Source organism: Scyliorhinus torazame, chromosome 29 (assembly GCF_047496885.1).
Source record: "Scyliorhinus torazame isolate Kashiwa2021f chromosome 29, sScyTor2.1, whole genome shotgun sequence".
Lineage (NCBI taxonomy): Eukaryota > Metazoa > Chordata > Chondrichthyes > Carcharhiniformes > Scyliorhinidae > Scyliorhinus > Scyliorhinus torazame.
The window spans coordinates 26,970,931-27,042,151 of record NC_092735.1 but is presented as its reverse complement, the minus strand read 5'-3'; the positions used below and the strand labels follow the sequence as shown (position 1 = coordinate 27,042,151).

Below are 71,221 nucleotides of genomic sequence, written 5' to 3'. Positions count from 1 at the left end.
TGCCATCTAATCTATTTACCTGGAGCTTAGCATTCTCCTCCACAACATTATCTTTTTCCTGAGTGAATACTGACGAAAAATATTCATTTAGTATCTCGCCTATCTCTTCAGGCTCTACACACAACTTCCCATCCCTGTCTTTGACTGGTACTACTCTGTCCCTAGTCATTCGCTTATTCCTGACATACCTATAGAAAGCTTTTGGGTTTTCCTTGATCCTTCCTGCCAAATACTTCTCATGTCCCCTCCCTGCTCATCTTAGCTCTCTCTTTAGATCCTTCCTCGCTACCTTGTAACTATCCATCGCCCCAACTGAAACTTCACACCTCATCTTCACATAGGCCTCCTTCTTCCTCTTAACAAGAGATTCTACTTCTTTGGTAAACCACGGTTCCCTCGCTCGGCACCTTCCTCCCTGCCTGACTGGTACATACTTATCAAGAACACGCAGTAGCTGATCCTTGAACAAGCTCCACTTATCCAGTGTGTCCAAAACTTGCAGCCTACTTCTCCACCTTATCCCCCCCAAGTCACGTCTAATGGCATCATAATTTCCCTTCCCCCAGCTATAACTCTTGCCCTGCGGTGTATACTTATCCCTTTCCATCCTTAACGTAAACGTCACCGAATTGTGGTCACTGTCCCCAAAGTGCTCACCTACCTCCAAATCCAACACCTGGCCTGGTTCATTACCCAAAACCAAATCCAATGTGGCCTCGCCTCTTGTTGGCCTGTCAACAAACTGTGTCAGGAAACCCTCCTGCACACACTGAACAAAAAACGACCCATCTAATGTACTCGAACTATATCTTTACCAGTCAATATTTGGAAAGTTAAAGTCTCCCATAATAACTACCCTATTACTTTCGCTCTTATCCAGGATCATCCTCGCCATCCTTTCCTCTACATCCCGAGAACTATTTGGAGGCCTATAGAAAACTCCCAACAGGGTGACCTCTCCTTTCCTGTTTCTAACCTCAGCCCATACTACCTCGGAAGATGAGTCCCCATCTAGCATCCTCTCCGCCACCGTAATACTGCTCTTGACTAGCAGCGCCACACCTCCCCCTCTTTTGCCTCCTTCTCTGAGCTTACTAAAACACCTAAACCCCGGAACCTGCAACATCCATTCCTGTCCCTGCTCTATCCACGTCTCCGAAATGGCCACAACATCGAAGTCCCAGGTACCAACCCATGCTGCCAGTTCCCCTACCTTATTTCGTATACTCCTGGCATTGAAGTAGACACACTTCAAACCACCTACCTGAACACTGGCCCCCTCCTGCGACGTCAAATCGGAGCTCCTGACCTCTATACTCTCATTCTCCCTTACCCTAAAACTACAATCCAGGTTCCCATGCCCCTGCTGCATTAGTTTAAACCCCCCCAAAGAGCACTAACAAATCTCCCCCCCCAGGATATTTGTGCCCCGCAGGTTCAGATGTAGACCATCCTGTCTGTAGAGGTCCCACCTTCCCCAGAAAGAGCCCCAGTTATCCAGAAATCTGAATCCCTCCCGCCTGCACCATCCCTGTAGCCACGTGTTTAATTGCTCTCTCTCCCTATTCCTCATCTCACTATCACGTGGCACGGGCAACAACCCAGAGATAACAACTCTGTTTGTTCTAGTTCTGAGCTTCCATCCTAGCTCCCTGAAAGCCTGCCTGACATCCTTATCCTCTTTCCTACCTATGTCGTTAGTGCCAATGTGGACCACGACTTGGGGCTGCTCCCCCTCCCCCTTAAGGACCCGGAAAACACGATCCGAGACATCACGTACCCTTGCACCTGGGAGGCAACATACCAAACGTGAGTCTCTCACGCTCCCACAAAATCTCCTATCTGTGCCCCTGACTATAGAGTCCCCAATTACTAATGCTCTGCTCTTCTCCCCCCTTCCCTTCTGAGCAACAGGGACAGACTCTGTGCCAGAGGTCTGTACCCCATGGCTTACCCCTGGTAAGTCCCCCCCCCCACAAGTATCCAAAGCGGTATACTTGTTTCTCAGGGGAACGACCGCAGGGGATCCCTGCACTGACTGTTTTTTCCCCGTCCCTCTTACAGTTACCCATCTATCTCCAATCTTTGGTGTAACTAATTCCCTGAAGCTGCTATCTATGACCCCCTCTGCCTCCTGAATGATCCGAAGTTCTTCCAACTCCAGCTCCAGTTCCCTAACTCGGTCTTGGAGGAGCTGGAGATGGCAGCACTTCCTGCAGGTAAAATCAGCAGGGACACTAACGGCATCCCTCACCTCAAACATCCTGCAGGAGGAACATTGCACTCCCTTCCCTGCCATTCCTCTAACTTTCTACCAAGATCTGGCTAACAACTAAATTAAATTTTTTTATATATAAAAAAAAATAAAAAAATTATTAATAACAATAATAAAATATGGTACTTACCTCACACCAAAGGGTTTTATTATTAGGTTAGAGGAGGAGGGCGGGTGGGAGACACTACACGTGTAGTGTCTCGGGTTTCCTCTCCACCAGAATTTATTGGTGAGGGTCTTCCCAGAAGTCCGCGGGTCGACTTCCTGTTCCCACCTTAAACACTAGAATTTTTAAAAAAAAATTATTTGAAGGGGAAACTTACCTCCCAGAAATCACTTCCGCACTGCCCCCGCTGAAATGGAATAGCCTGCTCCGCTCCTGCTGAAATCGACTTGGCCTGCAAGGTAAGCAAGTTGTTAATCTGCGCTTTTTCAAAATTCCCGCGCTGATTCTAAGGTCCCAGCTCTCACTCCCGAACTCAATAGCTGACCTGCAAGGTAAGCAAGTTAATCTGTACTCACCTCACCACAGACAGCGACCTTTTAAATGGTCCCCTCTGCCTCGCAGCCCCTGCGCTTTTTCAAAATTCCCGCGCTGATTCTAAGGTCCCAGCTCTCACCCCCGAACTCAACAGCTGACCTGCAAGGTAAGCAAGTTAATCTGTCAAATTGCACACTACGAGATAGGCGCTCCAAACTTGTGGCTTTTCTGTTCCCAATTAGGTTCTAATTCAAATTTTGGGTTCTCCCGGAGTGGTTAAGCCACTTCTAAGTCGGGTCCCATCAGGATGTCGCCAGTAATATGTTGCTAACTTTGGTTGGTTCAATTTTCGTAATTTGCTCTGTTTCTATAACCTTTGCTCTAGAGTCGCCAGGTATCTTTATGTTACCACCACGAGGTTCAAGTTCAAGTACTGATCAATAACTCAACACACCAATTAGTAAGATTCAAATCAAAACACATTTATTATGCACAGTAAATCGCTACTCATGCATAAACTCTACTTTCTAGACTATTCTCTATCACTAAAAGGCCTAAACTTAGCTTCGGAATTGGCCCACCAGGTCAGGGGAACAAATGGCCTTTCATTCAATTCTGAGTCTGCAGGAGTCAAAAGCTGGTATGGACTCGTAGCGTGCATTGACTGGAGACTTACTTGGTTGGTGCGGCAGTTTGGGCAGTTCACTCTCAAGGGTTGATTCGCTGCTGAGTGACCCTGCTAAGAAGACTGATTTGAACTTGGGGGCTTTACTTTATAGTCCCCAGGGGTTTCCCGCCCTTTGGGGCGGACCCTGTACCTGGTTCAAATGATTGGACTGCGTTCCGATCACTTGGATCGATTTCCCCAATACTGGAGTTGTTCCCTGATCGCTGGGCGGTCCCTAAATGTCCGTTGGCCTTCCTTTGTCTTGGCTCCTGCTGGCGCTGAGGAGTCTGGCTTGGCCTTATTCACCTGAAGTGTATCAATTGTGCCTGGGAATCGCTCATTACTATGCAGATGGCTGCTGGTTTCAGTGCTGTCTGGTTTTTGCAAGTTCTAATACACAGGATTTCTGCACTTGCTGGTTTTTGCCTGTGTTGGCTGAATTTCCCTGTAGTCTTTGCGGTTCTCCATTTTAAGTCGGGAAGTGGCCAATCCAGGTGGCTACAGTTCTGTACATAAAAGGCAGGACAAATCCATCCCAACCAATTAACCTATCGGTCCACTCTAATCTTAGAATCACCACACTGCAGAAGCAGACCATTTCACTCATTCCTAAGGGGCAATTTAGCACGGCCAGCTAAACTTACACATATTTGGTCTGCAGGAGGAAACCAGAGCACCCGGAGGAAATCCACACAGACACAGGGAGAACTTGCAAACTCCACACAATCACTCAAGGCTGGAATTGAACCTGGGTCCCAGGCACTGTGAAAGAGAAAACCGTGCCACCCCACTAAAGTGATGGAAGGGGTCATCAACAGTGTTATCAAGCGGCACTTACTCAGCAATAACCTGCTCACAGTTTGGGTTCCGCCAGGGTCACTCAGCTCCTGACCTCATTTACAGCCTTGGTTCAAACATGCACACAAGAGCTGAACTCCAGAGGTGAGGTGAGAGTGACTGCCCTTGACATCAAGGCAGCATCAGGAGCCCCAGCACAATTGGAGCCATTGGGAATAAACAGGGAACCTCTCCGCTGGTTGGAGTCATACTTGGCACAAAGGATGGTGGTTGTGGTGGTTGGAGGACAGTTTTCTCAGGCGCTGGGACATCACTGCAGGAGTTCCTCAGGTTGCGGCCTAGGCCCGACCATCTTCAGCTGCTTCATCAGTGACATTGCTACCATCATAGGGTCAGAACTGGGAACTTTGCTGCTTATTGCACAATGTTCATCATAATGGTGTCAGCATGTACAGGGGATCCCCGGGGACTGTGTCAGTATTTACAGGGGGTCCCCGGGGACTGTGTCAGTATTTACAGGGAGTCCCCGGGGAGTGTGTCAGTATTTACAGGTGTCCCCGGGTAGAGTGTCAGTATTTACAGGGTGACTCGGGGAGAGTGTCAGTATTTACAGGGGGTCCCCGGGGACTGTGTCAGTATTTACAGGGGGTCCCCGGGGACTGTGTCAGTATTTACAGGGAGCCCCGGGGAGTGTGTCAGTATTTACAGGGGGTCCCCGGGGACTGTGTCAGTATTTACAGGGGGTCCCCGGGGATTGTGTCAGTATTTACAGGGAGCCCCGGGGAGTGTGTCAGTATTTACAGGGAGTGCTCGGGGACTGTGTCAGTATTTACAGGGGGTCCCCGGGGACTGTGTCAGTATTTACAGGGAGTGCTCGGGGAGTGTGTCAGCATTTACAGTGGGTCCCCGGGGACTGTGTCAGTATTTACAGGGAGTCCTCGGGGAGTGTGTCAGCATTTACAGTGGGTCCCCGGGGACTGTGTCAGTATTTACAGGGAGTCCTCGGGGAGTGTGTCAGTATTTACAGGGGGTGCTCGGGGACTGTGTCAGTATTTACAAAGGGTCCCAGGGGTGTGCATCAGTATTTACAGGGGGTCCTCGGAGAATGTGTCAGTATTTACAGAGGGTCCCAGGGGACTGTGTCAGTATTTACAGGGAGTCCCCGGGGAGTGTGTCAGTATTTACAGAGGGTCCCAGGTGTGTGCATCAGTATTTACAGGGGGTCCTTGGGGAGTGTGTCAATATTTACAGAGGGTCCCAGGGGACTTGTCAGTATTTACAGGGAGTCCCCGGGGAGTGTGTCAGTATTTACAGGGAGTCCCTGGGGAGTGTGTCAGTATTTACAGGGGGTCCCCGGGGAGTGTGCCAGTATTTACAGGTGTCCCCGGGGAATGTGTCAGTATTTACAGGGGGGCCCCGGGGAGTGTGTCAGTATTTACAGGGGGGCCCCGGGGAGTGTGTCAGTATTTACAGGTGTCCCCGGAGAATGTGTCAGTATTTACAGGGGGCCCCGGTGAGTGTGTCATGATTTACAGGGAGTGCCCGGTGAGTCTGTCAGTATTTACAGGGGTCCCCGGGGAGTATGTCAACATTTACAGGGGGTCCCCCAGAAGTGTGTCAGTATGTACAGGGAGTCCCCGGGGAGTGTGTCAGTATTTACAGGGGGTGCCCGGGGAGTGTATCAGCATTTACAGACGGTCCCCGGGGACTGTGTCAGTATTTACAGGGGGTCCCCGGGGACTGTGTCAGTATTTACAGGGAGTCCTCGGGGAGTGTGTCAGCATTTACAGGGGGTGCTCGGGGACTGTGTCAGTATTTACAAAGGGTCCCAGGGGTGTGCATCAGTATTTACAGGGGGTCCTCGGAGAATGTGTCAGTATTTACAGAGGGTCCCAGGGGACTGTGTCAGTATTTACAGGGAGTCCCCGGGGAGTGTGTCAGTATTTACAGAGGGTCCCAGGTGTGTGCATCAGTATTTACAGGGGGTCCTCGGGGAGTGTGTCAATATTTACAGAGGGTCCCAGGGGACTTGTCAGTATTTACAGGGAGTCCCCGGGGAGTGTGTCAGTATTTACAGGGAGTCCCTGGGGAGTGTGTCAGTATTTACAGGGGGTCCCCGGGGAGTGTGCCAGTATTTACACGTGTCCCCGGGGAATGTGTCAGTATTTACAGGGGGGCCCCGGGGAGTGTGTCAGTATTTACAGGGGGGCCCCGGGGAGTGTGTCAGTATTTACAGGTGTCCCCGGAGAATGTGTCAGTATTTACAGGGGGCCCCGGTGAGTGTGTCATGATTTACAGGGAGTGCCCGGTGAGTCTGTCAGTATTTACAGGGGTCCCCGGGGAGTATGTCAACATTTACAGGGGGTCCCCCAGAAGTGTGTCAGTATGTACAGGCAGTCCCCGGGGAGTGTGTCAGTATTTACAGGGGGTGCCCGGGGAGTGTATCAGCATTTACAGACGGTCCCCGGGGACTGTGTCAGTATTTACAGGGGGTCCCCGGGGACTGTGTCAGTATTTACAGGGAGTCCTCGGGGAGTGTGTCAGCATTTACAGGGGGTGCTCGGGGACTGTGTCAGTATTTACAAAGGGTCCCAGGGGTGTGCATCAGTATTTACAGGGGGTCCTCGGAGAATGTGTCAGTATTTACAGAGGGTCCCAGGGGACTGTGTCAGTATTTACAGGGAGTCCCCGGGGAGTGTGTCAGTATTTACAGAGGGTCCCAGGTGTGTGCATCAGTATTTACAGGGGGTCCTCGGGGAGTGTGTCAATATTTACAGAGGGTCCCAGGGGACTTGTCAGTATTTACAGGGAGTCCCCGGGGAGTGTGTCAGTATTTACAGGGAGTCCCTGGGGAGTGTGTCAGTATTTACAGGGGGTCCCCGGGGAGTGTGCCAGTATTTACAGGTGTCCCCGGGGAATGTGTCAGTATTTACAGGGGGGCCCCGGGGAGTGTGTCAGTATTTACAGGGGGGCCCCGGGGAGTGTGTCAGTATTTACAGGTGTCCCCGGAGAATGTGTCAGTATTTACAGGGGGCCCCGGTGAGTGTGTCATGATTTACAGGGAGTGCCCGGTGAGTCTGTCAGTATTTACAGGGGTCCCCGGGGAGTATGTCAACATTAACAGGGGGTCCCCCAGAAGTGTGTCAGTATGTACAGGGAGTCCCCGGGGAGTGTGTCAGTATTTACAGGGGGTGCCCGGGGAGTGTATCAGCATTTACAGACGGTCCTCGGGGAGTGTGTCAGTATATACAGGGAGTCTCTGGGGAATTTGTCCGTATTTACAGGGAGTTCCTGGGGAGCGTGTGAGTATTTACAGGCGGATCCAGGGGAGTGTGTCATTATTTACAGGGATTCCCCGAGGAGTGTGTCAGTATTTACAGGGGTTCCCGGGGAATGTGTCATTATTTACAGGGAGTCCCCGAGGAGTGTGTCAGGATTTACAGGGAGTCCCCAGGGAGTGTGTCAGTATTTACAGGGATACCCCGTGGAGTGCGTCAGTATTTACAGGGGATGCCCGGGAAGTGTGTCAGTATTTACAGGGAGTACCCGGGGAGTGTGTCGCTATTTACAGGGAGTCTCCGGGAAGTGTGTCAGTATTTACAGGGAGTCCCCGGGGAGTGTGTCAGTATTTACAGGGAGTCCACGGGGAGTGTGTCAGTATTTACAGGGAGTCCCCGGGCAGTGTGTCAGTATTTACAGGGAGTCTCCGGGGAGTGTGTCAGTATTTACAGGGTGTCTCGGGGAGTGTGGCAGTATTTACAGGGTGTCTCGGGGAGTGTGTCAGTATTTACAGGGAGTCCCCGGGGAGAGTGTCAGTATTTACAGGGATTCCCCGGGGAGTGTGTCAGTATTTACAGGGAGTCCCCGGGGAGTGTGTCAGTATTTACAGGGAGTCCCCGGGGAGTGTGTCAGTATTTACAGGGAGTCCCCGGGCAGTGTGTCAGTATTTACAGGAGTCCCCGGGGAGTGTGTCAGTATTTACAGGGGGTCCCAGGGGAGTGTGTCATTATTTACAGGGTGTCTCGGGGAGTGTGTCATTATTTACAGGGTGTCTCGGGGAGTGTGTCAGTATTTACAGGGAGTCCCTGGGGAGTGTGTCAGTATTTACAGGGAGTCCCCGGGGAGTGTGTCAGTATTTACAGCGGGTCCCGGGGAGTGTGTCAGTATTTACAGGGTGTCTCGGGGAGTGTGTCAGTATTTACAGGGAGTCCCTGGGGAATATGTCAGTATTTACAGGGAGTCCCTGGGGAGTGTGTCAGTATTTACAGGGAGTCCCCGGGGAGTGTGTCAGTATTTACAGTGGGTCCCAGGGGAGTGTGTCAGTATTTACAGGGAGTCCCCGGGGAGTGTGTCAGTATTTACAGGGGGTCCCAGGGGAGTGTGTCAGTATTTACAGGGAGTCCCTGGGGAGTGTGTCAGTATTTACAGGGAGTCCCTGGGGAGTGTGTCAGTATTTACAGGGAGTCCCCGGGGAGTGTGTCAGTATTTACAGCGGGTCCCAGGGGAGTGTGTCAGTATTTACAGGGTGTCTCGGGGAGTGTGTCAGTATTTACAGGGAGTCCCTGGGGAATATGTCAGTATTTACAGGGAGTCCCTGGGGAGTGTGTCAGTATTTACAGGGAGTCCCCGGGGAGTGTGTCAGTATTTACAGTGGGTCCCAGGGGAGTGTGTCAGTATTTATAGGGAGTCCACGTGGAGTGTGTCAGTATTTACAGGGAGTCCACGTGGAGTGTGTCAGTATTTACAGGGAGTCCCCGGGACTGTGTCAGTATTTACAGGGTGTCCCGGGGAGTGTGTCAGTATTTACAGTGGGTCCCCGGGGAGTGTGTCAGTATTTACAGGGAGTCCCCGGGCAGTGTGTCAGTATTTACAGGGAGTCCCCGGGGAGTGTGTCGGTATTTACAGGGAGTCTCCGGGAAGTGTGTCAGTATTTACAGGGAGTCCCCGGGGAGTGTGTCAGTATTTACAGGGAGTCCACGGGGAGTGTGTCAGTATTTACAGGGAGTCCCCGGGCAGTGTGTCAGTATTTACAGGGAGTCTCCGGGGAGTGTGTCAGTATTTACAGGGTGTCTCGGGGAGTGTGGCAGTATTTACAGGGTGTCTCGGGGAGTGTGTCAGTATTTACAGGGAGTCCCCGGGGAGTGTGTCAGTATTTACAGGGATTCCCCGGGGAGTGTGTCAGTATTTACAGGGAGTCCCCGGGGAGTGTGTCAGTATTTACAGGGAGTCCCCGGGGAGTGTGTCAGTATTTACAGGGACTCAACAGTGAGTGTGTCAGTATTTACAGGGAGTCCCCGGGCAGTGTGTCAGTATTTACAGGGAGTCCCCGGTGAGTGTGTCGGTATTTACAGGGAGTCTCCGGGAAGTGTGTCAGTATTTACAGGGAGTCCCCGGGGAGTGTGTCAGTATTTACAGGGAGTCCACGGGGAGTGAGTCAGTATTTACAGGGAGTCCCCGGGCAGTGTGTCAGTATTTACAGGGAGTCCCCGGGGAGTGTGTCGGTATTTACAGGGAGTCTCCGGGAAGTGTGTCAGTATTTACAGGGAGTCCCCGGGGAGTGTGTCAGTATTTACAGGGAGTCCACGGGGAGTGTGTCAGTATTTACAGGGAGTCCCCGGGCAGTGTGTCAGTATTTACAGGGAGTCTCCGGGGAGTGTGTCAGTATTTACAGGGTGTCTCGGGGAGTGTGGCAGTATTTACAGGGTGTCTCGGGGAGTGTGTCAGTATTTACAGGGAGTCCCCGGGGAGTGTGTCAGTATTTACAGGGATTCCCCGGGGAGTGTGTCAGTATTTACAGGGAGTCCCCGGGGAGTGTGTCAGTATTTACAGGGAGTCCCTGGGGAGTGTGTCAGTATTTACAGGGACTCAACAGTGAGTGTGTCAGTATTTACAGGGAGTCCCCGGGCAGTGTGTCGGTATTTACAGGGAGTCTCCGGGAAGTGTGTCAGTATTTACAGGGAGTCCCCGGGGAGTGTGTCAGTATTTACAGGGAGTCCACGGGGAGTGTGTCAGTATTTACAGGGAGTCCCCGGGCAGTGTGTCAGTATTTACAGGGAGTCTCCGGGAAGTGTGTCAGTATTTACAGGGAGTCCCCGGGGAGTGTGTCAGTATTTACAGGGAGTCCACGGGGAGTGTGTCAGTATTTACAGGGAGTCCCCGGGCAGTGTGTCAGTATTTACAGGGAGTCTCCGGGGAGTGTGTCAGTATTTACAGGGTGTCTCGGGGAGTGTGGCAGTATTTACAGGGTGTCTCGGGGAGTGTGTCAGTATTTACAGGGAGTCCCCGGGGAGTATGTCAGTATTTACAGGGATTCCCCGGGGAGTGTGTCAGTATTTACAGGGAGTCCCCGGGGAGTGTGTCAGTATTTACAGGGAGTCCCCGGGGAGTGTGTCAGTATTTACAGGGAGTCCCCGGGCAGTGTGTCAGTATTTACAGGGAGTCCCCGGGGAGTGTGTCAGTATTTACAGGGAGTCCCCGGGGAGTGTGTCAGTATTTACAGGGAGTCCCCGGGGAGTGTGTCAGTATTTACAGGGAGTCCCCGGGCAGTGTGTCAGTATTTACAGTGAGTCCCCGGGGAGTGTGTCAGTATTTACAGGGAGTCCCCGGGGAGTGTGTCAGTATTTACAGAGGGTCCCCGGGGAGTGTGCCAGTATTTACAGGGGGTCCCCAGGAAGTGTGTCAGTATTTACAGGGAGTCCCCGGGGAGTTTGTGAGTATTTACAGGGGGTCCCTGGGGTGTGTGTCAGTATTTACAGGGAGTCCCTGGGGAGTGTGTCAGTATTTACAGGGAGTTCCCGGGGAGTGTGTCAGTATTTACAGGGAGTCCCCGGGGAGTGTGTCAGTATTTACAGGGAGTCCCCGGGGAGTGTGTCAGTATTTACAGGGAGTCCCCGGGGAGTGTGTCAGTATTTACAGGGAGTCCCCGGGCAGTGTGTCAGTATTTACAGGGAGTCCCCGGGGAGTGTGTCAGTATTTACAGGGAGTCCCCGGGGAGTGTGTCAGTATTTACAGGGAGTCCCCGGGGAGTGTGTCAGTATTTACAGGGAGTCCCCGGGCAGTGTGTCAGTATTTACAGTGAGTCCCCGGGGAGTGTGTCAGTATTTACAGGGAGTCCCCGGGGAGTGTGTCAGTATTTACAGAGGGTCCCCGGGGAGTGTGCCAGTATTTACAGGGGGTCCCCAGGAAGTGTGTCAGTATTTACAGGGAGTCCCCGGGGAGTTTGTCAGTATTTACAGGGGGTCCCTGGGGTGTGTGTCAGTATTTACAGGGAGTCCCTGGGGAGTGTGTCAGTATTTACAGGGAGTTCCCGGGGAGTGTGTCAGTATTTACAGGGAGTCCCCGGGGAGTGTGTCAGTATTTACAGGATATGCCCAGGGACCTTGTCCTCTGAGCTGCCATCAGCATATGAGATGCCAGTCTTCTCCAGCATTTTTTTTCCTATCCCTTCTGCAACTCCATTTTTTAAGATCATTCTCATGACGCGTTTTCCATTCCTGTCAGAGATTTTACACAATGATTTCTTCAAAGTGTCCTTCGTAAAGTTGCCAACGTTATTTCCTGCGGAGTGGAATGCAGACAACCTCAGATTGAAGGAGTTGCCCAGGGACCAGAAATCGATGCTGTGATCAATCCTCTTAAACGCACCGCACTCTCTCATCATTAATAATAAATTAAAACCTTTGCCAGCTGTTAGTGGCCATTTTCCCCAACCCAAAACACACAGGAATTGGGTTGGTGAGAAATGTGCCCATTGTACAGTTGAATGGTAGCTGCAATTGAACTCAATACCACTGGTTAGTTATGGTGAAGTGCAATCTCGGTAGGGCGTTTGCTCCTGATTGCTGTGAAGTAACTCCTGATGGGATCAGCCCTCCTGTGATGCCTGTCACAGTCGCATTGCTCGCCGCCGCTTCCAGGCTGCGCGTGAGGAACCATTTTACCATTTTAGAGTTAATTGCGAATGGGCAGCTGTGATCCTGTGGCCTGGAAAAGGGTCATGTGTCTGAAAGAGGTGCGGGTTTTGCGAGGGATGGTGGAGGAAGGAACGTGCCCGATCTGGTGGCGTTCAAACATCCTCTTTGATTCGCGGTTGACGACAGCAACACCCTGCTTCGTCTCCTTATAGAAAACCTCACAATGTCGCCTCCCTCGCAAATGGGCGGACGCCTCAGGACGGGCTGCGGTCGATGCTGCCGCCTCCTCTGCCTCTCACTGACCATAAGACATTGGAGCAGAAGTGGGCCATTCGGTCCACCGAGTCTGCCCCGCGATTCAATGAGATCATGACTGATGTGTGGCAACCCTCAACACCACTTACCCGTCTTGTCCCCCAAACCCTCAAATCCCTTACTGACTGTGACTGGGGGAGTGTTGCACTGTCGCAGGTGCCACTTTTCAGACGAAAGGCTCCATCAGCTCCCTAGTTTTGATGCAAAAGATCGCCTGTGGCTCAAAGAAGGAGTTCTCCCTGGTGCCTTGGGGGCAATATTTATCCCAACCTGACTGGGAAGCAGATGATCTGACCAATCGCCACATTGCTGTTTGTGGGATCTTGCTGTTCGAAAATTGGCGGCAAAGTTTCCTCCATTACGGCAGCGGCTGCGTTTCAAACATTGGCCGCAAAGTGCTTTGGGACGTCCCTGGGGTGGGAGATCGGTGCTATATAAAGGCAAGTTCCACACTTCCTCCGTCCGCTGGGTTCTGGCCAACCCCACTCCCTCGAACGCGTAATTCTCTGGGTGCTATGTGGCGGGGCGCACATTCGCCCACGTTGAAGGGGAGGCTGGTGGGGGCGAGAAGGCGCAAAATCACTTTATCGGCCCACTTCACTCCCAGGGCTGGTCGCAGGTGTCAAAAGAACGGAGTAAAATAAAGGAGCAGTTACCCTTGCGAGCTGAAAATGAACGAATGACGCAGACCAGCTCCTGCTACGAAAATTAGAGGATTTTCTCTCTTTAATTGTGTAAAACAGACAAACGACCGACAACAGCGTCAGGCCTCGACCAATAGTAACAAACTGTGAAATATTTACATTTATTTACATTAGGATAAAGCAGCAGGTGAAGCGAATGTCACCCATGGCAGGGGATGGCACCGTGGCTACTCCAGGCCCACCGTTTTGCGCCGGGCATCGTCGCCCCGCCATTCGCCCGATTGCCGTTCGGAGCCTGGGTTCCCAGATGCAGAGCGGACAGGCGCGTCCACGCACAATGCCGCCTGCTGCCCACGCGGGGGACGCCGGGAGCTGCACCAAATTGTTCCAATTTGGGTATCGACGCAAAAAAAATAAAAGAATCGGCGGTTTAACACAACTCGAGGCAGCGCGCGTTATGTACAGACGATCAGAAACTGCGCAAGGTCCCGGCTCGGATTCCTTACTGCAATGTCCCAATCGGCCAAACCCCACCCCCACCATCCCTAACCCTCCCCCACCCACTCCCTTTTGCTTTCAAAATATATACAGATACATCTCAAAACCTTATCAAAAAAATGGCGTTTGACAAATCTAATCTCACTTCCCCAAGTGTGGTGCTGACCAATTAATGCTTTCTGTGGGGCACAGCCTCTGGTTTCACTCAATGGAATGAAAAGTTCTCACTGCAGATCACAGGTGTGGTTCTGTCCTTAAGAATTAACGCTCTCTTTAACAGTAAATTTACAACAAAAGCACACTTACTAAAATAAACAGAATACTGCAACAGGGTAAAGCAGCCTGTTTGATTGGCACGTCACCCACCGTCTCCAAGGCACAAGTCTGGAGTGTGAAGGAACACTCTCCACTTGCCTGGGTGAGCGCAGCTCCAACAACACTCCAGAAGCTCGACACCATCCGGGACAAAGCAGCCCCCCTTGATTGGCACCCCCTTCCTCAAACATTCACTCCCTCCTCCACCGTGTGTACCATCTACAAGATGCACTGCAGCAACTCGTCAAGGCTCCTTAGGCAGCACCTTCCAAACCCACTACGTTAACCATCTAGAAGGACAAGGGCAGCAGCTACATGGGAAGCCCACCATTTGAAATATATCGGCCGTTCCTGCACTGTCGTTGGGTCAAACTCCTGGAACTCCCTCCCTAACAGCACTGTGGGTGTACCTACACCACGTGGACTGCAGCGGGTTCAAGAAGGCGGCTCACCACCACCTTCTCAAGGGGCAATTAGGGATGGGCCTCAAATGCCGGCCTAGCCAGCGAGGCCCCACGTCTCATTGAAGAGAAAAGGAGCCTGTGAATGGATCGTTCCAGAAGGTCCAAGTGTCTTTCTCTCAAGACTTTCACTGACCCAGAGTACCTTTTTCCTGTCGAATCGATCCGGAATGCGACCCACTCGTAGGGGTCGAGGAGGTTAAGAGGTAGAGGCAAGAACTGGAGGTTTGTTCCGCCAGTCTGAGGGATCGTGACTGATCTGTACACTAACTCCAATCGCCGACCCAGGTTCCATGTTCCTCAGCTAGCAAAATGCAGATTGAATATGAATGGAGCTCAGGTCTATTCCTTTCTGCGGGATACAGCTCCACGCCTCTTCACAGGAAGGGGAAGTCTTCCCCTAGCCTCTCGCCTGAATGGGCTGGCCATGATTCCAACAATTTGCCCCCTTGACCTGGACTCCTCCAAGCAGTGGAAAATACTTCTTCCTATATTGCAGAGTTATCTATCATCATCATGTATATCGTCTATCTATCATCATTCCTACAAACTCCCTCCTGCAGGAAACATCTTTAAATTGCTCCCACCCCCAGCCCTCCCCCGCCCCCACACTCCTCCCCAGCCATCCCCCCACCCCAACCACCCCTAGCCCACTGGGGGTGGGGTGGGCGTGAAGGGGAAGAAGGGAATCGGCCTTTAACCTTCAGAGCTTTCCGGAAGAACAGAACGGCTGCATGGCTCCACTCAAAAGCAGCTAGCGTCAAGTCTCTGAATCTCAGGCGCGTCAAATTGGAAAGCAATGGCACCGGCAGCTTTCAACAGCGTTCTCGAAAACCAAGACAAAAACACAACGCGAAAACAAGGAGGTAAGTGCAGGGTTAAAACCAGCTTTCACGTCTCAATAAACAAAACAATCAGTCTGAGATAGAAGAGTCCAAATAAAAAAGAAAAGGGACCCTTCCTGCGGCTTTACGGCAAAAAGCTGGTTTTGCACTCTGGCTTTTTCAGGCCCAGTAGCATGCCGTCAAATTGGTAGGTTAGTTTTTTTTTGATTTTGCGGATCTCGCCTGTCTTGCCGTAGTTTCTCAGTGCCCGGGCCATCTTCTGGTAGGTCATTTTCTTACGGTTGCCCTTCTGCATGCCCCAGCGATGGGCCAGCAGCTCCTTGTGCTTGGAGGAGAACTGGAAGGTCCCCTTCTCACGGTCCAGCCACCAGACGCAATCCCTCATTTCCCCGCTCTTCAGCAGCTCCAGCAGGAACTGGTAGAGACGCACCTTCTTCCGGGCACCTGCGCGAGTCGGGAAGTAGGTTAGTCACAGGAGTAGCAACTTAACAACATTGAAGGTTTCCCACTAGAGACACGTGGGGCAGACAAAGCACGCGCGCCCATCCATCTTAGCTTGTCTTTCCTGGGATAGGTGTCTAGCCTGAAGCCAGAGAGCCACATCAAGCATGGCCGACCAAGAGACTCTCCCGTTCTTACCACAGTGTAGATGGGCTTTAGAGTGGTTTCACAGGTCAGCGCAACTTCGAGGGCCGAAGGGCCTGTACTGCGCTGTAATGTTCTATGTTCTATAACTGTCACAGCTCCATTGGAAGGAATTGCAGGTTGATAATCAACCTGTTTGGCCGGGTTATGAACGCACCTTCATTAATCGTTAAGTCCTGGGGTGGGACCCGAACCCAAAGCTTCTGGTTCAGAGGCAGGGATACTGCCCACTGCCCCACAAGACCTCCTTCAGGGGTAACGAGGTGGCTTGACATCAAGGCAGGTGGGTCTGTGCGGAACATAGAACATAGAACAGTACAGCACAGAACTGACCCTTCAGCCCTCGATGTTGTGCCGAGCTTTGTCCGAAACCAAGGTCAAGCTATCCCACTCCCTGTCATTCTGGTGTGCTCCATGTGCCGATCCAATAACCGCTTGAAAGTTCCTAAAGTGTCCGACTCCGAAGAGGCAAGCAGTCTGCACATCCTCCCCGTGTGTGCGTGGGTTTCCTCCGGGTGCTCCGGTTTCCTCCCACAGTCCAAAGATGCGCAGGTTAGGTGGATTGGCCATGATAAATTGCCCTTTGTGTCCAAAATTGCCCTTAGTGTTACTGGGTTATGGGGATAGGGTGGAGGTGTTGACCTTGGGTAGGGTGCTCTTTCCAAGAGCCGGTGCAGACTCGATGGGCCGAATGGCCTCCTTCTGCACTGTAAATTCTATGATAATGTATGAATGCAAGAGAGAGAAGAGAGAGAGGAGAGAGTAACTGCTTCAATGAGGAAGTGTGCACAACAGCATCATAGCGGTGGCACATGGGGCCAGAAAGGCAGGTAGCAGCAGTGGGGTGTCAACATCAGGGACGGACAGGATTAGATCCAGCTGCGAGGTCCTCCACAGCCAAATAGCTTGACGGGCAGGAGGGGGACAAGGTTATGGTGGCATGGAGGAAGGAAGGTGGCAAGACGTCAAGGGATGGCTGAGGGCGACTGGGGAAGAATCCTGTACCTGTGAGGCCCCGGCAGCAGGCTCAGAATCCAAAGGAGCGACAGCTGAAATATGTGGTAACAAAACCTAATAATACTCCAGGAAGGAAAGGGTCTGAATTGGGCTGGAGCGTTTTAATTATGAAGAGAGATTGGACAGACTGGGGTTGATTACCTCGGAGCAGAGGAGCCTGAGGGGGGGGGGACATGATTGAGATGTATAAAATTATGAGGGGCATAGATAGAGAGGAAGAAACTTTTCCCCTTGGTGGGGGGGATGACCAGGGGGCTAGATTTAAGGTAAGGGGCAGGAGGTAAAGAGGGGATGTGAGGAAAAACCTCTTTACTCAGAGGGTGGTGGAGTCTGGAACTCGCTGCCTTAAAAGGGCGATAGAGGCAGAGACCCTCATAACATTTAAGAAGTATTTAGAGGTACACTTGCGATGTTAAGGCAGACAAGGCTATGGGCCAAGTGCTGGAAAATGGGATTAGAATAGTTAAGTGGTTGTTTTTTACTGGGGCAGATGCAATGGTCCAAAGGGCCTTTTCAGTGCTGTAGGCCTCTATGACGTTGCCCATTTATCTATAAATAGCTTTCAATTAGTCATAGTTCAAAATGATTGAAGAAGCGAGGAGGGCATTGTTGTAATGTCACTAGACCCCCCCCCCACCCCCCGCGATGGGCCGAAGTCCCACTGCTTCTATGCCGGTCCCGCCGGTGTGAATTGAACCAGGTCCATTATCGGCGGGACCTGGCGGCGCGAGCGGGCTACGGGGTCCTGGGGGGGGGGCGCGGAGCGACCTGGCCCCGGGGGGAGCCCCCACGGTGGCCTGGCCCGCGATCGGGGCCCACCGATCCACGGGCGGGCCTGTGCCGTGGGGGGCACCCTTTTCCTATGCGCCGACCATCAGCCTCCGCCATGGCCGACGCATAGGTGAACCCCCCCCACCCCCACCCCCGCGCATGCGTGGGGACTTGCGCCGGCCGGCTGAGTCCCTTCGGCCCCGGCTGGCGTGGCGCCAAAGGCCTTCCACGCCAGCCGGCGGGGCGCCAACCACTCCGGGGCCGGCCTAGCCCCTAAAGGTGCGGAGGATTCGCGCCTTTGGGGCGACCCGACGCTGGAGTGGTCCGCGCCACTCCGTCCCGGCAGGACTCCCCGCCCCGCCGGGTAGGGGAGAATCCCGAGCAAGGAATCTGAAACTAGTCTCGGCAATGGCAGCCATGAAACTATCGTCAAGTATTGTAAACACCCATCTGGTGGGGCGGTACGCCTGCGCAGTGGTTAGCACTGGTGCCTCACGGCGCCAAAGACCGAGGTCCCAGGTTCGATCCCAGCTCTGGGTCACTGTCCGTGTGGAGTTTGCACATTCTCCCCGTGTCGCCGTGGGTTTCACCCCCACAACCCAAAGATGTGCAGGGTAGGTGGACTGGCCACGCTAAATTGCCCCTTAATTTACAAAACCCATCTGGTTCACTAATGTCCTTCAGGGAAGGAAATCTGCCGTCCTTACCCGGCCTGACCCACACGTGACTCCAGACCCACAGCAACGTGGCTGACTCTCAACTACCCTCTGAAATGTCCTAGCAAGCCACTCCGTTCAAGGGCAAATAGGGATGGGCAACAAATGTTGACCTTGCCCAGAGACATTCAAATCCCCAAAAAGAATAAAACAAGAGTGCTTCCCTAAAAAAAATAAAGAGTGGTGGCGCAGTGGTTAGCACTGGGACTGAGGTGCTGAGGACCCAGGTTCGAATCCGAGCCCTGGGTCATTGTCCGTGTGGAGTTTGCACATTCTCCCCGTGACTATGTTGGTCTCACCCCCACAAGCCAAAGATATGCAGGCGAGGCGGATTGGCCATGCTAAGTTGCCCCTTCATTGGAAAAAGAAATAATCGGCTACCTGTAAAAAAAATTTTTAAAAAGAGGAAAAACATTCACACTGGCTCCTTCTGAAATTTGCAGGAAGTTCAACTGGACACTCGCAAGCCCCAACACTCTCCCCCCCCCCCCCCCCCTCCCCACCCCCCCACCCCCACGCTCCTGACCCCTCCAAAACACCTGGCCACATTTTGATGGCAATTCCCCTCTGGCACTGCTGCATCCAACAGCTGGTTGGAAATGGTCGGTCCTGTTTCTCCCCCCCTCCCCCAATCCCCCCCCCCCCGGTCCGCTCATTCAGCCAAGCTGGTAGAAGCTGTGGATTCGACAAGCGGTGGAACATCTTGACCCAAGGGACTGATGCCCGGGCTGGTGACACTAACTCACAGATGTATTTGTCGCGGTCCAACCGCTCCACAGAGACGCCTAACTTTACGTTTCCTGTCGCCACACGACAACAAGAGCCCATCGGTGCCTCCCTCTCTCTCTCTCAAGTGGGCCTTCCATCAACTGCGCGAAAACAATGGAGAGAAGAGGAGGTTTGACCTCCCCATTCAAACTCCCCCCCCCCCCCCCCACCCACCCCGAGGTGACAGTCACTGGGGACCAGCATCTCCCTGAGCCTGGAAGCGTCGGAGTCAACTGGTGGCATGTGGATGCCCACGCAACAGGTGCCAGTGAAGTGAGTGTAAGGACCTTGAACAGTACAGCACTGCCTGCTCTTTGGCAGAACTATCCAATCCCGCCCCCTCACCCCTCTTCTCTACACACAGCACGACAACTTTTTTCCTTCAAGTATTTACCCAATTCCCTTTTGAAAATTACTATTGTGTGAGGCAGCGCTTTGCAGATCACAAAAATCCGCTGTGGAAAACAATGTTTTCTCACATCGCCTCTGATCCTTTGACCATTCCTCTCTTTTTTTAAATAAGTTTAGAGTACCCGATTAGTTTTTTTTCCCATTAAGGGGCAATTTAGCGTGGTCAATCCACCTACCCTGCACATCTTTGGGTGGTGGGGGAGAGACCCACGCAGACACGGGGAGAATGTGCAAACTCCACATGGACAATGACCCAGGCCAGGATTCGAACACGGATCCTCAGCGCCGTAGTCCCAGTGCTAACCACTCTGCCTGTCGAGTCCGCAACGACTCTCTGGAAGAGCACCTTACCTAGGCCCATTCCCCCGCCCTATCCCTGTAACCCCACCTAACCTGCACATCCTTGGACACTAAGGGGCAATTTATCACGGCCAATTCACCTAACCTGCACATCTTTGGACTGTGGGAGGGAACCGGAGCACCCGGGGGAAACCCACGCAGACACGGGGAGAACGTTGTCCGCACAGACAGTGACCCGAGGCCAGAATGGAACCCGGGTCCCTGGCGCTGTGAGGCAGCAGTGCTAACCACTGTGTCACTGTGCCGACCCTCCCACGCATAGAAACAATTTTTCCTCACTTACTCCAGCACAACTGTTCATCAATTTGAAAACCTCCTCGTGACCTTCTCTGTTCGAGGGCGATGGACCCCAGCTTCTCCAATCTCATCCCTGCGGCACCAGCCCAACAAATCCCCTGCACACCCTCTCCGAGGCCTTGAGATCGTTCCCAAAGGGTCGCGCCCAGGAGTGAACACAATATTCCAGTCACACCACAGGCGCTGGACGGTGAGGTGAGAGGATAGATGGGCGTGGGTGGTGGAGCGAGGTGGGGAGGGGAGGGGTAGCGGGGGCTCTGTCCGATGCAATTTCACTCGAATACTCATATCAACTCGCTATCGTGGGCTCACTGACCTCCATCATGTGTCGACGATTCTCTAGGGGGAATGTTCTCGTCAAACTCGCTGTCGGAGACCTCCAGCACGGGACTGCCAAGGTTATAATCATCGTCCCCGGATATCGATGGGCTCGACATGTCGTTGGACGTCTGGTAAGAAGGGTACATCATCGGGAAAACCTGCCAGGGAGGAAGCGGGAAAAGGAATGGAAAAATGAAGTTCCCGTGACTGTAATTCTTTAGATGGTGTATTATAAATTACTGAGCCACAATCTCCGGGTTTGAGACCCGCCCAAGGGGGTGACGGTCAAGGAAGGTGCATTCGTAACGCGGTCGAACAGATTGAGGATCAATTTTTTATTTTTTATTTGGAGTACCCAATTAATTTTTTTTCCAATTAAGGGGCAATTTAGTGTCGCCAATCCACCTCGCCTGCACATCTTTGGGTTGTGGGGGCGAGACCCACGCAAACACGAGGAGAATGTGCAAATTCCACACGGACCGTGACCCAGAGCCGGGATCGAATCTGGGACCTCGGCGCCGTGAGGCAGCAGTGCATTTTATTTTTAAGTAAAAGGAGAAAAGTGAGTTTTAAATAAAGGAGCAGAGAGAGAAAAAGATATAGATGCTTTTTAATCGCTTTGCGAGGTTTCTACGTCACCTGTGTCTCCTGCTGACCCCCGGTGCTAAAGGATTAATCTCCCGACTGCATTGTCCACAGTGGGCGGTTTGCCGACCACACCGGGAGCCAACGTTCCTGCAACTCCCTGACAAACTTACAGAAGAATCCTATATGGTGAGGGAAGGCCGGATATCGCCCTCACTTCCCCAGCCCTCGCCACATCTCTCCCTTCTCCCTCTTGTAACACACCCTACTCTGAGCCACGCAGACTCGAAACGTTAACTCGGTTTCCCCCCTCCACAGACGCTGCCAGAACTGCTGCGCTTTTATAACATTCCCAATTCTTTTTTCCACCCTTACTCGCTTTGCTTTTGTCCCCTCTTTCAAACCCCATCTCAAAATCTGTCCTTTTCCAGGGAGAGGCAAAAAACAACTTCCTCAACCAATCCTTACCGTCTGGGAATCTTACATAAGAACTAGGAGCAGGAGTAGGCCACCTGGCCCCTCGAGCCTGCTCCACCAGTCAATGAGATCATGGCTGATTTTTTGTGGACTCAGCTCCACCTTCCCGCCGAACACCATGGGCGGGATTCTCCGACCCCCCCGCCGAGTCGGAGAATCGCCGGGAAAGGCGTGAATCCCGCCCTGCCGCCGGTTTCTTGGCGGGGGCGGGGATCGCGCCGCACCGATCGGGGGCCATTGGCAGTGGCCCACCTGGCGATACTCCGGGCCCCGATGGGCCGAGCGGCCGCCCGTTTTCAGCCAGTCCCGTTGCCGTGGATTAGACTAGGTCCGTACCGGCGGGACATGGCTCTGAGGGCGGCCTGCGGTGTCCTCGGGGGAGGGGGAGGGGGGGGGGGGATCCGGCCCCGGGGGGGGGGGCCACATTGGCCTGACCGCGATTGGGGCCCACCGATCTGCGGGCGGGCCTGTGCCGTGGGGGCTCTCTTTCCCTCTCCGCCGGCCTGTGTAAGGCTCCGCCATGGCCGGCGCGGGGAAGAAACCCCCTGCGCATTCGCAGGGATCACGGCAGCGGTTCTGGGAACACGCTGGCGCTCCTGCGCACGCGCCAACCTGCGCGGCCGGTGAAGGCCCTTCGGCGCCGGTTGGCGCGGCGCCAATCACTCCAACGCCGGCCTATCCCCCGAAGGTACGGAGGATTCCGCACCTTCCGGGCGGCCTGACGCCAGAGTGGTTCACGCCGCTCTTTGGCGTCGGTACGGCCCGCCTGTGGGATTACGGAGAATGCCAGCCCATAACACCTTTAGTCTTCAAAAAACTCTATATCTTTATCTTGAAAACATTTAATGAAAGAGCCTCAACTGGTTCAATGAGCAGGGAATTCCATAGATTCACAACCCTTTGGGTGAAGAAGTTCCTCCTAAACTCAGTCCTAAATCTACTTCCCCTTATTTTGAGGCTATGTCCCCTCGTTCTGCTTTCACCCGCCAGTGGAAACAACCTGCCCGCATCTATCTATTTCTTCCATAATTTTATATGTTTACATAAAACATACAGTGCAGAAGGAGGCCATTTGGCCCATCACGTCTGCACCGATTCACTTAAGCCCTCACTTCTACACTATTCCCGTAACCCAATAACCCCTCCTAACCTTTTTTGGACACTAACGGCAATTTAACGTAGCCAGTCCACCTAACCTGCACGTCTTTGGACTGTGGGTGGAAACCGGAGCACCCGGAGGAAACCCACACAGAGACGGGGAGAACGTGCAGACTCCGCACAGTCACCTGAGACCGGAATCAATCCTGGGTCCCTGGCGCTGTGAATGCAGCAGTGCTAGCCACTGTGCCACCCTGTGAGCGGGAGAGGGGTGCGGGCTGTAAGGAGCACTCACGACCACCCACCTTCCTGTTAAACCCACGCAAGAGTTTCATGTTCTTTCTGTGCAATTTGCCCGGCGCACCTTCTGGCCGACCTGACATTCGCTTGCCACCTCACGCGCTGACACATCTGCCTCCGGCCTGCTGCACGGTGCAGTGATGCTCCACGCACAGAGGACCAGCAACTCACATCTTCCAATCAGGCATTTTACAGCCTTCTGGATTCAACACGGAGTTCAACAACTTCAGACTGGGAACTCTGGCCTCCGTTTTGATTTAGTTTTGCCAAGAGCCAGTCTGCATCTTGTTTTTCTGGTGTACTTTCCAGACTTTATGCTTAACCATTGTTCTGGGCCCACGTTTTGTTTTTATTCTGCAACGATTCCCACTCTCTTTGCCATTTGTGACATCTTTGTTATTTAATCTCCTCCGCCCCCGAATCGATCGCTGGCCTTTCTTTTCGCTCACTCTGACCCTCCCCACCCACCTCCACCAACAGCATAAAATCCATCACAATTCTGCCCATCTGTGAAAAACAGTCGTATAATAATAATCTTTATTATTGTCACAAGTAGGCTTACATTAACACAATGAAGTTCCTGTGAAAAGCCCCTCGTCGCCACATTCCGGCGCCTGTTCGGGTACACGGAGGAAGAATTCAGAATGTCCGATTCACCTAACAAGCACGTCTTTCGGGACTTGTGGGAGGAAACCGGAGAGCCTGGAGGGAACCCACGCAGACACGGGCAGAACGTGCTTCTCTCTCCACGGACGCTGCCAGACCGGCTGAGCTTTTCCAGCACTTTCTATTTGAACTTGACCACCAATTCTTGCTTGGATATATTCTTGGACACTCCTCGCATAACCCCCTCTGCCTTCAACTGCCCCCCACACCCCTACTCCAAGAGCCGGTGCAGACCTGATGGGCCGAATGGCCTCCTTCTGCCCTGTAAATTCTATGATTCTATGATACTCTGTTCCCATTGGTCACTGAACATGTCCATCATCACAGCGCACCAGTCCAGGGACATCGACAGACCAACAGACTCTTCTGCATCCCATTGGACGATGGTTGACTGTCAGTCAAATAGTGTTCACTCCCCATCCTCAATAAAAAAAAGAAATTTTGCATTTATATAGCAACTTTCACAACCACAGGATGTCTCCAAGAGTACGTCGTTGGCTGTAAAGTGCTTTAAGCGCAGGCACTGCTGAGATGTAGGAAACGGGGGCAACCCATTATCACACAGCAAGATACCACAAACAGCAAGGTGCAAATGACCGGGTCATCCGTTTTTCTGTGATGGGGGCTGAGTGATAAATAATGACCAGGATACCAGAGAGAACTCATCTGATCTTCTGTGAAATGGTGTTTTGGGATGTTTTACATTCAGTTGACAGGCAAGACGGGGACTCGGTTTAACAGCTCATCGGAAAGACGGTACCTCCGACAGTGCAGCACTCCCTCGGTGCTGCATGGGAGTGTCGGCCTATATTTGTTACGCTCCAGGCGCAGAGCATGACTTGAATCCATAATCATCAAACGAGAGAGGAAAGAGTGCTCCCAACCGAGCCACGGTCAACACACTTACAACAAAAGAAAAGGGGGAAGAGAAAGAAAATTTCCCTCTGGCTTTATCTCCCGGATGTGCTCGGAGATTTATATCCAATTCCTGGAGACTCCAGGATAATCGTGGGGGTTGGTAACCCGAGCAGCACAGAAGGAGGCAATTCGCCCCATCAAGCCCATGCTCCGAGGAGCAGTCCATTGATGGGTCCCTTGCCCCCCCGCTCTATTTCCCGTGTCTCTGCAAGTTTACTTCCCTCAAGAGACCATCCAGTCTCCTTTTGAAATCATTCATATCTTGCCTCCACCCTGGTAGGCAGCGAGTTCCAGGTCATTGCCACTCGCTGTGTTAGAAGAAGAAGAAGAAGAAATTGCTTATTGTCACAAGTAGGCTTCAAACGAGGTTACTGTGAAAAGCCCCTCGTCGCCACATTCCGGCGCCTGTTCGGGGAGGCTGGTACGGGAATTGAACCATGCTGCTGGCCTGCCTTGGTCTGCTTTCAAAGCCAGCGATTTAGCCCTGTGCTAAACCTTCCTCTGATCGCTCCTACATCTCTTGCCAAAACATTAAATCTGTGTCCCCCCCCTATCCCTGTACCATCAGCCAATGTATACCTCTATCAAATCGTCCCTCCATCTCCTTCGCTCCAAGTAGACCAATCCCAACTCCTCCAATCTTAACCTTGTCACTAAAACCCCTCATCATAGAATCCCCACAGTGCAGAAGGAGGCCATTCAGCCCATCAAATCAGCACCCACCCTCTGCAAGAGCACCCTACCTAAGTCCATTCCCCCACCCTACCCCCACAACCCCACCTCACCTGCACATCCTTGGACACTGAGGGACAATTGATCACGGCCAATCCACCTAACCTGCACAGCTTTTGGACTGACAATGTGGAGATGCCGGCGTTGGACTGGGATGAGCACAGTAAGAAGTCTTACAACACCAGGTTAAAGTCCAACAGGTTTGTTTCAAATCACTAGCTTTCGCAGCTAGTGTTTGAAACAAACACTTTTGGACTGTGGGAGGAAACCGGAGCACCCGGAGGAAACCCACGCAGACACGGGGAGGAAGTGCAAACTCCACGCAGACAGTCACCCGAGGTCGGAATCGAACCCGGGTCCCTGGCACCGTGCTGCCCTGGAACCATTCTGGTCAATCCCCTCTGTAACCTCTCATCCTTCCTGGAGTGCGGCGACCAGCACTGTAATTGTGTTCTGAACCAGAGTTTTATAAAGGGTCAGCATTAACGTACCTGCTTTTGGATTCAGTGCCTCTACTTATGAAGCCCATGATCGCAGATGTTTTGCTAACCACTCTCTCAATATATATCCTGCCAACTGCAAAGATTGATGTACCCCAGGTCCCTCTGTCCCGGCACATTCTTTAGAATTGTTCCATTAAGTCTGTATTATTTTGTCTTTCTTCTCTGTATTAAACGCTATATTAAATTGTATCTGCCCGTTCTGCCGGCCGGTTGTTATCATCCGCGCTCTCCGTCACTCCGCCAAGTTTGGTTATCAATCGGCAAACTTGGGGAATTGTGTACCTGGTTGTAATCCTCCTCCAGTGGGCAGGTGCCGTGGTTTGGCAGTGACGGGTCGGGGGTGCTCACGACCTCCAGTGGGAATTGTGGGTACAAGCTCTGTAGGTGGGAGACCGGCACATTCTGAAGCTGGGTGAACTGCCCGCCGTCAAAGTGGTCGTAACCCAGGATGTGATGGTCGGAGCCCGTCCAGTAATGATCTAGAGGCAGAGGAAGCAGCTCGTTAGGGGTGTCACGTCTCGCATTTCTGCGTCATCACTGCCCTCAGACCCCGTCCTTACTCTCCCAACAGCAAGACCTCCGACAGCAGTCAATAACCTGATATGCAAACTACAACGTAAGCTTGTAGTGATTTTATTATTTATTTAAATATCTATTATGACAGAGATACAGTAGTCTGCGTGCCTTAAGCAAATGGTTACAAGATTCAAGAACATTGCCATTCAAAAGCTTTACAGTCCCTTACCATCAGCATTGTGGGGTCAACCAGAGACTTCGCTGAATGAGCCACATGGTCACAAGAGCAGGTCAGAGGCTGGGAACCCTGCAGCGAGTAACTCAGATCCTGACTCCCCAAAGCCTGTCCACCATCTGCAAGGCCAGGAGTGTGATGGAAGACTCTCCACTTGCCTGGGTGAGTGCAGCACCAACAACACTCAAGAAACCCGACGCCATCCAGCACGAAGCAGCCCCACTTGGTTGGCACCTTCAACATTCACTCCCTCTACCACCGGCCACACAGTGGCAGCCGTGTGTACCTTCTACAAGATGCACCGCAGCGCCTCGCCCAGGCCCCGTAGACAGCACCTTCAAACTCCTCGCCTCTGGCACCTAGATGGACAAGGGCAGTAAGTGCATGGGAACACCAGCTGCAAGTTGCCCTTCAAGCCACACATCGCCCTGACCAGGGGCTATAGAATCTCCATCCCTTCACTGTCACTGGGTCAAAATCCTGGGACACCCTCCCACACGACACTGAGGGTACGAACCCCACGTTGACATCAGCGACTCGAGAGGTTGGCTCACCATCATCTTCTCAAGTTAAACCAAAATGTTTGTCTCGGCAGCGATGCCGTCTTTCTGAAGACTGGTTGACAATTAATAGTATTCAAGGGGGGGCCATGTGTTTCACCAGTTAAGCCTCTCCAAACTGCAAGGCCGGTTCATTAACTCTGAGCGGGGCTCACCGGGCACACATGACAGTGGCCTGGATGAGCAAGTTATTCGGGATAGAGGACAGGTGTGCGAGGTGCGCGGGAAGCCCAGCAAATCACGTCCACATGTTTTGGGCATGCCCGAAGCTTAAGAGGGTTTTGGCAGGGTTTCGCTAAGGCAATGTCCACGGTACTCAAAACACGGGTGGTGCCGAGTCCGGAGGTGACGATCTTTGGAGTGTCGGAAGAGCCGGGAGTTCAGGGGGCCAAAGAGGCTGACGTCCTGGCCTCTGCCTCCCTGGTAGCCCAGAGACGGATCTCATTAATGTGGAGGGACTCGAAGCCCCGAGTGCAGAGACCTGGGTTAGTGACATGGCTGGGTTTCTCAGTCTCGAGAAAATAACGTTCGCCTTAAGAGGGTCAATGGTCGGGTTCACCCGGAGGTGACAGCCGTTCGTCGACTTTCTCGGGGAGAATTAAACTGTCAGCAGATGCAGTATTCCGGAGGGGGCAGTGGGGGGAGGGGGGCATGTTCATGGCATTGTTATTATTATAAAAACTTGCAAATACCCGAATAAAAATATATATTTTTTATACTCTGAGCTGGGCTGGACTCTCAGTGTCACAGGAGTGTGGTCTGGGTGGTTAAATAGAGAGATGGGACATGGGGGGCCCGATAGTCAGGAAAGAGAAAACACACGGCCGCTTTCGATCTCGGCCCAGTACCGAAGCCACTGACCTGCAGGCTGCTCTGGATCAGCTACATAATAGGAGCAGAAAGCTGCCGGGTGTTTGCTGTACGGCTCTGTTTCGTATGTCACTGCCTCAGGGTACTGCAGAGAAGAAACAAAACGGTCAGGAGTTACCTAACACACACGCTCATTTTCACTCGATCTCTTCCCCTCCCTATCCCACCCTCCTCACCTTTTTAGACTTCCTATGACTCGCTGGAGCAGAGTGCAGGGTCTGTTCCCCCGTCGCAACCAATAGAGCACCTTGAGGATGCCCCCGGGGCACTTCAGTTAATGAAGCATTTTCTGAAGCGGTCGATTTGCACGGGACAGAAGCTGCCACATACGACACGAGCAGGGAATCTATTTTTAGCGATATCGCTGAAGGGATAACTATTTCCCCAGGGCAGCTGGTAAAAACTCTCCCCGCAACCCCCCCCCCCACCCCATCTCCCCCCCCCCCCTCCCCACCCGCACCCCCCCACCCCCACCCCCACCCCCGCCCCGCTCGTCTTCTCAAAAAACGGTCTGGGACCTTTAATGTCCACCTGAGAGTACTGGGTCGCCATCTCGTTCGAAAGGCAGCAATAGCGGTATTGTCACTGGGAGCATCGAGCTGAGAATGGAGGCCAGGGCGCGGGCCCAAAGACAAACAGATGAAATGTATCTGCCAAACCCCAGCCCCCCAGCTCAACCGTAACTCACGTGCGCCCGGCTGGCACAGAGCCCGCTCATTTGAATTTTCCCACAAGAAGCGTCAGTACGATGTTTCATTCTAAATCCGCGCGGACAAACAACTCTGGTGGCCTGATCCGACAACTTAACGCTTGTAATAACTCAGGTGGATGGTGGCCAGGAGGGTTAAACTCAACCTCCCATCTGTTTCCTTTCGGTGCTTTTGCACGCTGCACTTCAGACTCTTTATCTGGCACCCCCAGGGGCATTACAGGACGGATGCACATGGTGGGGGAGGGGGGGGGCGGTGGTAGGGGGGGGGATGATTACCAAATAGAGTGTGTAAATAATTTGAATACAGTGTCTGCCCTGCCCTGCCCCCCCCCCCCTCCCAGGACGTCGCCTCAACATGTCACACGGTATTGGCTGTCAGCTCACAGGAAGTCCCTACCTATTGAACCATGCCGAGCACCTGTTTCAGTGTTGACCCTTCCCACGCTTTGCAGCATGGGCGCTGGTCACCAGGCAGTGTCCAGCAAGGCATTCCGCTGGTCAGGTTGGCGATAGAGGCTTGTGGGCCTGCCAGTCAGACTCCATTCAGAAGACCTCTTTGGCAACGAGGTTGTTGGAAAGTTGGGAGTGCGATTTTTGAATCGTAAAATGCCCGGCGCTGGAAGAGGCCATTCAGCATTTTTGATGCTAGCATTTGACTCTTTCAGACAATGCAGTGCATTCCAGATTCAAATCTTGCAGTGTTCACAGGAAAGTAGGCAGACTCACCAACTGAGCAAAAAGCAGAGAGGAGCTGAACAGGTCTGTCTTTGTTAAAAGCAGTGCACTGTCACGATCTGGAATGCGCCACGTGGAAGGACGGTGGAAGGTAATTCAATAGTAACCTCAAATTGTATGTGTATGTGCGGAGTCTGCACCTTCTCCCCGTGTCTGCGTGGGTTTCCTCCGGGTGCTCCGGTTTCCTTCCACAGTCCAAAGATGTGGGCGCAATTCTCCCATCGGGAGTCTAAGTGACGACGCCGGAGTAAAAACTGGAGTGTTTCACTCCGGCGTCGGAGGCTGCTCCCAGCCCCCTATTCTCCCGCCCCCGGGGGGCTAGGAGCGCCGTCGTGTCATTTACGCGCGCCGGGCCTTGGCGCCGCGTAAAAGTGGCGCCGTGTAAATGACGTGGCCGGCGCCGCGTAAATGACGTGTCACGCGCATGCGTGGTGGCCGTCCTCCCCGAGGCCGTCCCGCAAGAAGATGTCGGATGGATCTCGCAGGGCTGCGGAGGAAAGGAGGTCCTCCTTCAGAGAGGCCGGCCCGCTGATCGGTGGGCCCCGATCGCGGGCCAGACCCCATTTGAGGCCCCTCCGGTGCAGGAACACCCCCCCACAGGCCGCCCCCCAGCGTTACCGCGCTGTTACCGCCGGCAGCGACCAGGTGTGGACGGTGCCGGCGGAACCCGTCGTATTGGGCAGGCCGTTCGGCCCATCCGGTTTGGGGGGAGGGGGGAGAATTACGTGCGGATGTCGGGGCGGCGTGGCGAGACACGCTCGGCGCCCCGGCGATTCTCCCACCCGGCGTTGGGGGGGGGGGGCGGGGTGAGAATTCCACCCGTGCAGTTTGGTGGATTGGCCACGCTAAATTGTCCCTTAGTGTCCAAAGATGTGCACGTGGGTGGGGTTATGGGGTTACGGGGATAGGGTGGGGTTATGGGGTTACGGGGATAGGGTGGGGCAGTGCACCCAGGTAGGGTGCTCGTTCAGTGGGTCAGTGCAGGATCGATGGGCCGAATGGCCTCCATTTGCATCACAGGACTTCTATGGTTCAATATAATTGATTTTTCTTTATAAATTTAGAGTACCCAATTCATTTTTTCCAATTATGGGGCAATTTAACGTGGCCAATCCACCTACCCTGTACATTTTTGGGTTGTGGGGGCGAAACCCACGCAAACACGGGGAGAATGTGCAAACTCCACACGGACAGTGACGCAGAGCCATGATCGAACCTGGGACCTCAGCGTCGTGAGGCTGCAGTGCTAACCCACTGCGCCACCGTGCTGCCCCAATATGTCTTTTTAACTATTTACCCGACCTTTAAGGCATCTGTGGACATGCACTCCAAGATCCCCTGTTCCTCTACACTTAAGTATCCTACCATTTATTGTGTGTTCCCATGTCTTAATTGTCTTTCTCAAATGCGCTACATTTATACCCAATTTATTTTTTTTCCAATTAAGGGGCAATTTATACCAACAAAAAGGAAGGACAGTAGAAAGAGGGAAAATCGACCATGGATATCTAAGGAAATAAGGGATAGTATCAAATTGAAGGAAAAAGCATACAAAGTAGCAAAGATTAGTGGGAGACTAGAGGACTGGGAAATCTTTAGGGGGCAACAGAAAGCTACTAAAAAAGCTATAAAGAAGAGTACGATAGATTATTAGAATAAACTTGCTCAGAATATAAAAAGATAGTAAAAGTTTCTATAAATATATAAAACAAAAAAGAGTGGCTAAGGTAAATATTGGCCCTTTAGAGGATGAGAAGGGAGATTTAATAATAGGAGATGTGGAAACGGCTGAGGAACTGAACAGGTTTTTTGGGTCGGTCTTCACAGTGGAAGACACAAATAACATGCCAGTGACTGATGGAAATGAGGCTATGACAGGTGAGGACCTTGAGAGGATTGTTATCACTAAGGAGGTAGTGATGGGCAAGCTAATGGGGCCAAAGGTAGACAAGTCCCCTGGCCCTGATGGTACGCATCCCAGAGTGCTAAAAGAGATGGCTAGGGAAATTGCAAATGCACTAGTGATAATTTACCAAATTCACTAGACTCTGGGGTGGTCCCGGCGGATTGGAAATAAGCAAACGTGACACCACTGTTTAAAAAAGGAGGTAGGCAGAAAGCGGGTAATTATAGGCCAGTGAGCTTAACTTCGGTAGTAGGGAAGATGCTGGAATCTATCATCAAGGAAGAAATAGCGAGACATCTGGATGGAAATTGTCCCATTGGGCAGACGCAGCATGGGTTCATAAAGGGCAGGTCGTGCCTAACTAATTTAGTGGAATTTTTTGAGGACATTACCAGTGCGGTAGATAACGGGAAGCCAATGGATGTGGTATATCTGGATTTCCAGAAAACCTTTGACAAGGTGCCACACAAAAGATTGTTGCATAAGATAAAGATGCATGGCATTAAGGGGAAAGTAGTAGCATGGATAGAGGATTGGGTAATTAATAGAAAGCAAAGTGTGGGGATTAATGAGTGTTTCTCTGGTTGGCAATCAGTAGCTAGTGGTGTCCCTCAGGGATCAGTGTTGGGCCCACAATTGTTCGCAATTTACATAGATGATTTGGAGTTGGGGACCAAGGGCAATGTGTCCAAGTTTGCAGACGACACTAAGATGAGTGGTAAAGCAAAAAGTGCAGAGGATACTGGAAGTCTGCAGAGGGATCTGGATAGGCTAAGTGAATGGGTTAGGGTCTGGCAGATGGAATACAATGTTGACAAATGTGAGGTTATCCATTTTGGTAGGAATAACAGCAAAAGGGATTATTATTTAAATGAGAAAATATTAAAACATGCTGCTGTGCAGAGAGACCTGGGTGTTCTAGTGCATGAGTCGCAAAATGTTGGTTTACAGGTGCAACAGGTGATTAAGAAGGCAAATGGAATGTTGTCCTTCATTGCTAGAGGGATGGAGTTTAAGACTAGGGAGGTTATGCTGCAATTGTATACGGTGTTAGTGAGGCCACACCTGGAGTATTGTGTTCAGTTTTGGTCTCCTTACTTGAGAAAGGATGTGCAGGCTCTGGAGGGTGTGCAGAGGAGATTCACTAGGTTAATTCCAGAGCTGAAGGGGTTGGATTACGAGGAGAGGTTGAGTAGACTGGGACTGTACTCGTTGGAATTTAGAAGGATGAGGGAGGATCTTATAGAAACATATAAAATTATGAAGGGAATAGATAGGATAGATGCGGGCAGGTTGTTCCACTGACGGGTGAAAGCAGAACTAGGGGGCATAGCCTTAAAATAAGGGGAAGTAGATTTAGGACTGAGTTTAGGAGGAACTTCTTCACCCAAAGGGTTGTGAATCTATGGAATTCCTTGCCCAGTGAAGCAGTAGAGGCTCCTTCGTTAAATATTTTAAAGATAAAGATAGATTGTTTTTTGAAGAATAAAGGGATTAAGGGTTATGGTGTTCGGGCCGGAAAGCGGAGCTGAGTCCACAAAAGATCAGCCATGATCTCACTGAATGGTGGAGCAGGCTCGAGGGGTCAGATGGCCTACTCCTGCTCCTAGTTCTTATGTTCTTATTTAGCGTGGCCAATCCACCTACACTGCACATCTTTGGGTTGTGGGGGCGAAACCCACGCAAACACGGGGAGAATGTGCAAACCCCACACGGCCAGTGACCCGGAGCCGGGATCGAATATGGGACCTCGGCGCCGTGAGGCTGCAGGGCTAACCCACTGCACCACCGTGCTGCCCCCCGATACAATTGATAAAGAGATATTTGTAGGGAAAGGGCTAGGAGACTTGGACTGAATTAGACAACTCTTTCAAAGCGCTTTCAAAGGTGGAATGATGGGCTGAATGGTTTCTTTCCATGCTGAGGCATGTCCCAAGCTGCCAGCAAGGGAAGGCCTGAGGTGACATGTCGCCTGACAAGAGAGAAGCCACGCAGGAGGGAGAAAGGGATTGCAGAGATTGAACGCGCATCAGTAAAGGCAATGGCTATTTGAGGCAACCCACGTGCGTGGCCACTGAATCCCAGTGACAAGCGGTCTCGGGTCACAGTGAAAGGAGTAAAGCTCCCAGCGTTCCCCCCACCCCTCCTTCTCCCAACCCACCTACAAAAAACAGCCGATACTGCACTACAACAACAACCTGTGTTTATAGAACCACAGAAGGCAGCCAAGTGGCCTGTCATAGCCATGCCAGCTCTGTGCGATCAGCAACAACTTGCATTTATATAGCACCTCTAACATTGAAATTCCCCCCCCCCCCCCCGCCCTCCCCCTCCAAGGCAATTTACAGGAGCATTGTCAAATATTGAGATACAGAAGGAGACTGCAAGACAGTTAACCAATGTTTAGTCAATCTTCCATTCTTTCATTTCCCACTCCAGTCTTCCTGTAGTTCCAAACACTGCTATTCCCTCTTGAAATATTCTGCCCCTCTCTCTTCCTTTAACTCCTACCTCTTTGACCAGGCTTTTGGTCACCTGTCTGAATATCTCCTTACGTGGCTGAGTGTCAAAGTTTTGACCGATATCACTCCCGTACAGCAGCTCGGGACGGTTCACTGTATTAAAGGCGCGATATAGCAAGTTGCTGCAGTTCTTCAATCACCTTCCAAACACAGGACCGCCACCACCTAGGAGCAGGGGGAGGGGAGGCGGGGGGGGGGGGGGGGGGGGGGGCGCGGGGGGGGGGGGGGGGGGGGCAGGCGTAGAGAGCCCCACCACCAGGAGGCTCCCCTCCGAGTCACCCTGACTGGGAAATACATCGGCCGATCCTTTGCTGTCGCTGGGTCAAAATTCTGGAACTCCCTCCCTGACAGCGACATGGGTACACCTACACCTCAGGGGACTGCAGCGGGGTCAAGGCAGCGGCTGACCACCACCTTCTCGAGGGCAATTTGGGGCGGGCAATAAATGTTGGAGGGTTTATGCCCATTAGTTGAGACCCAGTTGGATTCCAGGCACTAGAGGTGAAGAGTTGGTGCTTCAAGTCATTGCACCACCAAACGTCAATTTTGCAACATTGTAAACCAGGTGTTTCCAGAGGGCCCCATGGGCAGTTATGACAAATTGAGAAATGGATTGCCTAAGGGGACCTCACAAATCATTCCAAATGGCAACACCGACATCTTAGACAGAGGAAGACTGGAGGAGGACTCCCCGCGTTGGTCTTAGTTTGCTACCCTCCCTGTCCGCAAGTCAATGTAAGCCTATTTGTGACACTAATAAAGATTATTATTATTATTATCCAGAGACCCTGGCTAAGGCTCTGGGTACAATGGTTCAAATCCCACCCATCTTAATTCATTTAATTTTTTTCAAAATCTGGAATTGAAAGCACGTATTGGTGACCACAAAACGATCGTCGATTTGTTGTCAAAAGGACCCATCTGGTTCACTTTAGGGAAGGAAATCTGCCATCCTTACCCGGTCTGGCCTAGACAGCAGTGGGTCTGAATGGCTCTCGCCTGCCCTCTGAAATGGCTTAGTAAGTCACATAGTTCGGGGGCAATTCGGGGCTGGTTTAGCACACTGGGCTAAATCGCTGGCTTTTAAAGCAGACCAAGGCAGGCCAGCAGCACGGTTCAATTCCCGTACCAGCCTCCCCGAACAGGTGCCGGAATGTGGCGACTAGGGGCTTTTCACAGTAACTTCATTTGAAGCCTACTTGTGACAATAAGCCATTTTCAATTTCATTCATTCGAATAGCAAATGCGGATCGTTAAAGCAACGCCCTCATCCCGCAAAAGACTAATTTTGGAGAAAAAAAAGGTTCACTTCGACTAAGATGTGGTCAGGTTGGCATGCCTGAACATACCGACTCTGGGTAAAGGTATGTAAACATTTCAGTGACTTTGCAAGAAGAAAACCCAACATTTTAAAGCTGCTTCATACTTACTAGAGAAACCTGTGACGTCTCGATGCTAGAGAGAAGGGACAAAATAGAAGAATATTAGGCACGGAAACGGTAGCGGGAGTTCAGTTCAGGCCTGTTCAAAAATGTGGTGATCCTTCCGGAATGTTGATATTAACCTTCAATCCCTGAAAAAGCCTAATCCAAATATATGTGACAGGTCTGGGAATGGAGGCATGAGTGGGGGTGGGGAGGATGGGGGGGGGGGGGGGGGGGGGGGGGAAGAGTAGGGGGCAGGAGAAGTGGGTGGAAGGGGGGAATGTGTGGCTCTAGGCTTCACAGTTCATAACCTGGACCCTGCAGAATTCCACCTTTTAACCCTACAGAATTCAACCTTTTAACAGGGCAGCACAGTATCACAGTGGTTAGCACAGTTGCTTCACAGCTCCAGGCTCCCAGGTTAGATTCCCGACTTGGGTAACTGTCTGTGCGGAGTCTGTACGTTCTCCCCGTGTCTGCGTGGGTTTCCTCCGGGTGCTCTGGTTTCCTCCCACAGTCCAAAGATGTGCAGGTTAGGTGGATTGGCCGTGCTAAATTGCCCCTTAGTGTCCAAAACTGCCCTTAGTGTTGGGTGGTTACTGGGTTATGGGGGTAGGGTGGAGGTGTTGGCCTTGGGTGGGGTGCTCTTTCCAAGAGCCGGTGCAGACTCGATGGGCCGAATGGCCTCCTTCTGCACTGTAACTCTATGATCTATGTTCATAGAATCATAGAATTTACAGTGCAGAAGGAGGCAATTCGGCCGATCGAAGGGCAGCAAAGATGCGCAGGTTAGGTGAATTGGCCACGCCAAATTGTCCCTGAATTGTAAAAAAATAATTGGGTGCTCAAAATTTATTGTTTTTAAAATTCGGCCTATTGAGCCTCTGAAAGAGCTCCCCGCCCAGGCCCACTCCCCCGCCCTGTCCCCGTAACCCCACCAAACCTGGGCAGCTTTGGACATTAAGGGGTAATTTAGCACGGCCAATCCACCTAACCGGTGTGGTAGTATGCATTAGGGGTCATGTGGGACTGTGAAGCCGTGATGTCATTGGTTGACAGATCCCGGGTCCTGGCTGGCGGCCCCAGGACCATAAATTGTAGCGCACAAAGACTCACGAGAGACGAATAGAGATGAAGTCGATGAGGCTTTATTAAGCGTGACTTGTTCCCCGCAGTTCAGCAACAGACTGGCCTGCGGGGGAGAACTCCTGGTTCTTGTACTCCGCCTTCAGGGCGGAGCTAGAGATCAACAGCCAACCAGGACCCGGGATCTGTCAGCCAATGACATCACGGCTTCACAGTCCCACATGACCCCTAATGCATACTACCACAACCGGCACATCTTTTGAACTGTGGGAGGAAACCGGAGCACCTGGAGGAAACCCCGATAAAGAGAGAAGGTACAAAGTCCACACGGACAGTCACCCGAGGCCGGAATCGAACCTGGCGCTGTGATGCTGCAGTGCTAACCATTGTACAGTCCACAGCCAGATACTTAGGAACTTTACATTTACGTAGCGGCCTCCACAACCTCAGGAAGTCCCAAAGCACTTTACCGACAGTGGAGCACTTCACTGAAGTGCAGCTATCGAAATGTAGGAACAACTGTAGCCAATCTGTTCATAGCAAGTCCTTGCTGACAGCAATATGCCACAATGACTGGATAATCGGAATTTTTGTACTGCTGGCATTTGAATAAACATTGTCCAGGACACCATGCTGGGGTAAGAACTTTGAACTAGTACAGAGGGATCCTTGAAGCCCGGTTAGAGGGCAGACAGGGAGGAGGGCAGGGGAGGGGCTTCCGGTTAACGTCTTTTCTGACAATGCTTTGGCGCAAATGGTGTTTAAAATGAGCATCACTCAAGGAGGAAATAAGGCACAGCCCATGGGTATCACAGGGGGTAGCCCCCAGGAGGGCAGTCTAAAATAAGTACATTGATCTGCTTCTGTGCATTTCTTCGTCACTGCCCCTTTAAGAACAAATAAAATAATTCAGCCGCTTCTCCCAGTTGACGTAGCTGGACTTCTTCAGTCCGGGCTGACCCCATTCAAGATGACTTACAACGGCCCTGAGTGAATACAGCTCCCAGCGGAATACCGGGACGCCTCGTCGAGGAATATATAAAATCAGAGAACCCTCCAGAAGGTGGTCATTTGGCCCTGGGTCCTTTTTAAAGGAGCAGTCCAATTTAGTGTCGCACCCCACCCTTTTCCCCCCTCCCCATACCCTTGCAACTGGGTCATTGTCAAGGACACATCCAACTGTCCTATTGAGATGACGTCCGCCCCTCTTTCAGGGATGGGTTCCAGATCAAACAAAAATTTACTCCATCGCCCCTCCCAGTTTGTTTGCCGATTGTTTTAAATCTGATGCCACTGGCGACTGACCCACTTGCCAGAGGGAACAATTCCTTCCTGCTTGCTCTATCGAAAACACCTGGTACCCCCATCAGGTCTCCCCCCTCTGGATTCAATGTTCAATTTACACTGTGCTCGCTGACCTAGGCCCGAATGCTGGTGTGGGCTGCAATGTCCCTCAAAGGTCAAACAGCGTCAGCAACCAATGCTCAGACTGACAACCACCAGTCGGGTGAGAGCTGCTAATGTGCGGAGTCTACACGTTCTCCCCGTGTCTGCGTGGGTTTCCTCCGGGAGCTCCGGTTCTCTCCCACAAGTCCCGAAAGACGTGCTTGTGAGGTGAATTGGACATTCTGAATTCTCCCTCAGTGTACCCGAACAGGCGCCGGAGTGTGGCGACTAGGGGATTTTCATAGTAACTTCATTGCAGTGTTAATGTAAGCCTGCTTGTGACACTAATAAAGATTATTATTATTATTATCTGTTCATTAACTCAGGGAGAATTGGCGCAGTGGGGTTGTGGGAAAGTGTTGTAAACATTGATGGAATAGAAGCAATGTAAACATACAGAGTCCATTCAGTCCATCTTTCCTGAGTCAGCTCTTTGAACAAGCTGTCCAATTAGCCCCGCTCTCCCCTGCTCTTTCTCCATTGTTTTACATCCAATTCCCATCGAGAGTTATTATTCGGCCAGTAAACGTATGGGCTAAGCTTCTCTCTTCTCGTTCCTTTGCCAATTAATTTTTTATTTTTAAATGTTTTTTAAATTCTCCTCCTTTTTCACATTTTCTCCCACATTTACACCCATCAACAATAAACAATAGTCAGCAAGGTATGTCAATCCCCATAATAACAACCATCCTATCCGCCCACCAACCCCCAAACCTCAACCCGCATGTTTACATAAACAAATGCCAAAAAGGAATCAGGGATTACCCATAGTCACCCTTAATCTACACAGCCCCCTCCCCCCCCCCAACTAATGTTCGATGTTATCCAGTTCTTGAAAGTGCATAATAAATAGTGCCCCTGACTTGTAGAGCCCCTCCAAGCTTCCCCTCAGTTCGAACTTAACCTTCTCAAGGGTCAAGTATTCCAACAGGTCCCCCGCCACGCCAGGGCACTGGGTGGAGAGGCTGCTCTCCATCCCAGCAGGATCCGCCTTTGGGCGATTAACGAGGCGAAGGCTATAATATCTGCCTCCGCTCCCGTTTCCACCCCTGGCTGGTCCGACACATCCGAATATGGCCTCCTGGGGACTCGGGTCCAGTTTCACATGCACCACCTTGGAAACTACCCTAAACACCTCCTTCCAGTGCTCCCCTAGCTTTGGACAGGACTAAAACATATGAACGTGATTCGCGGCCCCCCCCCCCCACCCCCCCGCAACGCTCACACACATCCTCTACTCCTTCAAAAAATCGGCTCATCCTCGCCCTCGTGAGGTGCGCTCTATATACCACCTTCAGCTGTATCAGCCCCAACCTCGCACATGAGGTGGAGGCATTCACGCTCCGGGGCACCTCACACCAGACCCCCTCCTCTATATCCTCTCCCAACTCTTCCTCCCACTTTGCTTTGATCCCTTCCAGTGGTGCCTTACCCTCTTCCAGAATAGCTCCGTACACCGCTGACACTGCCCCCTTCTCCAGTCCCCTTGTCGTCAACACCTCCTCCAGCAATGTGGAGGCCGGTTCCTCTGGAAAGCTCTGTATCTCCTTCCTGGCAAAATCCCGAACCTGCATGTACCTAAACCCTTCTCCCTGCTCCAGCCCATACTTCGCTTCCAGCTCCCTCAATCCTGCAAACCGACCCCGAAGAAACAAATCTTTTAGCGTCTTAATCCCCTTCTCTTCCCATTTCCGAAAACGTTTTGCCAATTAATTTTAATCTGTGCCTTCTCTTTACTAACTCTCGGGTGAAACTGTTTCCCCTTATTTGCTACATCGGGGCCCTTCACAATTTTGTCTATCTCTATTAATTCTCCCATCAGCCTCCTCCTGTTGCCAGGAGAATTCCCTAGTCTCACCACGTCAAGTAAGATTTCATTCCCTCCCTTCCTTTATCACCAACTCAAAGACAATGGCTGTGCAGGCCCATCTCACCCCTCAAGAACTTTAGCACGGAGAGATTTTTGTGACTGGGCCAAAACCACCTGCTTCCCGGATGAAGGAACACCGAGTGGAGTTGAGGAGCCAGAATTGTTTGACGGTGAATGGTTTGCATGTGGTGGACATTCCTACCATTCCCCACCTCACCTGCGGGATTATTGCCGGCAACAATGCAACTTGGTCACTCCATCGATACAGGCCTGTGTGGAGTGGCTGCTACTCCAGAAAATTCAAGGAAATTAATGGGGACATGATCGGAATGATGCCTGTCGGATAAAAGGAATGGGATCACTCTACACAACTGGGTATGGTAGCTGAGTAGGATCTTCTACAGGGCTAATTTAAATATGACCACATCTAAACCGGGAACAAAGGGACAGGTGTAGGTCAGCCCTCCCTCGAGTCTGTTCCAGTTTTCAATTAGATCATCAATGATCTGTGCCTTAACTTCATCTGCATGCCTTAAGCTCCATAACCCTTATGTTAGCCTTACGGGCTGTGAGGAGCGATCAGCCTCTTTTCTCTAGAAACGAGAAGGCTGAGGGGGTGACCTAATCGAGGTCTTTAAGATTACGAAGGGAGGGCAGCATGGTGCACAGTGGTTAGCACTGCTGCCTCACGGCGCCAAGGTCTCTGGTTCAATCCTGGCTCTGGATCACTGTTTGTGTGGAGTTTGCACATTCTCCCCGTGTTTGCGTGGGTTTCGCCCCCACAACCCAAAGATGTGCAGGTTAGGTGGATTGGCCACACTAAATTGCCCCTTAATTGGAAAAAATGAATTGGGCATGTTGTGTTCTGCTTCTTCACGTAGCACAAGCTGCTTCCTTGATGTGCACTCTGACAAAGGAAGGTTCAGACTTGGAGATAGGTTTAACACATTTATTGAACAGTTAACAATTCTCTTACTTGGGTTCGACTCTCCTGCTAATCTAACTATAGTAACTCGATCTAACTAACCAGTCTGCTCTAATCCATGCGGTGGGTGTAATGCTTCCCTGATCTGCCCCTGTCTCTCTGAGTGTTGCCTATGGAAAAAGAAAGAGAATGTGTGCCCTGTCCTTTTATATGGGTAGCCCCCTTGTGGTAGTGTCACCTCTGGGTGTGTCTTGACTGCCCATTGTTCGTGTCCTATCTTACTGACCTATTGGTTGAATGTGTGTGTGTCATCATGTCTCTGGTGCTCCCTCTAGTGTTTATTTAGTCCCAGTGTATTTACATTAACCCCTTGTGTATTTACAGTGTCCTAGTGTATCTACATTAACCCCTTGTGTATTTACAGTGATGCATATCACCACAGGGCACTCTAAATTTATTTTAAAAAAAGATTACGAATGGATTCAACAGGGTAGATGTGGAGATGATGCCCTTAAATATAAGGCAGTCACTGACAACTCCAGAGAGTTTAGCGGAGATACTTAGTCACCCAGAGAGAGTTGAGGATGCGGGAATCCTGACCACCAGGAATAGTCAAGATGAATAGCATAGTCGCATTTACAGGAAGACAGATATGTGTATGAGGGAGAAAGGAATGAAAAGATACGCTGATAGGGTCAGTTGGATACAGAGTGGGAGGATTCTAATGTGAAACATAAACACTGGACTGGATCAGGTAAGCAGAATCATTTTTCCCTGCTGTACATTCTATGTAAAATGCCCTGTTATAGCGCAGAGCACTTATAAGATAGGGTTTAATAACTCCAACTGGGAATCGTCTTCACCTAGAGAGTGGTCAGAATGTGGAACTGACTCCCATTTATTGAAACAGCGAGTGCATCTCTGGACATTGAGGTTACACGCAAAGTGCTAATTAAATGCAAGGGGTTATGCTCCAATTCCAAGCACAGCATTAGGGAAGTCATATGGTCGGTGGTGGGAGTTGTAAACCCTGCTCTCAAGACTGACCATACTTCCCCCACGGGTGGCACAGTGGTTAGCACTGCTGCCTCACAGCTCCAGGGACCCGGGTTCAATTCCCACCTTGCGTGACTGCGTGTAGTTTGCACGTTCTCCCCGTGTCTGTGTGGGTTTCCTCCGGGTGCTCCGGTTTCCTCCCACAGGCCAAAGATGTGCAGCTTAGGTGGATTGGCCGTGCTAAATTGCCCCTTTGTGTCAAAAGATGTGCAGGTTAGGTTACGGAGATAGGGCAGGAGAGTGGGCCTAGGTAGGGGGGCTCTTTCAGAGGGTCGATGCAGACTCGAAGGGCTGAATGGCCTCCTTCTGCACTGTAGAGATTCTATGATTCCTTCTCCAATCTATCTACGTCACTGAAGCAATGCTCACTAGAGCTGGGCCAGGGTGGAGGGAGATTACATCTGGGTTTGTGTACTCTGGAGAGGATGGCAGGAATTTAGAACAATTAAATAAAATGATCTATACTTGAATTCTGTACGAAGAACGTTACACCCCTCACAGGGACTTTTTATAGTGCAGCAACACAGACTGCTCTGTGGATTTTAAATGGTCAGAGATGAAAATAATCCTTTCTCCCCCCCCCCCCCCCCCTTCCCTAGAGGACAATGGTTATGGGCCCTACAATGGTTATGGGCCCTACAGTCACGCCACAATACTGGGCTCGAATCGTCAACCTTGGTGTCTGATTATTCACTCAAGCTGTTTTCAGGAAGGGGATCAAAGGGTATGGGAGGAAAGCAGGATTAGGCTATTGAATTGGATGATCAGCCATGATCAGAATGAATGGTGGAGTAGGCTCGAAGGGCGAAGTGGCCTGCTCCTGCTCCTATTTTCTATGTTTTCAGCTGGTTCTCATTGCCGTCCATTCCAATTCCACAAGTCACTATAGTTAAGCGCATCAGGAGCTGGGCCAACTATGGGACACTTAAGGCCAACTGTGGCAATCTTCCCACCCATATAATGCACCAATGCCAATTACTGCCAAACCTGGCACCTGCCTGGTCTGTAAGACTCAGAAGCAAATGCTCCAAACTCGCGGGGGTCAAACTCACTCCACTCAGCCCCAAGAATTCACTTTGCTGAAATTCATGACGTCGCTCATCTTAATGTGATTAGGCCTCTCGGGTTTAAACTCCTCCTCCTTTCTTTTCCAATCCCTCCATGGAGTTGCCCCTCCCTCCCCCATTTCTGTCATCTCCTCCAGCCCGACAACCCTCGGGAGATATCTATGCTCCTCTAACTCTGACCGCTCGCGTGTTCCCGATCACAGTCAGAGGTGTACCCGGGCCTCGAGCTTTGTAATTCCCTCCCTACCCCTCTCTGTCTCTCTACCTCACTTACCTCCTTCAAGACACTTCTGGAAACCTGCCTCTTTGACTAAGCTATTGGTTTCCCGACCTAATGTCCCCTTACGCGGCTCAGTGTCGCACTTTGATTTATAACGCTCATTACGTTAAAGGCGCTAATACTTTGTGCCAATTGCTTCTTTTTTACTGAAAGCCTTCTTCCTCGTTAAGGTTAGTGACCTCAGGAACCTGCCACTGGGCCCACAGGCAAAGAAGGTGTTGCACCCCATCACATAGCCAACGAAAGGGGCCACGTATTATTGCCTCAGCTGGCCAGACTCAATTCCACATCAGAAGGCCTCCCATCCGAGACCAGAGTACAACACCTAGGCTGGCAACCCCAGTGCACTGATGGAGGAGACGACCCCAGGCTAAGATCTTCCACCGATACTCAGTCAGCTTGTTTGAGGCACTCGGGAGGATCCATCATCAATCCCATGACAGCGTTTGAAGGAGGAGTATCGGTGCCATGGATGACGTAGCTCGGGCAGCCCGGTGGCACAGTGGTTAGCACTGCTGCCTCACGGCGCTGAGGACCCGGGTTCGAATCCGGCCCTGGGTCACTGTCCGTGTGGAGTTTGCACTTTCTCCCCGTGTCTGCGTGGGTTTCACCCCCACAACATAAAGATGTGCAGGATAGGTGAATTGGCCACGCTAAATTGCCCCTTAATTGGAAAAAATAATTGGGTACTCGAAAAAAAAAATTTCACTGTCCGTGTGGAGTTTGCACATGCTCCCCGTGTTATGGGTTTCGCCCCCACAACCTAAAAGATGTGCAGGGTAGGTGGATTGGCCACGCTAAATTGCCCCTTAATTGGGAAAAAAATGAACAGGGTACTCTAAATTTATAAAAAAGAAGAGGGAAGATCACCAAGTATTTCTGTGTCACCCTCGTCACTTTGATAAGTCAATTGTTTAGTGCTTGATTGGGGTTCTGTCTCCTCTTTCTCCACAGCCCTTTGCACTAAGCAGCACATGGCCATCAAATTCAGGAGATTTAATTTAAAAAGAGGCTACTTTTGCATTTCAGACAATACAATCCAACCTGTCACATCACCACCCACCGGACTGGGACTGGGCCCAAATTTTAATTAAGAAAAACAACTTTTCCTCAGTGTGGCTTGGTGGTGATCTCACTGGTCAGGGAATCCAGAGGCCCAAGGCTAATGCTCTGTCGACATGGGTTCAGCCACTTTGGACTTAGATTCAATGAATAAACCTGAGGTATAGAGCTAGCCTCAGTAATGGTGACCATCAAACCGTTATCGATTGTTGTAAAGACCCATCTGGTTCTCCAATGCCCTTTAGGGAAGGAAATCTGCCGCCCTGACCCGGTCTGGCCTACCTGTGACTCCAGACCCCCAGAAATGCGGTTGGCTCTGAAATGATCCAGCAAGGACAATTAAGGATGGGCAACATCACCAGGCCCACATCCCATGAAAGAATAAAGACAAAGAAAAAAGCACATCATTGGCAAAGCCACATCCCCTGTCCACGGGTATTGTGAAGGTAGCGCCTCCTTGAAGCCTGATTGGATGGCTCTCCCGATACAGTGTTTGATGGAAAACGCAAGCGTGGAAAATGCAGGCGGGTCCTTCATACAGGTTTGTGTCCGCTGTGTTGGAGAGGTACAGAACTAAAAGAAACAGCTGTATAAGGACACCATAATAGAGGCTGGGTGTTTAATGCAGGCAATCTTTCACTGGCTTCAATAATGGGTATTATTGAAGAGGTTGCTGCATTAGAGAAGTGATTCTCTATTGAGGTCACCACGTAATACTGGGTGGTGTGTCACATGACAATTCAGTCACTTCAGAAACTACAATAGGGGAGGTTTCAGCAATTATTTCTTTGTGCTTTCCAATTGGTGAATATCCTTCTTGATCAATCTTCCTGGGTGCATGATGAGAACGCAGTCTCGTCCCGGCCAATGGGACCAACGGGCTATATCAACAATTGCGAGACGAGTGCCAATCAACATCCTCGAGGCCGCCCATTGGAGAACCAACATCCAATAATAATAATCATCATCTTTATTATTGTCACAAGTAGGTTTGCATTAGCACTGCAGTAAAGTTACTGTGAAAAGCCCCTCACCGCCACATTCCGGCACCTGTTCGGGTACACAGAGGGAGAATTCAGAATGTCCAAATTACCTAACAGCCCGTCTTTCGGGACTTGTGGGGGGAAACCGGAGCACCCGGAGGAAACCCACGCAGACACGGAGGGAACGTGCAGACTCCGCACAGACAGTGACCCCAAGCCGGGAATCGAACCTGGGACCCTGGAGCTGTGAAGCAACAGTGGAATGTGTGGGGTGCGAGGCGGGAAGCCATTGCCCCAATCTCATTTTAATTTCTGGATTCAGCCACAATGAGCAAAGCAAAGAGCCTACCCTCCCTCCAAGTGGAATCATCCTTGGGTGTGCCTCCTAGTGGCCAGCTTGGTGTTGTGTTGCTGGAGACCTGGGAGAAAGTTGTGGGGCGCTGTTGGCTGGTGAGAACTTTGAGGTGGGGGGGGGGGGGGGCGCGAGTGGAGAGGATTGAGGAATAACAGAGGGTTTTCATATGTGACAATTTGCACATTCCTTAACCTCTTCCTCCTAACATGTTCATCCCTAGAACTGTCTGGAATAAAGCTCAACCAATTACGCAATAATCCCTACGCCCACAGCTGGATCAGGGAGCAAGGGATGTGAGAGTGCATTTTTGCTCAAGACACCTTTCCTCTCATTAATGACTGAAGAATAATGTGGTTGAGTGCTTTAAAGGGGCACACAACAACAACAACTTGCATTCACATAGTGTCTTAAAAATGGTTAAATGTCCTCTGGCACTTCACAGGAGCAGTTCACCAACAGGACATGGCAACCGGCCACATAAGGAGCGACAGGGACAGGATTGGACAGAGAGATTTTAAGAAGCATCTTAAAAGAGGAGAGCGAGGCATGGTGGGAAGGTTTAGGGACAGAATTCCACAGCTGAAGGCAGGGCTGCCAACGGCAGAGCGGTTAAAATCCAGCGACGGTCAGGAGGCCTGGATTAGAGAGGCACAAAGAGTTCTTGGAGGGACATGGGGCTGTAGGAGGTTTCAGAGATAGGGAGGGAACAACGATTCGGTGAAGATAAGATGTCAAAAAATATGATGCGTGAAACCCAACACCAAACAGAGCCAAGGAGAAGATGAGACAGGTCTGGCCTGTGAAGATGTACAGGAGCATGTAATTAGAAGCATTGTTTTCACTGTTGAAAACTCCACGTGCCTATCACCTAACACCATGTAGCACTGGAAAGGCAGCAGGAGCATACAGAATCATACTCTACACCACCACCTAAAAACAGATGATCCAGTTGTTATTTTAAGGAGCTGGCTGTACACAAATTAGCCGCTAGTTTTTCTACAGGTGAATACACTTCAAAAGTACTTCATTGGCTGTAGAGTGACTTGGTACAAACTATGGTTGTCACAGATGCTGTGTGAATAGCTATTTCTTGATAAACAACGCTTGCCATATCCTTGACATATTGTTGCCGATTCACTTTCATTGCAGAATGGCAGCTCAGACCTAGTCCTCGGTTATTTTGGTAAACAGCTTGCCTCCGAGAACTCTCTGCCCCCCCCTCACTTAAGACAATGACTTGCTACAAGCTTAAGCAGCACCCTACTCAAGTGGGCAAGCTTCCCGAGCACCCCTCAGTGTGCGCAGTTCCACTCTCCCCACTTAGCACAACGGAAGATTTCCTCATCATGAAGACTAGACCTTGCCCACAAGTAAAGTCGCCATAGTCCCAGGTGACCAGAGGCTGCTTTCCCCTTTGAGGGGGGGGGGGAGAGCTGACTGGTGGTGATTGAACTTGAGGAGCAACACACCTTGGGCGAGGGGCAAGGTTCAGAAGACGGGGCCTCCCAGATAACCTCAAATCGGTATGGAATTCGAACCCGTGCTGCTGCCCTCGCACTGCTTCACAATCCAAATGTCTATCCAAGTGAGCTAAACGGGCCCCCTTCCAGAGACAGACAGATTCACCTTAGGAAGGAGCCGTGCTCCGAAAGCTAGTGATTCTAGTGATTCAAAACAAACCTGTTGGACTTTAACCTGGTGTTGTAAGACTTCTTACTGTGCTCACCCCAGTCCAACACCAGCATCTCCACATCATGGAGACAGAGGTCTGAGACTCACTGGCCAATGTATTCCCTAATTTACCCATGAGAGGGAGCTACAACACCCCCCTCCCTCTTCCACTCCTCTCTTGTTAAGTGTTAACTTTTTAGCCTGATTTTATCTTGCATATAGTACAGAACAGTGCAGGAGCAGAAACAGAAAGAATCAAACCCAATCCTATCCGTTTAGAAAGAAAAGCGATGCAACTTATTTGCGGCTACAAAGGCAAAGTTATAAAACAGCAAAAAAACAAAAATATATGCAAATACCTGTCTATTTATAATCACCAGCTATAATAATAAAACACTTATAAAAGCAAAATTCTCTTCCAGTGCCTCAGTCAGCATTTCTCTCTCTACAAACATCAAAAAAGGGAGATCATTAGGTCAGTCTAGTTGTTGTTTGTGGGATGTTATCAATAGCGAATGCTTGCTGCATTTGCCTATACATCAAGAGCCTCTTCAGCACTCTGAAGTAATTAATTGTGAAGATATTGACACAGGCAATGTCTAGATGCTAATGTAGAGCATCTGTGAGAAAGCACTTTTTAAAAAAATCTTAAATTGCATTTAACCATCAGTCAACTCTTGGCCTGGATCCTAAAGTTTGGAAGTGTCAGGGATATGGTCGACAATCATTATTTCGATTCCTTTTGCTGTGCTTTTTTTTTGGCGGGGGGATGGGGGAAGAGGTAAAATCAACCAAATTTCAGCAAAATTGCACAGAATGATGGCAACGATGAGAATGGTACAACATTTTTTTTTTTAAATTGAGAATCAGCTTCTGTTAATAATGAACTAATAATAATAAAGCTTGAAAAAATAACTGCAGCTTTAAAAAGGACCACAGCAGAAAAATGCTACCTTGTGACACTGATATAGTAATGTGGTGTTTACTGAAAACGATTCCAGCTCAGAAACTATCACACACACATTTACAAGGTGACACATCTGTAACCGGCATACAAGTACACATATAGGCAATGCAACCATCAATCTGTCAAAGGGTTAAAAAAAAGTCAACATTTCCCCTTAACTTCTCGCGACTTCGAATCAACCCAGGATTTTCACAGTTTAAGTTTGTTGGGATCTTGCTTAAAGTGCAGTCGTACCGACTGTGTGTGTGTCTGGCACCGCCAACAAGCCCAGATTCCTCAACTTCCATTTGCCATTTAAGAAATCTCTTGTCGCTAAACTTCCTCCACACGCAGATTAAACAGGAATTTACAATTTGCACTAAAGGAAAGTCATCAAGTAATTTGGATGGAGGGGGAAGAGCGAACTCGAAGCGACTCCCAAAGTCGTCTTTCAGTTGGGCATTGAAAAAGTTGCAAACTTTTGTTTCCAAAGTTTCAAACTGTGGGGAGAAAAGTTTCAAACTTAAGAGTTTTGTTTTGTTTTTTGGGTCTGGTTAACCAGGATAGGGCCAGTGAGTTTAGCAGTGTTGGAGCTGGGTGTTTTGGTAGAGATTTATCTTGTTATGTTTACAAGTACTTACTGCGGTGCTTCCAGTGTGTGCATGTTGGTCGGAATAGGGTTGTGAGAGTCCGATGGCTACTCCTGCTTCCCTTCTAAACCCAGTCGAGAGTCGCTACAAGCTTTTTAAACATCTCCCACAGCTTTAGCATGTGGGTGGAGCTTGTTGATTTCACTGCAAAAATCCCCTTGGCATTGCACAATCACATTTCTGGGAGTCAAGCTGTGTATGTGTGTGTGAGAGAGGGGAGGGTCAGGCGAAAGAAATATTATTTTTATTCCAAAAGCGTGAAAGTAACGCGGGTCCCACAGCCAGGGAATCATTAAAGAGACGCTGAACTCGAGTTAAAGCAAACACAGTTATTTCTGAGAAGGCACCATTGTGATCTCACCCGAGTTTCCCAAATTGTGTTAAAATTGGCAGATTTCATCTCTGATCTCCAAACTACATACAGAGCAAGGCAAATTCCCCCGGGAATCCATGTAGCAAGTGTTAACTATCCCAGCTCACCACATCCAAATGATACACTTGCAGCGACCCACTGTCGACACTGACACACTTGCAACTTCCAGTGGCTACCATCCTTTGCAGAAGAGGTTTTTCTAAAAAATATTAGTTGGGGCATTTATTGCCCATCCCTAATTGCCCTTGAACTGAGTGGCTTGTTAGGCCATTTCAGAAGGGCAGTTAAGAGTCACCCACATTGCTGTGGGTCTGGTGTTGCATGGAGGCCAGGTCATCTAACGATGGCAGATTTCCTCCCGGAAAGGGGCATTGATTTTATACCTTTCTCAGAGTCACAAGGCCAATGTGTAGTGTGAACGGGGCCAGCCCTTAATCTGATCTAATAATAATAAGCGCTTATTGTCACAAGTAGGCTTCAATGCAGTTACTGTGAAAAGCCCCTAGTCGCCACATTCCGGCGCCGATTCGGGGAGGCCGGTACGGGAATTGAAGCCGCACTGCTGGCTTTCTTCTGCATTACAAGCCAGCTGTTTCGCCCACTGTGCTAAACCAGCCCCTTAAATCCATCTCCTTGCTTGCTCCAAAAAAACAATTTGAATTTAATACAATGTCCCGACTAAAGAGACACAAACCAGAGAATAATAATCTTTATTGTCACAAGTAGGCTTACATTAATACTGCAATGAAGTTACTGTGAAAATCCCTCAGTCGCCACATTCCAGCGTCTGTTCGGAAGAATTCAGAATGTCCAAATTACCTAACAAGCACGTCTTTCAGGACTGGTGGGAGGAAACCGGAGCACCCGGAGGAAACCCACGCAGACACGGGGAGAACGTGCAGACTCCGCACCGACAGTGACCCAAGCCGGGAATCAAACCTGGGACCCTGGCGCTGTGAAGCAAAGAACAAAGAAAAGTACAGCACAGGAACAGGCCCTTCGGCCCTCCAAGCCTGTGCCGACCACGCTGCCGGTCTAAACTAAAATCTTCCACACTTCCGGGGTCCGTATCCCTCTATTCCCATCCTATTCATGTATTTGTCAAGTTGCCCCTTAAATGTCACTATCGTCCCTGCTTCCACCTCCTCCGGCAGCGAGTTCCAGGCACCCACTACCCTCTGTATTAATCCCCAAGACTGTGTAAAAAAACTTGCCTCATAAATCTCCTCTAAACCTTGCCCCTCGCACCTTAAAACTACGCCCCCTAGTAATTGACCCCTCTACCCTGGGGAAAAGCCTCTGACTATCCACCCTGTCTATGCCCCTCGTAATTTTGTAAACCTCTATCAGGTCGCCACTCAACCTCCGTCGTTGCAGTGAGAACAAACCGAGTTTATTCAATCACTCCTCATAGCTAATGCCCTCCATACCAGGCAACATCCTGGTAAATCTCTTCTGCACCCTCTCTAAAGCCTCCACATCCTTCTGGTAGTGCGGCAACCAGAATTGAACACTATACTCCAAGTGTGGCCTAACTAAGGTTCTATACAGCTGCAACATGACTTGCCAATTCTTCTACTCAATGCCCCAGCCAATGAAGGCAAGCATGCAGTATGCCTTCTTGACTACCTTCTCCACCTGTGTTGCCCCTTTCACTGACCTGTGGACCTGTACACCTAGATCTCTCTGACTGTCAATACTCTTGAGGGTTCTACCATTCATTGTATATTCCCTACCTGTATTAAACCTTCCAAAATGCATTACCACACATTTGTCTGGATTAAACTCCATCTACCATCTCTCCGCCCAAGTTTCCAAACATTCTAAATCCTGCTGTATCCTCTGACAGTCCTCATCGCTATCCGCAATTCCACCAACCTTTGTGTCGTCTGCAAACTTACGACTCAGACCAGTTACATTTTCCTCCAAATCATTTATATATACTATGAACTGCAAAGGTCCCAGCAATGATCCCTGCGGAACACCACTAGTCACAGCCTCCAATCACAAAAGCACCCTTCCATTGTTACTCTCTGCCTTTATGACCTAGCCAGTTCTGTATCCATCTTGCTAGCTCACTCCTGATCCCATGTGACTTCACCTTTTGTACCAGTCTGCCATGAGGCACCTTGTCAAAGGCCTTACTGAAGTCCATATAGACAACATCCACTGCCCTAACATCATCAATCATCTTTGTGATCTCTTCGAAAAACTCTATCAAGTTAGTGAGACACAACCTCCCCTTCACGTGCTGCCTCTCGCTAATACGTCCATTTGCTTCCAAATGGGAGTAGATCCTGTCTCGAAGAATTCTCTCCAGTAATTTCCCTACCACTGACGTAAGGCTCACCGGCCTGTAGTTCCCTGGATTATCCTTGCTACCCTTCTTAAACACAGTGAGGATCCAAAGATTTCTGTCAAGGCCTCAGCAATTTCCTCTCTAGCCTCCTTCAGTATTCTGGAGTAGATCCCATTAGGCCCTGGGGACTTATCTACCTTAATATTTTTCAAAACGCCCAACACCTCGTCTTTTTGGATCTCAATGTGATCCAATCTATCTGCACACCCTTCTCCAGACTCAACATCCACCAATTCCTTCTCTTTGGTGAATACTGATGCAAAATATTCATTTAGTACCTCGCCCATTTCCTCTGGCTCCACACATAGATTCTCTTGCCTGTCCTTCAGTGGGCCAACCCTTTCCCTGGCTACCCTCTTGCTTTTTATGTACGTGTAAAAAGCCTTGGGATTTTCCTTAACCCTATTTGCCAATTACTTTTCGTGACCCCTTTTAGCCTTCCTGACTCCTTGCTTAAAGTTCCTTCCTACTTTCCTTATATTGGCTTTGTCTGATCCCAGCCTTCTAGCCCTGTCAAATGCCTCGTTTTTCTTTTTGACGAGGCCTACAATATCTCTCGTTATCCAAGGTTCCTGAAATTTGCCGTATTTATCCTTCTTCCGCACAGGAACATGCCGGTCCTGAATTCCTTTCAACTGACATTTGAAAGCCTCTCACATGTCAGATGTTGATTTACCCTCAAACATCCGCCCCCAATCTAGGTTCTTCAGTTCTCGCCCAATATTGTTATAATTAGCCTTCCCCCAATTTAGCACATTCACCCTAGGACCACTCTTATCATTGTCCACCGGCACTTTAAAACTTACTGAATTGTGGTCACTGTTCCCGAAATGCTCCCCTACTGAAACTTCTACACCTGGCCGGGCTCATTCCCCAATACCAGGTCCAGTACAGACCCTTCCCTACAAAGATCCAGGCTGACAAGAGCAGGCATTCCACACGATCCCACGCTTGATCTTAGCCAAGAAGCACCAGATGAGTAAATCAATAGCTTTATTTTTAATTTAACTTCTACCAGCTAGCATAGTGAGATCTGAACCCATGTTACTAGAGCATTTGCCTGGGCCTCTGGATTACTAGTCCAGTGACAGTACGTCTATACCATCATCGCCTCCTTGTTTATTACACCCATATTAGGGAGTTAACAAACTTGGAACTCCAATTGTATTTGCTACTAGACTATACTAAGAGAAGGCACCCAGTCTCACCAAACATCTGCAGTTGTTGGGCTATTCAATTAGTCATCAACATCTGGGTCTAGAAGTGGATAAAATTGACATCAGCCTCAGCTCTTGATCGCCATTCAAGAATGGGCTAATTCAAACGCCACCATTCCAATGGTCCTGTAAACCCATGTCCTCCATCCATTGACTTCTGTTAGCCGGTGAGCATCAGGCGAGAGAAGGTTACGATCTGCCAGTGATGGGCAAACCCACTCTGGTGTACCCGCGCTGGTGTACCTCACCAACGCTCACTGTATGGACTCGCTGGTCACCTGTGGAATCACTTCCCCAAACCCCATCCCCCGCCACAGCCCAGCCGAACGGGTCGACACTTCAGGAAGAGAAAATGGAGTCTTCTTTGAAAGCTTGAACATTGCTAAGTAGCTACAAACAAAGCAGTGGAAACTGTGTGTTGCCTCGAGCCTTTCAAAGTTCCAGAAAGGACAGAGCAGGAGAAATATCTAAATCCCATTGTGACATTTCGGGGACCTCATCCCCACAGGGCTACCGTGCGACCACTGACCGAACTGACAATTGCAAACGTTGTACTGGGACAGGGGGCAGGGGGGTGTGGCGGGAGGTTTCGAAAGAGTAGGAAACAATTTTTTTAATAAACTTAAAGTGCCCAATTCATTTTTTTCCCAATTAAGGGGCAATTTAGCATGGCTAATCAATCTACCCTGTACATCTTTGGGTTGTGGGGGCGAAACCCACGCAAACACGGGGAGAATGTGCAAACTCCACATGGACAGTGACCCAGGGCTGGGAACGAACCCGGGTCCTCGGCACCATGAGGCAACAGTGCTAACCACTGTGCCATCGTGCCATCCCAAATAGAAAACAATTGTAACACAGGCATGGAATGGGTGTAACAGAGCATCCATGACCAACCTCTTTGGCTTCAAGGACATACCGTCATGGGTTGTGAATTCTATATAATGAGAGGACGTTCAAATGTATCAAGGGTTAGTTAATTGGCATCTGTCTTATCACCCACAAGCAGACAAGAATTACTGGAACAGGAAAGGGACCAGAAACATAAGATGGGCGGTAATGAAACAAATCGAGAATTCTCGAGAAAGGGCGGCGGAGTGGTTAGCACGACTGCCTCACAGCGGTGGGGACCCGGGTTCGAACCCTGCTCCGGGTCACTGTATGTGTGGAGTTTGCAGATTCTCCCCGTGTCTGCGTGGGTCTCCCCCTCCCACCCCCCACCCCCACCCCACAACCCAAAGATGTGCAGGGTAGGGCGGATTGGCCAGGCTAAATTGCCCCTTAATTGGGGAAAAAAAAATAATTGGGTACTCTAAATTTAGAAGAAAAAAAGGAGAATTCTCGAGAAATGTCTTTGCCCGGAGAGGGTGACGAGAATGCAGAACTTGACGCCGCACATAGTCATTGAGGTGAATAGCACAGATGATTTTAAAGGGAAGCTAGGTACACACATGAGGAAGGAAGGATATGTCGATGGGGTTGATATAAAAATAGGTTGGGAGAAAGCACCCTGTGGAGTACAAACACCAGCAATGTACAAAGAATTACATACAATTCCCAGCACCGGATCGCACCATTTGGCACATCGAGCCCCTGCTCATGATTATGGACAAATCTCAGGCCTAACCGCCCGTTTTTATACCATAATTTTCACACAGTTCTATGTAATGGAAGGTCCAAAAGCTCCATCCATTCCTTATGGATCAACCACACCTTTCCTTTTTCCAGCAGTGTCTCTTCAGCCATCTAGAACACCCAATTCAATGATTAACTTGTTTCGTAGATCGGTTATCCTTTGCAGAAAATGTTCCACATTTTCCAATTGTGAATTTCTTTTTTAAAAAATGACTACTTCATAATAAATGTTCCTGGTCAGAGCTTTCGTCGGTTCCCGCGTTCTCATAATTATAGTACGAAGTCTTACAACACCAGGTTAAAGTCCAACAGGTTTGTTTCAATGTCACTAGCTTTCGGAGCGCTGCTCCTTCTTCAGGTGAATGAAGAGGTATGTTCCAGAAACATATATATAGACAAATTCAAAGATGCCAAACAATGCTTGGAATGCGACCATTAGCAGGTGATTAAATCTTTACAGATCCAGAGATGGGGTAACCCCAGGTTAAAGAGGTGTGAATTGTATCAAGCCAGGACAGTTGGTAGGATTTTGCAGGCCAGATGGTGGGGGATGAATGTAATGCGACATGAATCCCAGGTCCCGGTTGAGGCCGCACTCATGTGTGCGGAACATGGCTATAAGTTTCTGCTCGGCGATTCTGCATTGTCGCGCGTCCTGAAGGCCGCCTTGGAGAACGCTTACCCGGAGATCAGAGGCTGAATGCCCTTGACTGCTGAAGTGTTCCCCGACTGGAAGGGAACATTCCTGCCTGGTGAATGTTGCGCGATGTCCGTTCATTCGTTGTTGCAGCGTCTGCATGGTCTCGCCAATGTACCACGCTTCGGGACATACTTTCCTGCAGCGTATGAGGTAGACAACGTTGGCCGAGTTGCACGAGTATGTACCGCGTACCTGGTGGGTGGTGTTCTCACATCTAATGGTGGTATCCATGTCGATGATCTGGCACATCTTGCAGAGATTGCCATGGCAGGGTTGTGTGGTGTCGTGGTCACTGTTCTGAAGACTGGGTAGTTTGCTGCAAACAATGGTTTGTTTGAGGTTGCGCGGTTGTTTGAAGGCAAGTAGTGGGGGTGTGGGGATGACCTTGGCAAGATGTTCATCGTCATCAATGACGTGTTGACGGCTGTGAAGAAGATGACGTAGTTTCTCCGCTCCGGGGAAGTACTGGACGACAAAGGGTATTCTGTCGGTTGTGTCCCATGTTTGTCTTCTGAGGAGGTCGATGCGGTTTTTCACTGTGGCGCGTTGGAACTGTCGATCGATGAGTCGAGTGCCATATCCCGTTCGTACGAGGGCACCTTTCAATGTCTGTAGATGTCTGTTACGCTCCTCCTCGTCTGAGCAGATCCTGTGTATACGGAGAGCTTGTCCATAGGGGATGGCTTCTTTAATGTGTTTAGGGTAGAAGCTGGAGAAGTGGAGCATCATGAGGTTATCCGTGGGTTTGCGGTAAAGCGAAGTGCTGAGGTGACCGTCCTTGATGGAGACGAGTGTGTCCAAGAATGCAACTGATTTTGGAGAGTAGTCCATGGTGAGTCTGATGGTTGGATGGAACTTATTGATGTCATCGTGTAGTCGTTTCAGTGATTCTTCGCTGTGGGTCCAAAGGAAAAAAATGTCATCGATGTATCTGGTGTATAACGTCGGTTGAAGGTCCTGTGCGGTGAGTAGGTCCTGTTCAAACTTGTGCATGAAGATGTTGGCGTATTGGGGTGCGAATTTGGTCCCCATGGCTGTTCCGTGCGTCTGGATGAAGAACTTGTTGTCGAAGGTGAAGACGTTGTGATCCAGAATGAAGCGGATGAGTTGCAGAATTGCGTCTGGAGATTGGCAGTTGTCGGTGTTGAGTACTGAGGCTGTTGCAGCAATGCCGTCGTCATGGGGGATGCTGGTGTAGAGTGCCGAGACGTCCATTGAGACGAGGAATGTTCCTGGTTCAACTGGTCCATGGGTGCTGAGTTTCTGTAGGAAGTCCGTCGTGTCGCGACAGAAGCTGGGCGTACCTTGTACGATGGGTTTCAAGATGCCCTCGATGTAGCCAGAGAGGTTCTCACACAAGGTCCCATTGCCTGAAACGATAGGACGGCCTGGTGTGTTGGCCTTATGTATTTTCGGGAGGCAGTAGAGATCTCCAATGCGGGGAGATCAACATGTAGGGTGCTCTGAAGATCTGGATCCAAGGTCTTGATCAGTCTGTTAAGTTGGCGGATGTGTTCCTTGGTCGGATCTGCGGGTAACTGTCTGTAGTGTTCTTGGTTGTTCAGTTGTCGGTATACTTCTTTGCAGTAGTCCGTTCTGTTCAGTACGACAGTGGCCCCTCCTTTGTCTGCTGGTTTGATGACGATGCTGCGGTTGGTCTTGAGAGCGCGGATGGCATTGCGTTGTGCTTGGGTGACGTTCGGAGCTGTCTTGTGAATGCGACTGATGAATCTGGCATTGACGCGACTCCTGACGGCTTGAGCATACATGTCTAGTCTAAGGCAGCGGCCTTCCGGAGGGGTCCATTTCGACTCTTTCCTCTTCGGTTGCCGCACCGCAGATCTCTCGGTCTGCTGTTCCGGTTCATTGATAGTCTGCTTGGGTTCGCTGTTGGCCTCTTGAGGTCTGTGGAAGAATTCCTGGAGCCTCATTCGCCTGATGAATTCCGCCGTGTCTGCCGCGAGACTGATGGAGTCCATTTTGGTGGTGGTGCAGAAATTGAGCCCTCTGCTGAGGACTTCGATTTTGTCTGGTTGAAGGGTGTAGTCTGACAAGTTGACAATAGATTTCCCTGTATTGTTTTCTACTGTGACACCGGGGGTGGCTTGGTTGCTGCCGGTGGTGATGCCAAGTTTCTCAAGCTTTCTGTTCTTGGTGTGCCTATAGGTGGCATAGTATTGTTGTCTCATCTGTTTGGCGGTGTTCCGCAGCTGGTCTGCTGCATCCTGAGCGCAAGTTGAGAATATGGCCTCTATCTTGGTTTCCAGGTTGCGTCTTCTGCTGTAGAGCTGGCGGACGAGGTGGTTGAGGAGTGTGAGAGAGGTGCGACGGCAGAGTCTCTCAGCGTAGTCTGTGTTGTAGGTCGACTTGAGTGGGTTTGTGATCTGTAGCCCTTTCGGGATCTTGTCTGCTTTCTTGCATCTTTGTAGAAACTTAATGTCAGTGTCTATATGCGCGATCTTCCTGGAGATCCTCTCCACTTTGAGCCGGCAGTTTGCGGTGTCGATGGTAGCCATGATGTGGAGATGCCAGCATTGGACTGGGGTGAGCACAGTACGAAGTCTTACAACACCAGGTTAAAGTCCAACAGGTTTGACTCATAATAATAGTTAGAGGGACGGGGTTTAACTGGTCGGTGTACAGCCTGAGTCACAAAGTTGTTTTAAAAATATTTTTCTGAGTACCCAATTATTATTTTTCCAATTGAGGGGTAATTTAGCATGTCCAATCCACCTACCCTGCACTTCTTTGGGTTGTGGGGGTGAAACCCACGCAGGCACGGGGAGAATATGCAAACTCCACACGGCAGTGACCCTGGGCCGGGATTCTAACCCGGGTCCTCAGCGCCGTAGGCAGCAGGGCTAACCCACTGCGCCACCGTGCCACCCTCGAGTCCCGAAGTTAGGCTTTGTGAAGGCGTCATGGAAGCATTTAGTGCATTTAACCAAAACAAGTCGAAATCTCTGCTAAGAAAGCAGCGAGAGGCATTTCAGACGATTGTGTTGAATGTTTAGAACACTGATGCCCCACAATGTAATTTGCTAAATCAATTGGTAGCAACATAATTGCCAGGGAACAAGCCCCTCGTTTAATACACACAAACTCAAAAGAAATGGCTGCTCTTTCTAAAATAAATGCCTTAGTGCTTCCATGGCTCTCTAACATCACCATTTTCCTCCTGTAGCATAAATTGTTTTAATCATTTGAAATTTGGCATTCTCCCATTTGTCCTAAAAAGTGTAAAACATAAAAACAATTCAGCCATTTCTCTCTTTCCGGTGTTATTTAAGCTCTGTATTCCCAAGCAACTGGTTTAGTTCATTGGTTTAGTCTCCACTCCATACTGAGTTAACTATCTTAGATTTGGGGGAACACTGCAATTGGTCTCAATTCCTTTGACTGACGAGGATAGATTGATGGGCAGGGGTACTATGAACAACAATTTGTATTCGTACAAAGCTTTTAATGTATGCAACACTTTGTGGCATTATGGAACAATGATGAATATCAGGAGTTGAGATAGATCGGCCGTGAGATAACTGAATGGCTGTACAGGCTTGAGGGGTGTAAGACCTACTCTTCAGTTGTTCCTACCTTCCCTGGGCTCAGGGCAGGGCACAGAAATCAAGGGATAGCTTTGTACTGATTCCAGACTGATCCCGGACGAGCCCCCAGGGAGGGACATTGGCACAGTGGCTAGCACTGCAGCCTCACTGCGCCAGGGACCCTGGATCAATTCTGGCCTTGGGTGACTGTCTGTGTGGAGTTTTCATTTTCTTCCCACGTCTGCGAAGCTTTAATAATAATAATAATCGCTTATTGTCACAAGTAGGCTTCAATGAGGTTACTGTGAAAAGCCCCTAGTCGCCACATTCCGGCACCTGTTCGGGGAGGCCGGTACGGGAATTGAACCCGCGCTGCTGGCCTTGTTCTGCATTACAAGCCAGCTGTTTAGCCCACTGTGCTAAACCAGCCCCTGCTAAACCAGCTTTCCTCCGGGTGCTCCGGTTTCCACCCACAGCCCAAAGATGTGCAGGCCAGGTTGATTGGCCATGCTATAAAGAAAATTGCCCCCTTGGGTGTCCAATGATATGCAGGTTAGGTGGGGTTAGAGGGATAGGGCGGGGGGAGCGGGACAAGGTAGGATGCTCTTTCAAAGGGTCGGTCACAGACCCGATGGGCCGAATGGCCTCCTTCTGCACTGGAATACTATGGTTCGATCATTGCTATCCCGAAACCTTTCCTAGAAAGAATGAATAGGAATAGTGGGTGAAGATCAGATGTGGGCTCCTATAATAATGCCCAATTGTGAGATAAAATGTTGACACCCATGCTCGCAGACAAGGAAGAGCCACTTGTATGAGGTATCAGAGGGCTGTCAAGTGTCCGTGAGCCTACATGCTAAGATGAGTCACCGAGAATAAGGGAGAGAAAAATCACTTGCAATGTTTAGCATCCTCAGTGATGGCCAAATAAGGAATTAAAGAGCTTGTCATGTGCACTTCTGCATGATCAAGGCCGGACACAACCCAAACAAAAAAGGCTAATGGAGAAGTTACTTAGACTTGACCTCATCACACATCCTGTGAATAAAGGAGTAATTCTGGCCAATTCCTCTTTACTCACCTGTGCTCACTGTGAAGGAGCTTGAGAAAGTGGTAAGGACGGACAATCCCACATAGCACACATTCCTTCCTGCCCTTCCCATGGAAACGCAAGCGTTTGACCTTTGGAAACACTGTCCCTGGTCATCATTGCAACGTCCATTGATGGGGATTTCTCCACCCACATGTGGCGCATAGAGTTTTACAGCCCAGAAAGAGGCTCTTCAGCCCATCCTGTCTGTGCTGGCCATCAAGCGCCTATCAATTCAAATCCCACTTCCAGCACTTGGTCCTAGCCTTGTGTGCGACGGCGTTTCAAATGCTCATCTAAATGCTTCTTAAATGCTGTGAGGGTTCCCGCCTCTACCAACCTTTCAGGCAGCGAGTTCTAGATTGCCACCACCCTCTGGGTGAAAAAGCTTCTCCTCAAATCTCCTCTGAATCTCCTGTGCCTTACCTGAAATCTATGATTATTGAATCCTCTGCTAGGGGGACAATTTCTTCCTATCTACCTTATCTATCTATATCCCTCACAATTTTGTACACTCCCTCTGCTCGAAGGAAAGCAACCTCAAACTAAGCAGCCTCCCTTCAAAGCTGAAACGTTCCAGCCCAGGCAACATCCTGCTGAGTCTCCTCTGATCCCTCTCTAGTGCAATCACATCCTTCCCATGGCCTGGTGACCAGAGCTGCACACAGTACTCCAGCTGTGGCTGAACAAGGGTTTTATACAGCTCCAGCATAACCTCACTCCTCTTATATTCTATGCTTTGGCTAATGAAGGCAAGTATCCCAAACACCTTCTTAACCACCTTATCTATCTGTCCCGCTGCCTTCAGGGATCTATGGACATGCAATCCAAGGTTCCTCTGGCGTCTGTACTTCCTAGTGTCCTGCCGTTCATTGTGTATCCCCTTGCCTTGTTAGGCAAAAGTGCATCAACTCATACTTTTCAGGGTTAAATTCCATTTACCATAGCATAGAATTTACAGTGCAGAAGGAGGCCATTCGGCCCATCGAGTCTGCACCGGCTCTTTGAAAGAGCACCCTACCCAAGCCCACACCTCCACCCTATCCCCATAACCCAGTAACCCGACCCAACACTTAAGGGCAATTTTGGACACTAAGGGCAATTTATCATGGCCAATCCACCTAACCTGCGCATCTTTGAACTGTGGGAGGAATCCGGAGTCCCCGGAGGAAACCCACGCACACACGGGGAGGACTTGTCACTGTTCTGCCCGTCTGACCAACCCATCTATATCGGCCTGTTAATCTGAGGCTTTCCTCCTTTACCACACCATCAATATTCGTGTTATTGGGGCGGCACTCAGGACCCGGGTCACTGGCCGTGTGGAGTTTGCCCATTCTCCCCGTGTCTGCGTGGGTTTCACCCCCACAACGCAAAGATGTGCAGGGTAGGTGGATTGGCCACGCTAAATTGGCAAAAAAATAAATGGGTACCCCCCCCCGGTGCTCCATGAATCCCTTCAGCTCCTTCGCCACTGCTGACACAATCCGCGACCTCGGGCCCAACCGGTCCAAACCTAGTTCAATGACCGTGGTAAAGTCACTCTCTCTCTCCCTCCCCCCACTCCCACCCCCACCCTACCATAATCAAACCCCCCCCACCCCCCACCACCATAATCAACCGGTACAATTCCAGGACCGGCATCTTCCCCAGCACCCGCCACATAAACTCCACATAATCTTTATTTTATTTTTCTTTCACAAGTAGGCTTACATTAACACTGCAATGAAGTTACTGTGAAAATCCCCTAGTCGTCACATTCCGCCGCCTGTTCGGGTACACAGAGGGAGAGTTCAGAATGTCCAAATTACCTAACAGCACGTCTTGTGGGAGGAAACTGGAGCGCCCGGAGGAAACGTGCGCAGATATGGAGAGAACGTGCAGTCTCCGCACAGACAGCGACCCAAGCCGGGAATCGAACCTGGGTCCCTGATACTGTGAAGCAACAGTGCTAACCACTGTGCTACCGTGCCACCTATCATCTCAGTTTGGGGCATAAACAGTAACCAAGACCATCCCCTCCAGCTTGCCAATCACCATCATAAACCGCCCTCGCGAATCTGCCACAATGTTCCCCACCTCAAACGCCACCCATTTATTTACCAACACCATCCCCCTTGTCTTCATATCCAACCCGGAATGAAAGACTTGCCCTACCCGCCCTTTCCTTAGTCTCATCTGATCCCCGACTTCAAGTGTGTTTCCTGCAAAAAGGCCACATCCGCCTAACGCTTCTCAAGTGTGCGAGCACACGCGACCGTTTGATTGGCCCATTCAGCCCTCTCACATTCCATGTGACCAACCCGCCCCCTCCCCTGCAGTTCAACCATATTCTTTTTTGGGCCAGCCCCCGGCCCGTGTCACGCTACCCTCCAGGCCCACCCTCGGATGCCCACCGTCACCACTCCTTTTCTTGCTGCGCCACAACAACCACACCCCTCCCCTGAACAAAACAACAACCCCATCCCCCTCTGCTGCACAAACCATCTGGCCAACCCCCACTGCACTCCCGTTAACTAGCCCGTCCAGCTAACCTAGCAGCCCATTGTCTCTTAAAAATTCCATCACCTCCTCCGGTGTCCCAAAATAATGTTCTCGGCTGTTAAAAGCCACCCAGAGGCAGGCCGGGTACAAAATCCCGAATTTCACCCCCTTTTTAAAGAGGGCAGTCTTCACTCAATTGAACCCGGCTTACCTCTTAGCCAGGTCCTGGTACACCCGAAGCTCGGTCCCTTCCCAGGTGCACCTCCTCGTCTGCCTCGCCCATTTCAACATCTTCTCCTTATCCAGGAATCGATGGAGATGCACCACCATCGCCCTCAGCGGCTCGTTCGCCTGTGGCTTCCTCATCAGCGCCCTGTGCGCCCGGTCGACCTCCAGAGGCAGGTCAAAGGCCCCCTTCCCTTCAATGTCTCTTTAGCTACATACAAGCCAACGTCCGCTCCCTCGATGCCTTCAGGCATTCCCATGATTCTTAGATTTTGTCTCCGGGAGCGAATCTCCAGTTTCTCCACCTTCTCCTTTAACCGTTTTTGGGTCTCCCGCCTCATTCCTATTTCGGCCACCGACGAGACAAACTGCTTCTCGTGCTCCCTCACCGTCTCCTCCACATTCCGAATAGCCAGACCCTGGCACTCCAGCCTCTGTCCCACACGGTGAAATCCCACTTTTAATAGTTCCACCGCCTTGGCTAGGTCTTCCTGGGCTTCCCTCCTCTGCCGACTGAACTTCTCGGTTAAGAAGTCCACCAGCTGCTCTGTTGACCACTGGGCAGGCAGGGCTGGCCCTTTACCCTCCGCCATCTTGACTTGTGGCGCACAAAGATTCTCTTGCTCCAACCGCCAACTTCTTCTCGACCCACATCTGGTCCGTCGATCCATCCACCAACCACACCAGCGGAGTTTAACTTTCTTCAGTCACCCCAACACCTTTTTTCGCCCAAACCTCCACCCAGCAAGCAGGGAAGAGGTCCAAAAAACCCGCCTTGAGCAGGAGCTGCCAAATGTGCGACCACTCGCTCCACGCCGCCACCAGAAGTCCCCCGAACATCTTCTGTGTTGTGTTCACTCTTCACCCGACCTCCTTGCAAAATTCAATCCAATTTTTTCAACATGATCTCCCCTTGACAAAGCCATGCTGACTATCCTGGGTTAATTCTGTCCCTCGGAATTTTTTCCAATAGTTTCCTTGCCACTGACGTTAGACTGGTCTATAATTACCCGGTTTTCCCCTACTTTCCTTCTTGAATAACGGCAGCACATTAGCTGTCCTCCAGTCCTCTGGTCCCTCTCCTGTGGCCAGAAAGGATTAGAAAATTAGCGTCATTGCAAATGGCTCCCTCACAATTGCACTAAAAATATCTCACCACAGTTGGGTTAATGATCTCATTGTTCCTTAACAAACATAAAACACTAGATCATCTGAACGGAAACCTTAACTCCACAGCTTGCTCTTTCCCCATGTAACCGTTTTATCTGAAATGAAGTAACCCACGTCAAGGCCTGTATTGCAGGATATCACAGATCCTGTAGAAAGTAGAAGGAAATCGGTAAAGTAAGAAGTACCGGGCAAGTGATTAGGATTGCCGACCCTCTCGCATTCCCCAGCAGCCATCCAAGAATCGAAGGGTAGGTCGTGCCTCACAAACCTTATTGAGTTCTTTGAGAAGGTGACCAAACAGGTGGATGAGGGTAAAGCAGTTGACGTGATGTATATGGATTTCAGTAAAGCTTTCGATAAGGTTCCCCACGGTAGGCTACTGCAGAAAATACTGAGGCATGGGATTCAGGGTGATTTAGCAGTTTGGATCAGAAATTGGCTCGCTGGAAGAAGACAAAGGGTGGTGGTTGATGGGAAATGTTCAGCCTGGAGTCCAGTTAGTAGTGGTGTACCACAAGGATCTGTTTTGGGGCCACTGCTGTTTGTCATTTTTATAAATGACCTGGAGGAGGGCATAGAAGGATGGGTGAGTAAATTTGCAGATGACACTAAAGTTGGTGGAGTTGTGGACAGTGCGGAAGGATGTTACAAGTTACAGAGGGACATAGATAAGCTGCAGCGCTGGGCTGAGTGGTGGCAAATGGAGTTTAATGCAGAAAAGTGTGAGGTGATTCATTTTGGAAGGAATAACAGGAAGACAGAGTACTGGGCTAATGGTAAGATTCTTGGCAGTGTGGATGAGCAGAGAGATCTCGGTGTCCATGTACATAGATCCCTGAAAGTTGCCACCCAGGTTGAGAGGGTTGTTAAGAAGGCGCACGGTGTGTTAGCTTTTATTGGTAGAGGGACTGAGTTTCGGAGCCATGAGGTCATGTTGCAGCTGTACAGAACTCTGGTGCTGCCGCATTTGGAGTATTGCGTGCAATTCTGGTCGCCGCATTATAGGAAGGATGTGGAAGCATTGGAAAGGGTGCAGAGGAGATTTACCAGAATGTTGAGGGAAGATCTTATGAGGAAAGGCTGAGGGACTTGAGGCTGTTTTCATTAGAGAGAAGAAGGTTAAGAGGTGACTTAATTGAGGCATATAGATCAGAGGATTGGATAGGGTGGACAGTTTTTTCCTTTTTCCTCGGATGGTGATGGCTAGCACAAGGGGACATAGCTTTAAATTGAGGGGAGATAGATATAGGACAGATGTCAGAGGTAGGTTCTTTACTCAGAGTAGTAAGGGTATGGAATGCCCTACCTGCAACAGTAGTGGACTCGCCAACACTAAGGGCATTCAAATGGTCATTGGATAGACATATGGACGATAAGGGAATAGTGTAGATGGACTTTAGAATGGTTTCACAGGTCGGCGCAACATCGAGGGCCGAAGGGCCTGTACTGCGCTGTAATGTTCTATGTTCGATGAAGGTTAATCGCCAGGACTTTGCTGGGATCAAGTCACAGAGGACACTAGGAACATACGAATTAGGAGCCGAAGTAGGCCATTCGGCCCCCTGAGCTTACTGGGCTATTCAACAATGGCGGCATGTTGGCTCAATGATTAGCACAGCTGCCTCACAGCGCCAGGGTCCCAGGTTCGATTCCCGGTTTGGGTCATTGCCTGTGCGGAGTCTGCACGTTCTCCCCATTTCTGCATGGGGTTCTTCCGGGCGCTCCGGTTTCCTCCCACATGTCCCTAAAGACATGCTTGTTAGGCGAATTGGACATTCTGAATTCTCCCTCAGTGTACCCGAACAGGCGCCGGAGTGTGGTGGCCAGAAGATTTTCACAGTAACTTCATTGCAGTGTTACTGTAAGTCTAATTGTGACACTATTAAAGATTATTATGTTGGCACAGTGGTTAGCACTGCTGCCTCACAGCAACAGGATCCCAGGTTCGATTCTGACCTTGGGCGACTGTGTGGAGATTGCACGTTCTCCCCGTGTGCGCGTGGGTTTCCTCCGGGTGCTCCGGTTTCCTCCCACAGTCCAAAGATGTGCAGGTTAGGTGGATTGACCGTGATAAATTTCCCCTTAGTGTCCAGGGATGTGAAGGTTAGGTTACGGGGAAGAGGGCGGAGATGGGCGGGGAGTGAACCTGGGTAGAGTGCTCTATTGGAGGGTCGGTCCAGACTTCATGGGCCGAATGGTCTCCTTCCACACTGTAGGGCATTCTATCACGGCGGATGTGTTTGTGTTTCGGGCTCCACCTAGCCATTTACCCACACCAGAAAATTTGTGTTTCTTGTTCCATTTTCCCTTTGCACTTCCATTTATTAATTATAAAAATATTAAATATAGGGGGGCATGGGTTGTTCAACAGTGAACATTAATCTAATTGGTAGGGCGGCACGGTGGCGCAGTGGTTAGCACTGCATCCTCACGGCGCCGAGGTCCCAGGTTCGATCCCGGCGCCGGGTCACTGTCCGTGTGGAGTTTGCACATTCTCCCCGTGTTTGCGTGGGTTTCGCCCCCACAACCCAAAGATGTGCAGGCTCGGTGGATTGGCCATGTTAAATTGCCCCTTAATTGGAAAAAATGAATTGGCTACTCTTAATTAAAAAAAAAAAATTAATCCAATTGGGTGACCAAGACCTGTTCCAATTGGCCGTGGGAGGGCAATGACACCTGGGGGACGGAACAATGGCCAGAAGGTTTGAGACAAGGGGTCGTATGCTGAGACCTCCAGGAATAAATCAAGGGTTGACAACCCTCTGGGTGATCCCTAGATTTTTAAAAGCCTGGAGATTGTAGAGGAATTGACACTCTGGCAGAGGACGTTTGAATTTCAGGGGAAAAGGCAAGTCAAGGCATGAGAAGGTGCATGGACAGAACAATTGAATATAATTCTCTCAAGATGGAGCCAGAGCGTGGCGACTCTGCAAGCTCTCCCCCCCCCCCTACACTTATTATAACCGTACTAACGTTTTCAAACATTTTTTTAAAATTCCAACTCTTCATTTTTTAATTCAGGGACAATTTAGCATGGCCACTCCAGCTACCCTGCACATCTTTGGGTTGTGGGGGTGAGACTCATGCAGACACGGAGAGAATGTGCAAACTCCACACGGACAGTGACCCGGGGCCGGGATCGAACCCGGGTCCTCAGCGCCGTGAGGCAGCAATGCTAACCACTGCGCCACCCTGCCGTCCTAACCTATTTGTGGTATTATAGGTATTACGGTACCTGACAGGCTAAAGCACCATTGGTGAAAAGTGTCTGCTTTCTATTGGTAGAATGTATGATAGCTCCGCCCTGATAGGCGGGGTATAAGAACCCGTGCCGCCCCAGCAGCCTTCAGTCTGTACCCGAGCTGCTGGGGAAACATCTAGCTTATTAAAGCCTTCAGTTGGACTACAACCTCGCTTTAGTGGTCATTGATCGTGCATCAATTTAATAAGCTAGTTTTTAAGAAGAATGGATGGAGCTCCGAATCAAGCCAGAGTGTCTGCAACTTAGCCCCCATGCGGCAAACTCAGCGGCAATCTTTAAGCAGTGGCTGGCGTGCTTTAAAGGGTATCTCGAGACGGCCGAAAATACACCCACGGGAGAGCAAAAACTGCACGTTCTGCACTCAAGGGTGAGCCCGGAGATTTACACCCTTATCGAGGAGGCGGAAGACTTAAATGCAGCAATAGAGCTGCTAAAAGGACACTATATTCGCCCGGTAAACCAGGTTTACGCCCGGCACCTGCTTGCAACAAGGCGACAGACCCCTGGGGAATCATTGGAGGAATTCTACTGTGCACTCCTGGTGTTGGGCAGAAGCTGCGGCTGCCCGCAAGTTTCGGGGAGCGAACACACGGAACTCTTAGTCCGGGACGCTTTCGTGGCAGGTATGCTATCGTCACAAATCCGCCAGCGCCTGTTAGAAAAGGACACCCTGGGTCTCAGGGAGGCACAGGCCCTTGCAGGCTCCCTGGACGTGGCCTCCAGGAACGCCCGCGCTTATGTTCCCGACTGCGCGGCAGCCCCCTGGGCAGCGTGGAACCCCTCCGCGGCCGACCCCGGGACTTCCCCCATTCCCCCACAGGCCTGCGCTGCAAGGTGGCCTGGCAACCCCGAGGGGCCCCATTGCTACTTTTGCGGGCAGGCAGAGAAACCCCGCCAGCGCTGCCCGGCCCGCGCATCCACCTGCAAGGGATGCGGCAAGAAGGGCCATTTCGTGGGGGTATGCCAGGCCCGGCGGTTGCCGCGGTCTCCGGCGGCGAATGCGGACCGCAACCACTAAGTTCTCCACAGGCCCCGTGCGGCCAGCGGTCGCCGCTATCTGCATATTTCAGGGCCACATGCGGACCCTGGGCGCCGCCATCCTGTTCCGCGGACGCCACGTTGGAGGGATGGGCGCAGCCATTTTGTGCACCCCCAGCCATGTGCGACCGATGGGAGACGCCATCTTGGATGAACCCCAAGGACCCCAGCTCGGCTGACCACGCACTGCCCGAAGAGAACTCTCAACTGCTGAGACTAGCCTCGGTGACTCTGGATCAGTCTCGGCCTCGAACACTCTCAACTGCTACGACGACCGTATTCATCAACGGGCACGAGACGTCCTGCTTAATCGACTCTGGGAGCACGGGGAGAAGCATAGGATGGTCATCGACTACAGTCAGACCATCAACAGGTTTACGCAGCTGGATGCGTATCCCCTCCCCCGCATATCCGACCTGGTAAACAGTATCACGCATTATAAGTTCTTCTCCACAGTGGACCTCAAGTCCGCCTACCACCAGCTCCCCATCCGCACTAGTGATCGCAAATACACTGCCTTCGAGGCAGATGGGCGGCTCTATCACTTCTTAAGGGTTCCCTTCGGTGTCACTGACGGCGTCTCGGTCTTCCAGCGCGAGATGGACCGGATGGTTGACCGGTACGGTTTACGGGCAACATTCTCGTATCTCGATAATGTCACCATCTGCGGCCATGTCCAGCAGGACCACGACACCAACCTCCCAAAATTTCTCCAGACCGCTAAAATCTTTAACCTTACATACAACAAGGATAAATGCGTGTATAGCACCGACCGCCTAGCCATCCTCGGCTACGTAGTGCGAAATGGAGTTATGGGCCCCGACCCTGAACGCATGCGCCCCCTAATGGAGTTCCCCCTCCCACACTGCTCCAAGGCCCTGAAACATTTCCTCGGGTTTTTCAGCTACTACGCCCAGTGGGTCCCCAACTACGCGGACAAAGCCCATCCCCTGATCCAATCCACAATTACACAGTCTCTCGGGCCCTCCATCGGCACTTCTCCATGCCAAGATGGCCCTCGTGTAGCTGTTCCAAAACGAGCTGGCGCATGCGGTGCGGGATCATGATGTGGTCCAGCTTCAGGAGGACACCATCGACTACTGCCAGATCGTCTCTGATATTGTAGAACTGCGGGCATTGGCCCTTAAGCCACCCGTCCGTCATGTGGCGCATGACACGCTGTAGTAGGGGGTCAGCCGCAGTCTCGCGGCGAATGTGGATAAGGCGTTCATCCGTGGCCGGCAGATTGGAGGCCATGTAGGCCACATGGGCGTCAACCTGGCAGACGAACCCCTCTGGGTCACACGGGGTGTTGACTGCCCTGGACAGAGCGTCGGCTATGATCAGGTCCTTGCCCGGGGTGTATAGGAGCTGGAAATCGTACCGCCGAAGGTTAAGCAGAATGCGCTGAAGGCGAGGGGTCATATCATTCAGGTCTTTTTGTATAATGTTGACCAGCGGGCGATGGTCGGTCTCGACAGTGAATTGGGGGAGGCCGTACACGTAATCATGAAATTTGTCGACCCCAGTCAACAGGCCCAGGCACTCCTTTTCGATCTGCGCATAGCGTTGTTCCGTGGGAGTCATGGCACGTGACGTATATGCAACGGGGGCCCATGATGAGGCCTCATCACGTTGCAGGAGCACCGCCCCAATGCCGGATTGGCTGGCATCCGTTGAAATTTTTGTTTCCTTCGTGGGATCAAAAAATGCCAATATCGGGGCCGTGGTAAGCTTGGTCTTAAGCTCCTCCCATTCACGCTCGTGGGCGGGAAGCCATTGGAAGTCTGTCGTCTTCCTGACCAGGTTCTGGAGAGCTGTGGTATGGGAGGCGAGGTTGGGGATGAACTTCCCCAGGAAGTTGACCATGCCTAAAAATCGGAGGACCGCCTTCTTATTCGCTGGCTTCTGCATGGCCGTGATGGCTGCCACCTTGTCCGCATCCGGCCGCACACGAGTTCCGTCTGGCTGGAGGAACATTTGGCTCTGTGGAGGCGAAGGCCTTGGTCCCGTATTCGTTTGAAAACGCGCTGGAGGCGACTGATATGCTCCTGCGGGCTGGTGGACCAAATGATGATGTCATTAACATAGACGCGCGCACCCTCAATGCCCTCCATCATTTGGTCCATGATCCGGTGGAATACTTCTGATGCCGATATAATCCCAAACGGCATCCTGTTGTAGCAGTATCTGCCAAACGGGGTATTAAAGGTACACAGCTTTCTGCTGGACCGGTCTAGTTGAATTTGCCAGAATCCTTTCGAGGCGTCAAGTTTGGTGAAGATGTTGGCCCGAGCCATCTCGCACGTGATCTCCTCGCGCTTAGGGGTAGGGTAATGCTCCCTCATTATGTTGCGATTCGGATCCTTTGGGTCAATGCAGATCGCCGGAAGGCTTCTTTACGCACACCATGGAACGGACCCAGTCGGTTGGTTCCGTCACTCTGGAGAGCACTCCTTGGTCCTGGAGGTCCTGCAGCTGCTGCTTGAGGCGGTCCTTGAGGGGTGCTGGGACTCTGCGAGGTGCATGAACCACAGGCGTGGCGTCTTGTTTGAGCAGGATTTTGTAAGTGTATGGAAGCGTGCCCATGCCTCCGAAAACATTGCGGTGCTGGTCGATGATGGCACTTCGTTGCGCCCTGAAGTCCGCATCCTGGAAGGCTGACGTGTCCTCTGGAGAGAGAGAGTGGACTCGTTGAATGAGGTTTAGGATTTTGCACGCCTGTGCGCCTAGCAGAGAGTCCTTCGAGGAGCCCACGATCTCGAAGGGAAGGATGGCTTTTCGCGAGTTGTGCGTCACTTCGAGTTGGCATGAACCAGTAGCAGGAATGACGTTGCCATTGTAGTCCACTAGTTGGCAGATCGACGGAAGAATGGTTGGTTTAACCCCAAGGGTCTGAAAGTCTGACCACGCTAGAAGATTAGCGGAAGCACCAGTGTCCAGGCGGAATCGTATCTGGGATCGGTTGACCATCAGGGTGGCACATCACTCGTCGTCTGGATCAATGCTGTGCACCGACAGCGGCTGGTGGTTTTGATTCGGGGACAGCCTGTTCTTTGTTATAACAGCGACTCGAAAAGGCTCCCTCATGTCCTCGGTGTCACTGATCTGCGGGAAGTCGGAATTGGACTCGGTGAACGTGGGTTGGATTGCCCGAACGTTCCTGTGAGGCTGGCTGAAGCGATGCAAATTGGCAGGCTGAGCTGCTCGACAGCAGGCAGCATAGTGGCCAAGTCTGTCACATCATAGGCATTGTCGCGATTTTGCAGGACATTGCCACTTTAAATGGGCGGAGCCACAGTTGCCACACATCGTGACATCAGTATGCTCGTTGCACCACCGCGCATGATCGGTGCGCTCCACGTCACCGTCCCCTCGTTTGGCGCGTACAAGCGCGGGACGCCGCGAAAAGCACGCAAAATGGCCGCCCTCATCCAGGCTGCAGCCTT

The 71,221-nt window shown here is 50.8% G+C and overlaps 1 protein-coding gene and 1 long non-coding RNA gene across 3 annotated transcripts in view; both read right to left on the bottom strand.

Annotated features, from left to right (window-relative positions):
• Nucleotides 1–2,920, bottom strand: part of LOC140403759 (uncharacterized) — a 12,923-nt gene extending 10,003 nt beyond the window's left edge. The window contains exons 1-2 of the long non-coding RNA XR_011938410.1: nt 2,798–2,920; nt 2,599–2,673 (exon numbers count right to left, since the gene is read on the bottom strand). This is a non-coding gene — a long non-coding RNA (uncharacterized lncRNA). The remainder of the gene's footprint in view (nt 1–2,598; nt 2,674–2,797) is intronic.
• Nucleotides 2,921–14,986: 12,066 nt separating this feature from the next.
• On the bottom strand, nt 14,987–48,780 carry LOC140403967 (transcription factor PU.1-like). 2 transcript variants are annotated; one of them, XM_072492267.1, is made up of 6 exons: nt 48,666–48,780; nt 35,284–35,308; nt 27,970–28,063; nt 26,080–26,276; nt 20,514–20,676; nt 14,988–15,656 (listed from the first exon to the last, which is right to left on the bottom strand). In XM_072492267.1, the coding sequence occupies exons 1-6, from the start codon at nt 48,686–48,688 to the stop codon at nt 15,337–15,339; spliced, it is 822 nt and encodes a 273-aa protein (XP_072348368.1). In that variant the 5' UTR covers nt 48,689–48,780; the 3' UTR covers nt 14,988–15,336. The 2 variants fall into 2 exon arrangements, with proteins under 2 accessions (XP_072348367.1, XP_072348368.1); XM_072492266.1 differs by lacking the exons at nt 35,284–35,308; nt 48,666–48,780 and adding an exon at nt 28,667–28,773 and having other exon boundaries at nt 14,987–15,656.
• Between the last annotated feature and the right edge of the window lie 22,441 nt (nt 48,781–71,221).

Bases quoted from the DNA above. Each gene is read 5' to 3' on its own strand.
- LOC140403967 (XM_072492266.1), bottom strand. From the start codon at position 28,735: ATGAAACATCGTACTGACGCTTCTTGTGGGAAAATTCAAATGAGCGGG. The intron at 26,277-27,969 runs GTCAGTGGCTTC...CTCTGCCTCTAG, and splicing joins TGATCCAGAGCAGCCTGCAG to ATCATTACTGGACGGGCTCC. The intron at 20,677-26,079 runs GTACACAATTCC...CCTCCCTGGCAG, and splicing joins TGGAGGAGGATTACAACCAG to GTTTTCCCGATGATGTACCC.